General features: G+C 33.5%; 6 protein-coding genes across 9 annotated transcripts; 3 read left to right on the top strand and 3 right to left on the bottom strand.

Moving 5' to 3' along the window:
• Positions 1-5,309: 5,309 nt before the first annotated feature.
• On the top strand, positions 5,310-6,699 carry LOC120162491 (the record flags this gene model as incomplete). The annotated part of the gene is made up of 5 exons (XM_039172629.1): positions 5,310-5,657; positions 5,750-5,815; positions 5,922-6,021; positions 6,145-6,287; positions 6,474-6,699. Coding segments are annotated over 5 exons (867 nt in total), but the record flags the coding sequence as incomplete, so codon positions are not given.
• Positions 6,700-12,094: 5,395 nt separating this feature from the next.
• LOC120162121 (structural maintenance of chromosomes protein 5-like) lies at positions 12,095-39,286 on the top strand. Its single transcript, XM_039172298.1, has 30 exons — positions 12,095-12,287; positions 13,643-13,820; positions 13,897-14,050; positions 14,580-14,653; positions 16,451-16,600; positions 16,674-16,778; positions 16,849-16,994; positions 22,522-22,633; positions 22,746-22,901; positions 23,485-23,606; positions 23,692-23,836; positions 24,110-24,175; positions 25,382-25,510; positions 25,595-25,693; positions 25,817-25,988; positions 26,056-26,201; positions 26,378-26,441; positions 26,536-26,660; positions 26,823-26,900; positions 27,585-27,657; positions 28,255-28,358; positions 33,523-33,639; positions 33,707-33,784; positions 36,820-36,919; positions 37,001-37,055; positions 37,921-37,969; positions 38,049-38,136; positions 38,231-38,303; positions 38,830-38,933; positions 39,026-39,286. The coding sequence occupies exons 1-30, from the start codon at positions 12,250-12,252 to the stop codon at positions 39,091-39,093; spliced, it is 3,168 nt and encodes a 1,055-aa protein (XP_039028229.1). The 5' UTR covers positions 12,095-12,249; the 3' UTR covers positions 39,094-39,286.
• LOC120162122 lies at positions 35,614-41,667 on the bottom strand. 4 transcript variants are annotated; one of them, XM_039172300.1, is made up of 5 exons: positions 41,520-41,667; positions 41,196-41,393; positions 40,700-40,915; positions 40,395-40,635; positions 35,614-35,645 (listed from the first exon to the last, which is right to left on the bottom strand). In XM_039172300.1, exons 1-4 carry the CDS (start codon positions 41,586-41,588, stop codon positions 40,414-40,416), a joined length of 705 nt encoding a protein of 234 aa, XP_039028231.1. In that variant the 5' UTR covers positions 41,589-41,667; the 3' UTR covers positions 35,614-35,645; positions 40,395-40,413. The 4 variants fall into 4 exon arrangements, with proteins under 4 accessions (XP_039028231.1, XP_039028233.1, XP_039028230.1 ...); XM_039172302.1 differs by having other exon boundaries at positions 35,627-35,645; positions 40,395-40,618; positions 41,520-41,666; XM_039172299.1 differs by lacking the exon at positions 35,614-35,645 and having other exon boundaries at positions 40,368-40,635.
• Positions 41,668-43,634: 1,967 nt separating this feature from the next.
• On the bottom strand, positions 43,635-46,150 carry LOC120161852. The gene is made up of 5 exons (XM_039172062.1): positions 46,074-46,150; positions 45,282-45,411; positions 44,463-44,556; positions 43,981-44,061; positions 43,635-43,892 (listed from the first exon to the last, which is right to left on the bottom strand). Exons 1-5 carry the CDS (start codon positions 46,105-46,107, stop codon positions 43,755-43,757), a joined length of 477 nt encoding a protein of 158 aa, XP_039027993.1. The 5' UTR covers positions 46,108-46,150; the 3' UTR covers positions 43,635-43,754.
• A 3,074-nt stretch (positions 46,151-49,224) lies between these two features.
• On the bottom strand, positions 49,225-52,561 carry LOC120161710 (growth-regulating factor 3-like). The gene is made up of 3 exons (XM_039171921.1): positions 52,271-52,561; positions 51,281-51,635; positions 49,225-49,838 (listed from the first exon to the last, which is right to left on the bottom strand). Exons 1-3 carry the CDS (start codon positions 52,464-52,466, stop codon positions 49,442-49,444), a joined length of 948 nt encoding a protein of 315 aa, XP_039027852.1. The 5' UTR covers positions 52,467-52,561; the 3' UTR covers positions 49,225-49,441.
• Positions 52,562-64,431: 11,870 nt separating this feature from the next.
• LOC120161646 (tocopherol O-methyltransferase, chloroplastic-like) lies at positions 64,432-68,228 on the top strand. The gene is made up of 6 exons (XM_039171859.1): positions 64,432-65,015; positions 66,773-66,942; positions 67,119-67,223; positions 67,457-67,660; positions 67,770-67,872; positions 67,948-68,228. Exons 1-6 carry the CDS (start codon positions 64,646-64,648, stop codon positions 68,052-68,054), a joined length of 1,059 nt encoding a protein of 352 aa, XP_039027790.1. The 5' UTR covers positions 64,432-64,645; the 3' UTR covers positions 68,055-68,228.
• The last annotated feature ends 3,383 nt before the right edge of the window (positions 68,229-71,611 follow it).

Here is a 71,611-nt window from a genome sequence, read left to right as displayed (position 1 = left end):
TGATTTCCTTCATTCTTTATGGTTGTTTCATTAGGAGCAGGGATTTGAAGGTCTCCTTCAGAGTGATTAAGTTGATCAACAACATGTTCTGAATTCTTCTCTGTTTCTTCAGCTTTTCCTGCTTGACCAGTATCATCAGTAGAGGTATAGGCCTGGTGCTCCACTTCATTCCCTTTAGATTTTATAATCTCTTTTTCAGTATTAGTATTCAAAATAACAGAGGAGGAAACATCCTTTTCTTGTAGCAGTTCAATCCCACCTACTGTAGGTAAAACCTCAGCTTCAAGTAGAGAATACTCTTTTTTCCTCCAGACTTGATTTTTAACTTGGGTATTGATCTTAGATACCAAGCAGTTCTTCTCGTTATGACCAAAGATCTTGCAAGTTCTGCACTTTTCTGGCATCCAAGGAATTTTGACAAAAACAGTAGCCTTTATCCCTTCCTTTAGTTCCACTTCTATAATTTTTGGTGTTGCGTCATTAACCCCTATCTCAATGCAAATATTTGCATATTGTAAGTGAGTTTTTGTTGCAGTAACTGAGTCCATGGATAGGGGAGTGCCAATGGCACTTGCTATGTAACTAAGGCCTAGGCGGTTATACAACTCAAGTGGGACATTAAAAAGATGCACCCATATTGGAACAATAGAAAGGTCGAAGTTTAGTTTTTGGAGGTTTGGCTCCCATTTCCTAAGGATTAGAGTTTTGTTCGAAACATTCCATGGCCCATTTTCTAGAATCCATTTCCTAGCATTTTCAGAGGCAAATGAAAATACAAAGAGATTTGATCCAGCAATACTAACCTGGATTTTTTCGCTCTTCAGAGCTTTCCTCCATAGGTTATCAACAAGTCTTTGCGTTGAGGAGAAGCTTGGAGCAGCACCTAGAAACTATCCCACAAGCGAGAAATTTCATTCCTTAATTCCAGCATCGAGCACCTCTTGTGGGGTTGGACGGATTTGGATCCTTCGCAAACCCTAGACAGGAAGAACTCCAAATTTTGGCCCTCAGAAACTCCGAAAAGATTTCTCCAATCCATAAGTTTTTCCCGCAGTGAGGATCAAATGGAGAGTAGAGAAAGGTTACCCAGATGGTGAATCACCGAACGGAGAAGGAAAAGGAAAAGCACCGGAAACACGAGGGAGAAGTTCGGAACCGTTATCCCTGCTAACGTGCACCCAGAGGATTTCTTATCGTGCGCCCGTTCTCTAATTAGATAATTGAGATGGCATTATTATATTGCGAAAAAAAAGAATAAATTAAACGGAGTAATAAGGGCAGAATGCTAAACTTTGATTACATAATATCCTAATGATAAATGAGGCCTTAAATAGTTAAAAAAAAAAACTCGTACATTCTCTTCCATTCTCTAATGAAATAGGGAAAAATGAATTGTCATCAATTTTCTAGCCAACCAAACAAGATACAGCCATACAGGAAAACGCGAGAAAAATCACGAATAATTAGACTAAATTCCATGAAGTTCCGTTCACGGCGAAAAGTTCAAACCTTCCTTCCCCGGAAAAAAATATTCTTTTCCCCTTTGCTTCCTTTTTTCCCGCAAAATTTAAAGGAAGTGGAAGGTTTTTATTGTTCCTTAGGGAGAGAAGTTATGGCGCTGAAGATGTTACGGAGTGGACAATAGAGATCATTTGTTATTTTGGTATTAGCTTAGTGAAACTGTGTCGTTTAGATGCAACCGTTGAGGCTATTTTAGGAGAGTTCATGCAATATAAGCAAAGCCGTATACATTTGAAGAAATAATATTTTTATTTTATGATATAAATATATGGAGGAATAGTGGAATTTAAGCATGAGAAAATATCTTATAAGCGAATATTAATGCGGTACTTTGATCTTATTGACTAATGGACACAATATCATATTCACCATCGACAACCACAGGACCATCATGGCTCTACTCAAAGTCAAAGATAAAATAAAAACAAGACCAAAAGCTCCGCCAAGCTTGTGAACATAACATTAAATACACATTAATACTAATACAAAACCTGTGTGTCGTACATCTAGAAACCACTTTGCCTAATGTGGAATCAGTAATTTGGATCATAAAATGCCATTGTAAACCAATTAAAGGCGTATTCTATGTAGCTCAGTTAAAATTGAGGTCCATTCTGATGCATGATTCTTCTTAACTTGAAATTGAAGTTGGTTACAACACCCACTTACTTGAACTTCACATGTCATTATAACAATAAATACTTCATTATAATTTTAACACAAAAGTATATGAACTTATAAGTCATGCAGTTTAAAAAATCATTGAAGTAATGCATCATTCTGTTGTTACTTTTGCCGCCAGCTTTTTTCTATGCAGTTTAATTGAACTGATTGGGAAAAACTTATTTCTACTTACCTCATCTAAGCAAAAAGCATGCTACACTTTTATTCCCAACGAAATTATGATAGTAATTTTAAGTTCTTCAAAGACATAATTTGTTTCAACATCAAAACTCACTTTTTGGAATCATAGTTGTAGAAACAAGTTCAAAATCATCGTAACACTTGCTTGGTGGAGAGAACAGTCAAGGCTGACCTTCCAAGAGCGCAGGCATTTGAAAGTATCCAAGTTCCGGACCTTAATTTGCCTACTATGTCCAGCAGAGAATAACAGCTTATCATTGGGACTTAAAGCCAATGCTGTGATGGTACCTGACTCGGCCTCGATGGTAGATTTTGTTGAGGCATTCGATGAACACAATCTTTATGGATTCGCCGCACGCACAAGCAATGAAAAAGCCATCCGATGAGACCACAAACGACCCACCACTATATAACTGTTGCAGTTATTGAGAGCAGCGATAGTTCCTTTTTAATGCAACTGATGCCATTTTTTTTCTGAAAGGAGAGAAAGGATTTGTTGAGGTTTTTGCACTAGGATTTTTGGCGTTTAGGTTTGTGGTTTTAGTTTAATTTTCTTTTCTAAGATAGAAGCACTTAGTGTTATATTAAAATTATCTAAATTACAATGAAAGTTCATAATTACAACCGTAAACTTAAACACATAATATGAATATTTTATTATAACTATTAACACAAAAAATCAGTCACTTAAGATCATAAGTACCACATAAGGAAAAAGTTAAAAATGTAAACTCAAATAAAAGATAAATACAAACAAATCTGATTGTATCGACAAACAAACTACAAAAGAAGATCAAGTTATTGAAAGACTACTGACAAATCGTAAATCAGAATTAAGCGACATGAGAAAACTATCAACAAACATAAATTGCATATCTGAATTCAATACGAGGGTCCAAAATAGGAAAGATTAGCATGATAACATATTAGCGTCATATTGACCAATCGTGACAATGTCAAATCTAATCCTAAAAAAAACACTCAAACGATCGAAAAAGTGTCAAAAGGAATATGAAATATGTCATAAAGAAAGAGAAAAACATGTCATAAAAATATAAAAATTAAAAATTAAAAATAATAAACAATATAAAGATACGTCCTAATAAAATAAAAAATAATGAATACGACGATCGGTGACCAACATTAAAATTGATACTACCGTCGATTACAAAAATGAATCAATTTTAAATTGTGACAGTGATGGAACCATGTATAACATAAAGTGGGCCATGCCTCAAATTTTGTAGTTTTATTTAATTTTAGGTCTTATAAATTTGAATATTAATGAAATCAAACCTTTATTCCTTCAAATTGTGGCAATGATGGAACCATGTATAACATAGAATGGGCCATGCCCCAACTTTTTTAGTTTTATTTAATTTTAGGTCTTATAAATTTGAATATTAATGAAATCAAACCTTTATTCCTTCAAATTGTGGCAATGATGGAACCATGAATAGCATAGAATGGGCCATGCCCCAACTTTTTTAGTTTTATTTAATTTTAGGTCTTATAAATTTGAATATTAATGAAATCAAACCTTTATTCCCTCAATAGTTTTTGTTTAAAAACATTTTAAATCTTATATAATTTGACTTCCTCAAAATTCAATCTTAGTTTCATCCCCAAATAATAAGAGGCAATTAACCTACCTAACCATAAAACTTAAATATAAATAGTTACATAATATTATTTAATTAAATATTGTAATGCATTCAATCTGCATTATTGGAAATATCCATTTAATAAGGTTAGTAGTAAAAAAACACAAGGCTAACCAAAAACTAGATAATCTAGTTGGAGGAGGTACTATAATTTTTAAGCAAGATCAGAATTCGAACCTTAACATTTATGAATTGAGTAAATAATTTGGAAAGATCACTACAGTAGTCATTGTTGTTCACCAAAACCCAAAATTCGATTGCTTTGTGACGTTTTGCCCCACTCACAAGAATCGTTTGTGTGAATCATGTCTACAGATAAGTAAGCTTCCCTTTGATGGAAGTAAAGGCGAGCAGAATCAAAACTGGATCTCGAAAAACCTCCATCGCCAACTAAAAACTGAATGATGATAGCAGAATATTGAGCAATTGGTTGCGATATAACCAATCCAAATTAAAATCTCAAAAAGATAATATAATCATCTATAAAAACTTGAACTTTCAAGCTCCAATGGATTAAATCCATGAAATTCAACAACAAAGAACAAAATAAACATCAATGTGAAATAACCATGATCCAAAATAACAAACATTAAGTAAAAGATCAACTTGAAACCAAGTCCCAAGAATCATAGTTTAAAGATAGACTTTTAGGTCAAACTTTAAAGTCCAGGAAAAATATGGACTGTGAATTACTGGGATTCTTTTATTTTGAAATAAAAAGAAGATTTTGTATTTGGTTGAGTGAAACGATTCCCTCCTTGTTCAACAGAGAATCGAAAGTTAAATTGAGGGTACAAGGAGATGGAATTTTCTCACGGAACAGAAAATAAATCAACGATCGAGGGTAAAAGCAATCAATTTTTGGGCTTTGGTGAACGGCGGCGATAGCGGTAGTAATGGCCATGGGTGAATGATTGTTCCATGGTGACTGCAACGCGACAACAACAGTGATGAGTTTTTAAAATTTTGAATTTCTTTCAAGATTTAAAAAATTTTGGATTATTTTAAAAATATATATAATTTTAAATCTTTTATTTTAAATAAAAAACTTAAAATTATATAATTATAACATGTGTTATTTAACGAAATTTTTTAACAATAATTAAGATCAAAATATTTAAAATAATAATTTTATAACGTTAAATATTTAAAATTAATAAAAAAATCATTTAAACATCTAAATGGTAAAGGAGTATAATTTGAGAAATTAATTTTATATTAATCCAACAAATTAACCCCCACACAAAATCCTTCTAACAAAAATCTGTCCTCTCTCCTCCCAATGGCTCTCGCTTCTCTTCAGTCTTTACCCATCCACTCGCCATCTCCACCCTCGCGCGCTGCCCTTCACCCACCGCTTTCCACACCTGCCATAGTCGTCATCGTCGTTGTTTCCTAACTTTTGTTACTTTTAGCCCATCTTCCCCTCAACCCGCAACTCATTCAACCGGTGAAAATGTTTTGTCGTCTAAAACTCATCAGCCCCCAAATCACTTACTGGAATCCTCAAGACCCCATGATCCAGGCAGCTTAAACTATGCCTTAGCCAATCCTAATGGTAAATCGCTACTCGGTCTTGCTCGTTTCACTGAGTCAAACATCGAAAAGGTCCTATTCACTGAGTTTCGGTGTTTGCCCTTTCGCCATTGACCTATATCCTCATTTCCCCCCTAAGCTTATGCTAATTCGTGCTGGTGCAGACAATATTTGACTTCCGTTTCTTGGCTCTTTTCGCCGTTGGAGGTTCGTTGTTATGCTTTCTAAATGTACTCTCTAATTCCCACATTTTTTTATTATTTATATTTTCATGGGAATCAAAGATTTTCCTCTTATTTTAAAGCTGAAACATACTTATTACTGAGAGTTTGGCGGGGTTGTGTATGCATTGCTGAAGCTTACAAGGTCTATTGGACAAGCTGTGTTACAGGGATTCACACTGGGAATATGGTTCTTCCGTTGGCTGAAGCAATTGGTAACTTCTCCAACACTTAATTGACATAAAAATAAATAAAAAGTTTTGATATTACTGGAGATGTGGCAAATAGGAATAGCTGCAAATGAGGTGATATTTGAATCACTATGTATGATGTTGCAGATGTTTATCTTGCTGGGTCTGTGATGTTAATATTTGGTATGGGATTGTCTGGATTATTCATCAGTAACTCGAACCCGGAATTGCCATCCAATGTCGATCGTGCCCTTAGGGGCTCATCCTTGTTGGGAATGTTCGCCATGAAGGTAATAACAGTCTTCTCTATATTGATTAGAACCACAGCTAGATTAGATTTGTCCATGAGGCGGGTTAGACCACAGCTCAATTTTTATTTTCTCTGGGATTGGCCTACTCAAACTACCCATCTAGATACATTGCAGGCTACAAACAGTCTCTAACTGGTGAAATGAATTGTTGTTGATGCAATGCAGGAGAGGCCAAAATGGATGAAAATAAGTTCCCTGGATGAACTGAAGACGAAGGTGGGGCATGTAATAGTGATGATCCTTTTAGTGAAGATGTTTGAAAGAAGCAAAATGGTGGCAATAAACACTGGCATGGATCTGCTTACTTATTCTATTTGTATCTTTCTCTCTTCTGCTTCTCTCTACATCCTTCACCATCTTCACAAGCCGGAGTAGTTGGTGTAGATTCCCTATTTGTATTTCGTCTAAAAGGGTTCAATATTACATATTTATTGATGTTGTAAAATAATTTAGGGTAAATTACACGGACCATTCAACTATGATAAAAAATTATTTTAACCGTCGATGATTTAATTTGATTCACCTAGCTATTTGAATGTTTCAATCAAGTCATTTGCCGTTAACATTTAACATGGTAGTTGACATGGCCGTTAAAACATTTTAGTATAATTACACAATTTATCCATATAACTTATATATTCTTTCAATTTAGTTCTAATTTCAATAAATTAAAATAAATTCAACCCTTAAATCAGAATGTGTCATGTATCATTGGTGATAATTGTCATGACACCTCTGGAATCCATACAACAATAAGGTAGCGTTTGGTTCGTTGGAATGTTTAGGAGAGAATTGAAATGGTGAAGGAATTGAAATCTGTAGGAATTAGAATCCAATTTCATATTCTGTTTAGTTGGCAGAAAATAGAATTTGAATCCAATTCCATATTCTGTTTGGTTCGTAGACATGTCAGATGAATTTGATTTCAGTAATGTAAAATGACATAATTGCCTTTCTTATTTTTTTGTTTTATTTTAGTTTATTTTACAACTTACATGTAGTAATATATTATAAAAAATTTAAAAATAGTAAATTTTTATTTTATTGATTGATTATTCATTTCAATAAATTATAAAAATCATGCTAATAAACATTATAAGTTAAAATCATCGCAATCAAAATATGTTAATAAGTTACCAAAAGATAAAACAATATTTCGATATATTCCAATTGGAGTATGTTAATTAGTTACAAAAAAATATACCAAAAACTATTTTTATTCAATATAAGAATTAGAAACTCGACCCGATATGACTCAAAATAATAAAAAATTTATTTTTATTCAATAAAAATATTGACTTAATTGAAAAAATTATATATAGAGGGGTATTATTGTAATTATTCCTAAATATATAAGGTAAAATTATATTTTTTTTTCGGGTCGGTCCATTTTTTTTCACCCTAAACCTGAACCCGACCCGAATATCACACTTAAAAAAACCCGAACCGACTCGACCCGTCCCAAACAAAATAAAGTTTCATCCGACCCGACCTGAATATATGAATTAAAAATCCGACCCGACCCGAAATAAAAAAAAATTATTTAATAAAAACAATGACTTAATCCGCCCCGACCTAAATTATATATATTTTCGGGTCGGTCCGATTTTTTTCACCCTAAACCCGACCCGATCCGACCCGAATATCACACTTAAAAAAACCTGACCCGACTCGACCCAAATATCACACTTAAAAAATCCGCCCCGAACAAAATAAAGTTTCATCCGACCCGACCCGAATATATGAATTAGAAATCCGACCCGACCTAAATAATAAAAAATATTTTTATTTAATAAAAACAGTGACTTAATCCGACTCGACCCGAATTATATATTTTCGGGTCGGCCCGATTTTTTTCACCCTAAACCCGAACCCGACCCGAATATCACACTTAAAAAAATCTCACCCGACCCGAACAAAATAAAGTTTCATCCGACCCGACCCGAATATATGAATTATAAATTCGACCCGACCCGACCTGAAATAATAAAAAATATTTTTATTTAATAAAAACAGTGACTTAATCCGACCCGACCTGAATTATATATATTTTCGGGTCGGTCCGATTTTTTCACCCTAAACCCGAACCCGACCCGAATATCACACTTAAAAAAACCCGATCCGACCCGACCAAAATAAAGTTTCACCCGACCCGATCCGAATATATGAATCAGAAACCCGACCTGACCCGAAATAATAAAAAAATATTTTTATTCAATATATGAATAAGTTACCAAATGATTGATGATGGTAGTGTGATCAAATTTCAATTCACTCCAACAAACGAATTGAATTCCATCAAAGATTCAAATTCCTTTGAAAAACTTGAACCAAACATGGAAAAGCGATGGAATTAAATTCCAATTACCACAAATTCCATCCAACCAAGCGTCAAGTGGGTGGATGGAATCGAATCCAAGATGCTAGGCTAGAATATTAGATGCCAACCCATTGAACTAAGATAGCCATTTGATGCTTTGGACAAAAAATAGTATATATATTGAATCTTATATAAATGCTTTACCTAAAGTTAAAGAATATTTTATATATTTTAAAATTTAAAATTATATTTTATTTTTAAATTTTAACTTATTAAATATATTTTATTTTTTTCTTAACTTATTAAATATATTTATTTTTATTTTAATGTAAAAATATATATTTTATCTTTATCATCACTTAAAAACATATTTTTTTAAATAATTAAACTTAAAAAATATTTAAATATTTTATTATTAATTTAATATATAAAATATATATTTTATTCTTATCTTCACTTAAAAATATATTTTATTCTTATTTAAAAAAATATATATTTTATTATTATCTTAACTTTTTAAAATATATTAAAATATCTTAACTTCAAAATATATTTTAACTTAAGAATAAAATATAATTTAAGTTAAGATATTTAAAAAAAATAAAAGTTAATATAATAAGAAAATATATATTTTTATATTAAATTAATAATAAAATATTTAAATATATTTTAAGTTGAGGTATTTTGACAAATATATTTTAACTAATGATAAAGATAAAACGTATTTTAAGATTAAAAAAAATAAAAATATTTAATATATTAAAATAAAAACAAAATATAATTTTAAAATTTGAGATATAAAAAATATTCTTAACCATTTATATACTAAGATATAATATATATATATATATATTATTTGTTGTCCAATATAAATCAATTGGTTGTCTTGGCTCAATGATTTGGCTCATACTGTGTCAATTTAGTGTCACCCTCTAATTGGTGGAAAATAAATTTAGTCATCTAATCAAATGATGACACATGTCATGACAGGTGTCACCAATGTCACATGATACTTTTTGATTCGTTTGTTAAATTTATTTTAATTTATTAAGATTATGACCAAATTAAAATAATATATAATTTATAGGGGCAAAATGTGTAATTATACCAAAATGTTTTAGTCGCCATGTCACCTGATGTGTTAAATGTTAACGGCATGTGGCTTGACTTGATTGAAGCATTTAAATAGTTAGATGGTCTTATTGATTAAATTGAAACATCGGTTGTCAAAATGATTTTTTTACCATAGTTGAATAGTCATCCGTGTAGTTTACCCAGTAATTTAGAAAAAAAGAACATTAAAACTTTCATTGGAATGGTAGAACTTTAGTCGATAATTCATGGATGGATGTTAGAAGTTATATCGATATAAAATTTTAAGAAGATACATTAAAATTTTAAATAGTATTATAAAATTTTAAGAGTGCAAAATTAAATCATTGATAACAATATAAAGAAAATAATTAAATTATATAATATTTTAAATTTGATAGGAGAGTTAGGGTTTAGAGTTTAAGGTTTTCTTTTGATAATAATAATAATACTACTAATTTAATATAATTAGAGGATTTTCTTTTATTTCAAATTCAATATATTTTTCTTTTGATTAGTCTATGGTAAATACAACGTTGTATTTGTTTAAAGACATTAAATCATTTAATATTGAATGTTCATATTGTTGCATATGTGGTACTTGAAAGTCGGGACCTTAAGAAACAACAACAGTTTATTAACATTGATTCACTTGATTCATGCGAAGTATATATTGATCATACGTGATTGATTCAAATCTCATATAATATAGATGATATAAGTAAACACAACGTTAATTAAATCAATTGAATAAAATATTTTGATCAATTAAAAATAATCATTGTGAATAATAAATTATTTTCACTATAAAATAATAGATTTGTATATATGTTTATTCTAATTAAAATATCAGTCATACTTTTCTGGTATTTTTAAACTCTGGTTTTATTTGCTTAAAATATTTTAGTTAATTAAATTTTATAAAAATATATTTAAAAGCTAATTTAGTTGGAAATTTTAAAACAATTTTCAATATAAACATTTTAAATAATAATAACCCAAAGTTCTTTTATCAGTAATAGTGATAATCCAAAGTTAAATTTTGTTATCACTACAAACTAAAATGTAATTCTATTGAAAAGTAAATATATTAAGGGGTTGTTTGGTTCAAGGAATGTGTGATTTCCATATTTTGTTGGTCGGGAATCTCATTTTCGGTAATGTTTTATTATCAATAGTAGATTTTTTGGGGTATATTACCGGGAATGTCATTACCTCCATTTCTTTATGTATTGTTGGATTACCGGTGTTTTGTACTAAAATGCCCTTAATTTTTTTTTCAAATATATTATTCTTCTGTCATTGAATAATAAAAATTCTACGAAGGTTAAGTTACAAAATTATCCTTAAACTATTTTAGATTTACGAAAAAAGTCTAATTAAAATTTTATATAAAGTTCAGAGGTAAAATAAAATTTTACCCTTTCATTAAACTTTTTTATATTTTTAATTTTGTAAATATATATATATATATATATATATATTTTATGAATTTAATTTTTTAAAGAAAATATATAAATATTTTCCAACTTGTTAAAAAAAAAACAAATATATAATAAGGACAATTTGATCAAATATACATTCTAATAATCTTTTATTACTTTAACCAAACACTATAATCTTACATTCCTGCTAAAACAATCAAACACAAAATACAACATTCCCAGTAATCATATTCCCTAGTAATCTTACATTCACAGTGGTAATCTTACATTCTGTGAACCAAACGCACCCTAAAGAATTTATGAGACAGTCATCGAGTTTGTGTCCGTATATAACTACAAAACTCACAAAGGCAGAAACATTATACACATATTTTTAATATTTATTTTTAAGATAAATATAATTTTATGAATAAATCAAACTATTTTTGTGATTAAGATATAATTATTTTTCTTTAAAATTTAAATTTAAATTCAAATAGAACATATGTAAGAATGTTTGTATATTTATTATTAAATGATTAAGAAATTTTTGAATAAATAATATTTTATAATCATTCAAAACTAATAAAATAAAAAAAAATGAAAATTATGCAAGAGGGATTTTATGATCATAACATTCAAAGCATGAATTACTTCTAACAATTTTTATCTAGTATTAATTTTTCAATACCACATGTCACTATATTTAGCATAAATAAAATTAACTCATAATTGTGAACTTAATATATACTTTTATTTTTTTCTCTAATAATATCTTAATATATCACAGAAAAGAAATTAAAATAATTATAAAAAAACCATAAAATTACATGGGAGAGAGTTAATCATGTCGGTGGGCCTACTCATAATATAACCTTTCTTCGGGTCGGCTTTTTAGTTTCCCGCCATTACTAGCTTATACACATTCTCTTTCTCTTTCTCTTTCGAAAATTAGGGTTTTTCTAATTCCATGGATGATTGGTCTGATTCAATCATCTTCCACGGTTTCAATTGGTTTTACTTCTGTCCTAAATAAATTCTCATTGCCTAAAGTCACCGTTCTAATTGCAACTGTCTGGTCAATTCGTTGTTTCTTGTTCTTCCAATGGAGGAACCTCGCGTCAAGCGCCCCAAAATTTCAAGGTGATATTACTCTTTTATGCTTTTTTGTTTTTTTTTGCTGTTGTATTCTTCAGGGTTAAAAAATTAGGGTTATATTTTAAGAAAAGAATCTCCTTTATCTTTACTTTAGAGTGAAATTCAGTGTCACGACTGGTTACCGAAAAAGCGCGGGAAATTGTGGGGGCACATAGAGGATCAGTTTGAGAGAATGAGCGTTTGAACTTCGAATTTTTGTTTGTTGGTGATAAGAGGAGATAGAGTTATTTGGGCTCTCACATGTTTTGTCTGTTTGTTTCCCGAGAAAATGTGTCCGTGGGAGAAGGGAAATGTGAGAAAAAAAGCATAGTTTTCAGAATTGGACCGGTTAGCGAATCTATCATGCTATCGGTTTACCGGTTCAACCGGTCCGACCGGTCGAAAGAATCGGACGACGTCATAATTATTTAAAAAATTAAATAAAAATACTAAAAATATTTAATAAAAAATAATTTTTTATATAACAAATTATATTTAAAACAAGCCATAACATATATAAGTTAAAAACCATAAAATCAATTGAAACAAAATGATTCAAATTAATTATAATATAATATTTAAGATAAAACATATTAAATAATAAATATAATTATAATTAAAAAATAAATTTGAGGCTAAAAAAATCATAACAAAATAATATTGTTTGGTTTAATTTTCTTTAAAAACAATCTCACATGACTAAGAAAGATAGAATAACATCCCAAAAGTTTAAAGAGTAAAAATATGAGAACAAAACAATCCCACATGACTAAGAAACATAAAAGAGCATTACAACTAACTTCTATAAATAGTAGAGGTAATTTGACATTCAAAATCATGGAGACTTTTGGTGGGTATTGAGTAAACTATTCTTTCACTTCAATCAAGCTCGAATTTTAGGTTTTAATCGAGTTTCTAAATTTTTTTGAGTTCAAGCCTTTTTGTGTTCAAGTTTCAATATTATATTTCGAGTTCGAGTTGAACTTGATAATTTTTAGCTCGTGAGTTTGAGTCGAGTTGAGCTTATTTTTAAAGTTTTCAAGTTCGAGTCGAGCTCAGCAATACTCGAGTTCGACTTGACTCGTTTAACAAACGACGTCGTTTGGTTTAATTTTTTTTTAAAAAATAAATAAAATTGGCGGTTTTTTCCGGTTTTCAGCCGGTCTGGTTTGAACGGTTCAACGGTTCCGGCCGGTTCACTAGTAACGGTTCAACCGGTGTAGATTAAACTGGACTAGGCAGCGGTTTTCAAAACACTGGAAAAAAGGGAATTGAGATTTTTTTATTATTATACTTCTCATTATCATATTTTGAGCAATCATCTAATTGGGATAAATGGATTTTTCACTTTTTTTGTCCAGGGGCGAAGATGACTATTTGCCAGGAAATATCACCGAGATTGAGCTCCACAATTTTATGACTTTCAATCACTTGGTATGCAAACCTGGACCTCGGTTAAACCTTGTCATAGGGCCAAATGGTTCTGGTAAGAGCTCTCTTGTATGTGCTATTGCACTTTGTCTGGGCGGTGAACCTCAGGTTGGTATTCTTTGGTTGACTCTATAGCTTATATTTTGTAGCCTGTTTAAGACAAAGGGTGTTTGACTCTGTACAGCTGCTTGGGAGGGCCACAAGTATTGGTGCATATGTGAAGCGAGGGGAAGATGCAGGATATGTTAAGATTTCTTTGAGGGGCTACACTAAGGAAGAGCAGATCACTATTGTCCGTAAAATAGATATTCGTAACAAGTCAGAGTGGTTGTACAATGGTTAGATGTTAAATTCTTGATATGGCTCATTCTCTATTCGAACATTTTGGTCAATCATGGAATATATATATTTACTGGTTGGATTTGATTGGAAGGGGCTATAAAGTCAACTTAGGAGCTACTTGTACTTAAATTTTTCAGATTTCCACTGTATTGGTTGACTTTACTTCTTGTTTTTTGTACTATAATTTTACATAGCACATAAGTTTCTCTTTGCTTTTGGTGGATTGGCTGTAACTGGCCTGATTTTTTTAGTTAAATTCAGTGGTTGATATTTGTTACCTTGTATATAAGGTGTTCATTATTCTTTTTCTAGGGCTTGTTTACATATCTTCTATGTTCTGTTCTTCTTTGTGTATGGTCCCACTTTCTTATAGATTAGTTGTCGTGAAAACTCTCTCTCTCTCTCTATGGAAGGAAACTCTCCATTGGGGTTATAGACTTGATTTAGTATTTTTCTTATTGGAAAGAAGGAACATTAAGAAAAAAGTATAATATGGTTTTACTTACCAATGATTTGTTGATTCAGGCAAACCTATGGCCAAAAGAGAGATATTGGAAGTAATTCGAAAATTCAACATCCAAGTCAACAATTTGACACAAGTGAGTTTTAGAACTACGGTTTGGAAGTTACATGTCATCTTTCTTAACTAACATTCATGACTGAATTTGCATGTTTGATGTTTCTGTCTGATATATCATTTTACTGTATTTTGAGCGTATTGTCTACGGAGTTTGTTTTGTATGTACTTGCTTGTCATAATAGTTTCATATCAATTTTTTCATGTTGCAAAAATTTCATTTGGGAGACTAGATATAAATGAATATTTTTTAGAGGCGGTCACTGTAAACTATCTTTTGTTGCTTCGCTCCATCGTTATCAAGGTGTGCCTAGTTTCTAAGGTTAGATAAAGTGAACTGCCTCAAAGCCTTTTGGCAAGATGCTATTGATCAGCTGGTTGCCTTTTGAGACAAAAGGTGCATACAAGTGTGCTTTGGGTAAATATTCATGAACGATTATTTATTGAAAGATTGAAGTAAAGGAAACTATTGAGATTTTTTTGGAGGACATTATGTGATCTGATGAATCAGATTCTCAAACATTTGTTGGCAAGATTTTATGTTCTGAGCATATTCCACAAAGTTTTTTGTTGAGCTGCATTTCTTTTCATATCTTTTGTTTATCCCATGCTTTTCGCTTTAAATATTAGCAAGATGCAATACTGAACATTAACATCTGGAAATGGATGTTTACTTTTTAAAAGAATAACTTGAAATATTGTAAGGTTTCAATCGTAACAGGGCCGATTCAATGCTTCAATAGTTCAATAAAAAGCTTTACAATTGTTTTCTGTTGGAAAACTGTAGAAGAGTTCAGGGGGGAAATGTCTTTCTTAAAATCTGTCTTTTGCAATATTTTTCAATGAATTTAGGGTTTTAATAACTAAACTGGAGGAAGAGTATGTGTATGATAATGCAATATTGCTGCTTTGCTTGAGGTTGTTTTGTAAGTGAAAAAGAAGTTGCTGAACATAGATCCAAATTGAAGTCCCATATATTATTATCTCATGCAGATTCTACCTGCTTAGAGTCTAAAAGATTCATAATTCAGCATTTTTAAGTGGTTTGACTTAATATCCAAGCTAGAGGAGTTCAGCTTTGCACTTTATACATTTATTCTCATCAAGCTTTAATTAATAGCAGCTTCTATGTAAAATACGAAGCCTTGAGTCTTAAACACAAACATATAGTCATTAAGACTTTGACAGTGTGTCTTGGTTGTATTTTATGTAATGAGTCCCTGATCAATAAAATCCTAAGGCACTCTTTTCCTCCCTCCAATGATTAAGGAACTTTCCCAAGAATTCCTTTAATCAAGAAGGGGGTTTTTAATGAGGCCTGTAATTTCTATAAAAAAAAAAGACTTTGACGCCCATTCTGTAATGCTTTGGTGCATTATCTCGCATTTTAGTAGATGGTGAACGGTTGTGATTTACATTAGACTTTCTCCTGTAACTCCCTCTGCGTGTCCCTTTTTCCCCTCCCTTGTTTTGTTCAACCAAATCATATTTGTGATGGAGATTAATGGATGCCGATTTTTTTATTCAAATTCTAGCGATAGATAATATCAATTTATCTCGGTACTTCTAAGTTCTATTTGGTTACTTGGCTGGATACAAGTTCATATTTCATTCTCTAATATTGTATTCAGTAACTGATATCTGGATTTTGAAATTTTAATTTTCTCTTGGTTGAAGTTGATAATACTTATGTCATGCCTGCAAATACCCGTGTTTTCTTCTTTTCTTTCTCCTTGTATTTGACAGTTCGGTTACCGGTATTCGCTCATGTTCCTTTCCTTCTCTTTTGTGGGGGTGGGTTGGTTCTTTTCTGGGATAGTTCTTACCACAAGATCGTGTCTGTGAGTTTGCGAAATTAACTCCCATTCAGCTCCTAGAAGAGACCGAAAAAGCAGTTGGTGATCCTCAACTTCCTGTGCAACATTGTGCCCTTGTAGAAAAAAGCCGTGAACTAAAAAAATATCAAAAAGTGAGATCAAACTCTAATTCTTTGGGTGTTATTTTACAAACCATTATGTTTGAACTTCACCCATTTTTATTAGGCTGTAGACACAATGGGAGAAAGTTTGAAACAGCTGGTAGCGCTTAATGCTGAGCAAGAAAAAGACGTTGAGCGTGTTCGCCAAAGAGATGAACTTTTAGAAAAGGTTTGCCTCATTATTTTTTATTACCTTAGTTGCTTCAAAACATACTGAAGTGTTTTTGTGGTAAATTTAGGTTGATTCTATGAAAAAGAAATTGCCATGGCTGAAGTATGATATGAAGAGGACTGAATACTTGGAAGCCCAAAAGAGGGAAAAAGAGGCCAAGAAGAATTTGGATGAAGCTGCAAAGACACTGAATGCATTCAAGGCTCCCATTGAGTATGATGGCTTGGTTATTTTGATTGTATCGATAACTTTATTCATTGGTTTTTCTGTTCACTTCCATGTGTAGACATTATACATTTAACTGAAACTACATTTAGCCTTAAAATTTATAAGTTTCTGTTTCAATTATTTTCTGTCGTTTAGAAAGTTGATTATTTTCTATGAAGAGTAGTGATTGCTAGATCAACTAAATGATCACAGTTTCTATTGTTAATAGGACATTTTATATGAAATTATAGCGATGTCCTTTAATTTTGATCCTGAAGATATTCATTTGAATGCTTACATGCTTTTGTCCTTCCTTTGAGTGTATTGTCTATTGCTATATGTAGAATTATTTGGAGTTTAGTTTGAATGCATATTTGTTTGCGTGTTAGAGGGCCGAAATTAAGGAAATCCAGAGTTAAACAGATCAATATTTTGTTCCATATTTTTAGGGGATTATGGTAGCTTGTTACCATATCTGTATATATTTATTTTCTGTTTATTTCTTTATGTTTTAGATAGATTTGACCCTATTCTAGGTAAGTTGTATATATCCCTAGAAATTAGGTGTTTCAGCATCTATATATAGGGAACGTGTAGCCTGTTTTAATATATTGAAAATAATAAAGAATTCCTCTACTTTCAGCATGGTATCAGAGTATTCTCTGAACCATAAATCCCTCATATGACCAAATACGGCAGAAGTGACTCAACTGCTTCCGTGTCTCAAATAACCTCCAACCAGGTAGCCATGGCCTCCAGTAACAGTAGTGGAGATAGCAATCTAATGCCCATTACAGGACACAAACTGAATGGGAACAACTATCTCCAATGGTCCCACTCTGTTATGATGTTCATATGCGGAAGAGGAAAAGATGATTATCTCAAAGGAGTGGCTGCCAAGCCCAGCCAAGATGATGAGAAGTTCAAAATCTGGAATTCCGAGAATAATATGGTCATGTCATGGCTCATCAATTCCATGACAAATGAAATCGGAGAGAACTTCCTACTCTACAAAACATCAAGGGAAATCTGGGAGGCTGCAAAGGAGACGTATTCCAACAATGAGAATACATCTGAGCTGTTTGAAGTGGAGAGTGTTCTCCATGACTTATGTCAAGGAGATTTAACAGTAACCCAGTACTTCAATACACTCAACCGCTATTGGCAACAACTGGACTTGTTCGAGGAGCACAATTGGAGCTGTCTAGATGATGGAATCAGGTATAGACAGATCATTGAACGGAAGAGAATATATAAGTTTCTGATTGGATTAAATAAAAATCTAGATGAAGTAAGAGGAAGAATCTTGGGATCTAAACCTCTACTTAATATTCGGGAGGCTTTTTCTGAAGTCCGGAGAGAGGAGAGTCGAAAGAAAATCATGATGGGCTCTCAAGAACCAATGACAAGTCTTGAGAGCTCAGCCCTTGCTGTTAGAGGGAACTCCTACAACACCAATGACACCAAACCAAAGAAAGGACGCCTTGGTGTGATCACTGCAACCGACCTGGTCACACTAGGGACACTTGTTGGAAAATTCATGGTAAGCCTGCAGATTGGAAGTCTTCCCGGTCTGCCAACGACAAAGAGGGGCGAGGCAATTTTGTCTCAATGGATGACAAACCTTCACCTGAACCTACTCCATTCAGCAAGGAACAATTAGAGGTTCTACAGAAGCTGTTCAACCAGTCTTTGTATGCCCAAACCTCCACTGTGGTTGGTACTGGGTCCTTAGCCCAAAAAGGTAATTTTTTAAGCGCTCTCAATGTTAAAAAAGAGACGTCAAATCCATGGATTATAGATTCTGGAGCTTCAGACCATATGACTGGAAATGAGAACCTATTTTCTACTTACAGTCCATGTGATAAACACTTAACGGTTAGAATAGCCGATGGTTCACTCTCAAAAGTGGTTGGTACAGGTTCTATTAAAGTATCAGAGAATATTACACTTGAATCAGTCCTTCTTGTGCCAAATTTGAATTGCAATTTACTGTCAATTAGTAAACTTACTCGAGACCTGAATTGTGTGACTAAATTTGGTTCAACCATGTGTGAATTTCAGGTCTTGGACTCGGGGAAGACGATTGGCAGTGCTAAAATGTGCTCGGGACTCTATCTTCTCGAGGTTACAAATCCTCCTCAAGGCACAACTTATCAGTCCGATTGTTTAGTGTCTGGTAATCCTACTTCTTTTTCTGTCAGTTGTTCTAATAATGATAGTGCAATCATGTTATGGCACTATAGATTAGGACATCCGAATTTCTTGTATCTTGAGAAACTGTTTCCTTCTCTATTTCATAATAAAAATCCAAATGAGTTCAAGTGTGAAATTTTTCAATTCTCTAAACATGTCCATAATTCTTATCCCAACCAATCTTACAAAGAATCCCATCCTTTTTCAATGATTCATAGTGATGTTTGGGGGCCATCTAAAATAAAAAATGTGACTGGTTCCCGTTGGTTCATTACATTTATTGATGATCACACTCGGCTTACATGGGTCTTTCTCACGAAAGAAAAATCAGAGGCAGGTCAGATTTTCAAAAACTTTAACACCATGATACAAACTCAATTCCAAGCCAAAATCCAAATTCTGAAAACTGACAATGCCAAAGAATACTTCAAATTCATACTCAATGATTATCTCTTGAGTCATGGCATCATTCATCAAAGCTCATGTGTCAATACCCCTCAGCAAAATGGAATTGCTAAAAGGAAAAATCGGCACCTTCTAGATGTTGCAAGATCTCTTATGTTTTCTACTCATGTACCGAAACATTTCTGGGGTGAAGCTATTCTCACTGCGGCATACCTCATAAATCGGATGCCATCTAGGATTCTCAACTTTCAAAGTCCTTGTCAAACCTTACTTCAGTTTTTCCCAAATACACGTCTCATCTCCACTATTCCCTTCGAGGTTTTCGGGTGTTCAGCCTTTGTTCATGTCCATCAACATAAAAGGGATAAACTTGATCCTAGAGCACTTAAGTGTATCTTCCTTGGGTACTCTCCAACTCAAAAGGGGTATAAGTGCTACTCATCGGACACTAAACAGTACTACCACTCCATGGATGTTACCTTTTTTGAGCACCAGCCCTATTACCCTAAATCTGATATTCAGGGGGAGACCAATTTTACTCAGGAATATCAAATTTGGGATATTGATGAATCAGTTTAGCTCTCTTTAAATCCTGACCAATCTCACCCATCACCAAATTCTAAACATCTCTCCCTAGAATCTTCCTACCAAAATCTGGACACTAGTAAATCAACAACTAATAATGAGTTGATTACCTATTCACGGAGGAGGAAGAACCAAAAGGAGATGGAACCACCAGCACCTCTGCAACAAAACCAAGAATCTGATCCTAGTCCAAGATCTTGTGAAGATCCAGCATCTCTGCAGCAAAACCAAGAATCTAATCCTAGTCCAAGATCTTGTGAAGATCCTTCAGGTAATCCTAATCTTGAATCCTCACAGAGTGAACTAACTGGTGACGACAGTGACTATCCTATTGCCGTGAGGAAGGGGGTTAGAACTTGCACAAAACATCCTATATATACCTTTATATCATATGAAGGCCTGTCACCAAAATTCAAGTCGTTTGTTGCCAACCTCGACAGCACTCAGGTCCCAAATAACATACCTTGGATCTCCCGAGTGGAAAGCTGCAGTGCATGAAGAAATAAATGCACTTGAAAAGAATGGCACCTAGGAAATATCAGAATTACCATCGGGAAAAAGGCCAGCAGGATGCAAATGGATATTCTCAATCAAGTACAATGAAGATGGAAGTGTTAATCGTTTCAAGGCACGACTAGTGGCAAAGGGATTCACTCAATCGTATGGAATCGACTATGAGGAAACATTTGCCCCAGTAGCCAAGTTAAACACAGTTCGGGTTCTCCTATCACTAGCTGCAAATCTTGATTGGCCCCTTCACCAACTAGATGTCAAGAATGCCTTCCTAAATGGGGACTTAGCTGAGGAAGTTTACATGGAAATCCCTCCAGGATTTGAGACACCGAAAACTGACAACAAAGTTTGCAAACTTAAAAGATCATTATACGGGCTCAAGCAATCACCAAGAGCTTGGTTTGAGAGATTTACCAAGGTAATAAAGAATCATGGCTATTCTCAATGTCAATCAGATCACACCTTGTTTGTCAAACACTCATTTGCAGGAAAACTGGCTATCCTCATTGTATATGTGGATGACATTATCCTAACAGGAGATTATGAGGAAGAAATCAATACTACCAAAGGTCTTCTAGCTAAGGAATTTGAAATAAAGGACCTTGGACAGCTCAAATACTTCCTAGGTATGGAAATTGCAAGGTCAAGAAAGGGAATCTGTGTTTCCCAAAGAAAATACGTATTGGATCTATTAACAGAAACTGGGATGCTTGGATGTAAGCCAACGAACACACCTATGGATTCAACAACAAAATTAGGCACTAAAGAAAATTGTGCACCGGTGGATAAAGACAGATACCAAAGGCTAGTGGGTAAACTAATCTACCTTTCTCACACACGACCAGACATTGGTTTTTCTGTCGGCATGGTAAGTCAGTTTATGAACAATCCAAATGAAGAACATATGGAGGCGGTGTATAGAATCCTAAGGTATCTGAAGCTAACACCAGGGAAAGGATTATTTTTTGAGAAGAATCAAAGAAGAGACATAGAGGTGTTCAGTGATGTAGATTGGGCAGGATCAGTACAAGATCGAAGATCAACTTCAGGGTATTGTACTTATGTGTGGGGAAACCTAGTCACATGGAGAAGTAAGAAGCAATCAGTGGTGTCAAGGAGCAGTGCAGAAGCTGAATTCCGGGCAATGGCCCATGGTATTTGTTAGGGAATATGGCTAAGAAGGGTACTAGAGGAATTAAGAATTTCTAGTGAAGAACCTATGAAGATGTTCTGTGATAACCAATCAGCAATCAACATTGCCAAGAATCCAGTCCATCATGACAGAACTAAGCATGTGGAGATTGATCGGCACTTCATAAAGGAGAAGATAGAGGAAGGGATGATCAAAATGCTATCTGTACCCACATGTCTTCAAACAGCCGACATTCTTACTAAGGCTCTACCAAGAAAGACTTTTGATGATCTAAGTTCCAAGCTGGGGTTAATTAACATTTACCATCCAGCTTGTGGGGGAGTGTAGAATTATTTGGAGTTTAGTTTGAATGCATATTTGTTTGCGTGTTAGAGGGCCGAAATTAAGGAAATCCAGAGTTAAACAGATCAGTATTTTGTTCCATATTTTTAGGGGATTCTGGTAGCTTGTTATCATATCTGTATATATTTATTTCCTGTTTATTTCTTTATGTTTTAGATAGATTTGACCCTATTCTAGGTAAGTTGTATATATCCCTAGAAATTAGGTGTTTCAGCATCTATATATAGGGAACGTGTAACCTGTTTTAATATATTGAAAATAATAAAGAATTCCTCTACTTTCAGCACTATATTCTTCTAATTATAGTGAAAATATTCATTGAAAAATTAATGCTTGCAGAAAACAAAAGCAGGAGAAAACAAAGCAGGAGGATCAATGTAAACGCATAAACAATCTCATGAATGAAAATATTAAGAAACGGAATGATCTTCTGCAGAAAGAGAATGAGGCGGTGTGTTGAACTTGTCATAGCCTTTTTCTGTTTTTCTTTTTCTTTTTGTATTTAGTCATATGAGTTGTTGAATAATTTATATTGATATGATGAATCAATTCCACACTTACAGGCAGTGCATGCACGAGGTAAATATAAGGAAATCGAAGATTTGAGGAGAGAAGAAGATTTTCGCAAACAAAGTATTATAGAGGCTAAAAAGAAACTTGCTGATGCTGAAGAAGATCTTCAGAACCTGCCTGTATATGAACCTCCTAAGGAGGAAATTGTAAGTCAAATGTTTTTGCTTTTGTTATTATTTCTTTGGAATCCCTTAGGTACCGCATAAAATGGTTGTAAACCATGATTTTATACATAGCAGACTTATAGTTATCTGCTTCTGGGAGATATTAACGTGGATTTTAGTGACTTCTGTCCCTAACTATTAATATACTATTATAAGCAAAAAATGTGGGTGGTATGGTTGGTTTTTGCATGATTGTCTTTTTCCCTTAATACTTGATCATTTGTGGTGATCAAAATCATGGTGAATGTGTTCATACTTGATAATAAAATGAAGAATAAATTGTTACCTAGATACTTTTGGTAAGTGGGAAAATTTTCCAAGAAGTTGAGAAGATGAACTGATTTTCTTTTTGGGACATATGCAGTATTAGTCTACTCTTTTGTAGAGCTGATATTATAATTTTAAGACAATTATCCTTATATATTGGCTTAGAAGAATTTGGTAGGATAATCAAGCGTTATGTTTTTCCTTTGTCAGAAATATACTGCTGATTAACCATTTGCTGTATATTTTTGACAATTTTGACATTATGCCGTCTGATGTTAATCTAACTTCTTTTCACCAGGAGAGATTGAAAATTCAAATTGTGGAGTTAACTTCTTCTGCTCAGCAAATGATGCAGCAGAAGAAGGAGAAAGAAAGATCTCTAGGTCAAATGAAAACTGACCTGAGGAACTGTGTGGATTGGTAAATGGTTCAACTTCTGTTTGTCTCCTATTTTAAAATATTTGAATTGTTTGTTGATTTCGTTGATCTTTTCCAAATTTTGCAGTTTGAGAGATATGGAGAATACTAAAAGCAAATGTTTACATGCTTTAAAGAAATGTGGTGCAGATAAGATATTTGAAGCTTATCAGTGGTTGGAACAGAATCGTGATAAATTGAACAAGGAGGTTTATGGCCCTGTATTGCTTGAGGTACCTGTTTAATAATTCAGATTACTTTTGTATATAACAAATAATATATCTACCAACAACCAGTTGGTCTAGTGGGATGAGACACTAGATCCCTTAAGCAAGGTTAGGGGTTCGATTCTTGACTTTTGTGAATGGAGCAAACTGGGTTGGGAGGGTTGCCCTTGCCTCTACAGTATCTGATCCGGATTAGTTGATCAATAGATCGAACACCGGTAGTTATACTAAAAATAATAATATATCTGCATCTCCTTACTCTGTAACTGCAAAACTCAGGTAAACGTGTCTAATGAGGTCCATGCTAACTTCTTGGAAGGTCATGTTGCTCACTACATCTGGAAGGTATGCTTTAATGTTGTCTCTTTATTTTCCTAATTTCCTTTTTTTATTTTCTAAATTTTATGTTTGTTATGTTTTACAATAACAAGCAAAGATTACAAAATTGCATTGCTTACTTTTTTCGTTGTGAGTTTATTTATGTCCAAGCATATGTTAAGAATCCCTGTTGCTTTGCAGTTGAAATATGCATACTTTGTCCTGTATGAGGTTTATTCGTATTGCGTACTGCACTTGTTTTTTTTACCGTTCAGAGTTCTTAGTTATACAAATAAATTGGCTAGAAAATGTTGGTAAAAGATCTGGTAGGAAATGATGCTGATAGCCAAGATATTGTGCATTAAACTCTTGAGCAACTTGGAACAAACAAGATTAAGAAATAAGAGTTTAGTGTTTATTCAAACATACCATATTTTCATGTATGCAAGGGATTGCAAATTGATGCTTTCTTCCAAAACTTTCCCGATTTGCTGATGCAGTAGGTAGTTTAGCTAAGTTTTGCCTTGTTGAGGCCCAGCTTGTAAATTTAAGTCAGTTAAATCGAGCATAAGCTGACATAAGAAAGTTTTGAACTTGGTTTGACTTAGTTAAGTGAGCTCTACGCCAAATGTGGTCCCATATTGAGCTCTCTGTTGAAGCCAAAAAAATGGCTTGAAACTCATAATATGAAGGATTAAAAGTTTAACTGTAGCTGACTGGTAAGCCAAACATGCGATGAAATGGTACTTGACCTAAATTCTGGTGCTGCATGTGTCGGAGCCCTTCGAAGTTTGGCCTGTTTGACTTGCGGTCAAGTTTGTTTCTTTTATGAGAAGGAAAATGGACATAGGAAACAATGATCTACTGTTTTAAAATTTTGGCCATTAACTAAGCTTAATATGTGTACTGGTTTCATGTTGGCCTGTAACAGGTCTTGCAAATTTTGTTCTTAAACTGATAAAAGCTTGTTTCTCAAGAAAGAAAAATTTTCTTTGGTTTTGAAATATTGTGCTACGGATATAATCCTCTAGATCCTATTTATAGAACTCCCTCTTGTATTCTCTGTTTTCATTATTGGTTATGTGGTTAGGATATCTTTTCTTTGGTCTTCATATATATATATATATTCATTTTAATCCATAAATTATTACATTACTTGTATACACAAAATTTTGTACATCTAATGTGAAATTTGCAATTACTGTTTACATCTTCACTTTTCTTTAATTTCAGTCTTTCATTACTCAAGATTCCAGTGATAGGGATTTTCTTGTAAAGAACCTACAGCCGTTTGATGTTCCCATTCTAAATAATACAAGAGAAGAATCCGGTCGGAAAGCACCTTTTGAAATTTCTAAGCAGGTATTTCTTCTTGATGACCCAATTCAATATTTGATCCAAGTAGATCCTAGCAACTTAATATTATGTTTTCATGTTTTTGAGCAGATGCATGAACTTGGCATCTATTCCCGACTTGACCAGGTTTTTGATGCTCCCACTGCTGTAAAGGAGGTTTTGACATCACAATTTGGTCTAGAGCATTCAGTATGCCTTAAACTTCCTTGGTCAACATATATATTTCAACTGAATTTAAAGATGTAATATTTTTAAAGTATTTAAACTCCGACATCTGATCCTCGTTTTTTTGCTTTCACTTGCTTCCATTAGTATATTGGGTCGGACAAAACTGATAAGAAGGCTGATGATACTGCTAGAAGATTAGGAATTTTAGATTTCTGGACTCCACAAAACCACTATCATTGGTCTGTTTCTAGATATGGTGATAATGAAATGTCAGCCCAAGTAGAACCTGTTCATGATTCACGTCTTCTACTGTGTGGTATGCCCTTTCCCCTTCTAGCTTGACCTCAAACTGTAAACTAATTTTCTAAGGTTTTTTCTTAAAGGTTTGGATAGTGGAGAAATTGAAAAACTGAGGTCCAGAAAGAATGAGCTTGAAAAGTCTGTTGCTGATGTGGAGGAAGGCATAAAATCACTTCAGATTCAGCAAAGACTGGTTGAAGATGAAGCAGCCAAACTTCAAAAGCAGCGGGTGTGTTAAAAGAATGAGCTTTATTTTATTTTCTATAAAAGCTTTTAACCAAATGTACTATGCTGACACATGCATGCAATTTTTATATGCATGGCTTGGAATAAAAATAAATCTTAAATTAGCATTGTCTTGTGGAGCTTATCTTTCCACTTATACCTAATTCATACTTTCTGCAGGAGGAGATGGTTGATACAGCAAGAAGGGAGATGAAAAAACGGAAAGAATTGGAAAGCTGTGTTGGTAAGTTTTGTAGTTTCATTGGTTGCCATTAGTAATTTTCTTATTCCATCTCATCATTTGTTTACGATTAATGTTCATACAAATGTTAATGCAGAACAACGGAAAAGAAAATTATTATCCTTGGAGAAAGCTGGTGATATGGAAATAGCTGTAGTGAAGCTCATTGACCAAGCTACAAGATCAAACATTGAGCGTCTTAAACATGCAAATAAACTTAAGGTAAAGATGCTTTTCAGGCACATTTTTGTTCTTGTGTTTGCAGACAATAATTGGAGATTCTGTCTGAAATAAGTTATGAGCTGTTATTCTTTGTAATGTGGTATATATGTTCTCAGTTACTTTGTTCTTGTATTGTTAGTACTCACTTTTTTGTTTTAATAGGATTTGCTGGTTGAAGCTGTTTCCTGCAAATGGAGTTATGCTGAGAAACATTTGGTTTCTATTGAATATGATGCAAAGGTATTATTTGGTGAAATATGCAAGAGTAACTTGCTTTTCTATTGATCGGGTAAAAAAAACGTGATAAAAATTTCTTGCCAAATTTCATTTTCATCCGTGGCAAAACTGTCGTGTCCTTTTTAACATGTGTCAAAACCATCTATCAATCAATCATTCATCAGAACAAACTAGACAAAGCCTTGTTATCGCCATTTGTTGAGCAAATGACATCTTTCTATGTACTTGAAATTTTTACATTTCTGTTTTCATTTTGTTTTCAAATTTAACACCCTCCTCACTCACTTCCCTTTCTGTCTCCTAGCCTTCTTCCATTGCCCTGGCCTCCTGTGGCTGGCAGTTGGCTATCTTCACGGCTTTCTCAATTTTTTTATTTAGCTCTCACCCTTGTTCCGCTTTTCAACCCCTCTCTCTACCGTTTCTTTTTCCCAGTTTATCCATCTCATTACTGGATCTTGTTGATAGGACACCAGGATCAGGTGGCTCAATTGGTGCTTTTGTTCCCCATTTTTTTCCCTCTTGTTCAAAATTGTATATTTATTTCTTGTTCTCTGTTTTTATTCTAATGCTGGATGGGAATGGATCTTATTTTAAGTATCAAAATGATGGAATAAGTTATTGCCTAAACAATTTGCTATTTCTAATTCATGAATCCCTGGTTTTTGTTGGCTTTGCAATGTTATATAGATTAGAGACTCAGAAGCCAATCTCAAGGAGCATGAGAAGTTTGCTTATCAGGCATCAATGAACTTAGAGATTTGTGAGTTATTAGTTTCATTTTCCTTTGTTTAGTTTTTTTTTTCTATTTCTTTAAATGTAGCTTTTAGGTTCATCTCTCTATAGAAGCCTGTAAAAGAGGATAGCATTTTTGCTTGCGTTCTGCATTTAATATGCAGAACATTCTTATGTTCTAGGTTTCATAGTGTCTGGAAATAGTTCCTGGTTCATTTGTTCAACAAGTTCTAATATTCAGAATTGTCTTTCTTCTTATGTTTGTTGAGGGTTTTACATAAATGTATTTCTTTTCTACATTAATGCTAATGTAAATGTTTAAGGGATGGGTCCTTTGGTGATGTATATAATTTTTTTTTCAATTGATGGGATTTTTGCATGTCCCCTTGAAGTAGGAATCTTTTCTTGGGTATAAGCAATTTTCCTTTTGATAGTTTAAATCTTCTGTGCTTTGTTGCTTAAGCTAATGTGAATGTTGTGAACTGAAAATAAAAAAACCCAATGATTTACTTAATTACTAAGGTAGGATATACGGGAATGCTATATCCAAGAATTACACGGGACCTTTTTTCTCTGAATTTTCTTGATATTGATTCCAAAAACTTCCAATTTTCTTCTGGATTAGGTCAACAAGAAGTAAAGGATTATCGTCAACAACTGTCAGCTGCCAAGAGAACTGCTGAATCAATTGCCACCATTACTCCTGAACTTCAAAAGTTATTTCTCGAGGTTTGTTTTTGTTTTGAGTTGAAACAGAACCTTATAAGCTTATTATTACTTCAAAATTTTTATGAGCACCTATGGTTCCAGGTTACAAAAATTTGGATAAGTAAAACTTCATTCCTGTACAGTGCTAAGTTCTTCACAAATTCATTAGTGTGATTCCAGACATGTATGGACTGAATCAACTTAAAAGCAACTCTGCTGGAGTTTGGCTCAATCCCAAGAGAATATATATTTTTGTGAAGAAAACTGGCTAACTAATAATATATACGTGCATCGAGTTTAATTTTAATTGCCATGAATTTAGGCTGAAATTTGCAATCAATTAATATTGTTTCTAATGTTAGGTCAATCAGATTAGGTGACAATTGTCATATTTCAATTCCTTGGGTAATTTTGATTTTACAGTTTGCTGACTTTATTTTAAAATAGGAATATAAATGATCTAGATTCTTCTTTTTTTTTCAAATGTAATATTAATATGTGTGAAATGTTTGTTTCAAAAACCTCTTCTGAACACAAGTTTGTTGATAAAGAATAATCGGCATAGTGGAGAAGAGAAAAGTCTTAAACCTATATAGATAGGTGAAAGTACATCTTGCTTTTATAGGAAAAGTTAGGAGTAAGTTTTCTATTAGAAATAAACTACCCAGGAGTTATCCTTATCTATTTAACTTTCTAAGAGTTAGTATTATATTAAATTACTAAATAATAAGACTTATCGCATAACCTACACTCCCCCTCAAGTTGGGGAGTAAATGTTGAAAAGACCCAACTTGGATATAATCTCACCAAAGGTAATTCTTGGAAGTACCTTGGTGTCGCTGAAACATAATTGAGCTTCACTGTTCACCTTTTCAGAGATGAAATGTCTGTCGATCTCCACATACTTTGTTTGGTCATGATGAACTGGATTCTTTGCAATACTTATTGCAAATTTACTATCACTTTGAAGTTCAAAACATTTGTTGGCACATAACCCTAGCTCGGTTAACAGTCTTTGAAGCCAAATTCCTTAGCAAATTTCAAGTGCCATTGCTCTAAACTCTGCTTCTGCACTACTTCGAGACACCACAACCTATTTTTTGCTTCTCCAAGTAACCAGATTTCCCCAAACAAATGAACAATAACTAGTTGTAGATTTCCTATTCGTTAATTCACTTGCCCAGCTTGAAACCGAAAATATTCTTACTGTTCTATCATCACTCTTTCTGAAAATTGACCTATCTCCTGGTGTCATTTTCAAGTATCCTAGAATTCTATTCACAACCTCTAAATGTTCTTCTCTCGTATAATTCATATAATTGACTCACATAGACAATCAAAATTGTTTTTTTGTTGTTCGAAGTTGTTTTGACAAATAAAGTGTGATCTGATTGACATTGCTTGTAACCATCTTGAATAATCACCTTAGTAAATATGTCAAACCAGGCTCTTGGAGATTGCTTAAGTCCATACAAGGACTTTAGTAATCTACACGTTTTTCCTGTATTACTCTTCACTCCCAGTGGAATTCGCATATATGCTTCCTCCTTCAAGTTTCTGTTTAGAAATGCATTTTTGATGTCCAACTAATGAAGCACCCAATTCTCACTGACTGCCAATGACAGTAACACTCTCACAGTGTTTAGTTTTGCTATCAGAGCAAATGTTTCTTGATAATCAACTCCAAAAGATTGAGTAAATCCTTTCGCCACTGAACTAGCCTTGTATCTTTCAATGCTACCATCAGCTTTATATTTTATCGTGAATACCCATTTGCAACCGACTGATTTTTTATCTTTCGGAGTATCAACTACAATTCAAGTATTGGTGTTTTCCAGTGCCTTTAATTCCTCTTCTATTGCCTTTTTCCACTTGACATCTTTCAATGCTTCTTCCATCGTATCTGGAACAATAATGCTATCTATATTGGCTGTAAAGTTCTTAAAACAAGGTGTTGGCTTTTCATATTCAACAAATCTATTAATTGGATAATATCCTCATTTTCGAGCAATCGACAAGTCATTATCATCAATTAAAGCATTTAATTTAGTGGAAGGACTCTGATTACCTCCTTAATTCTCCAAAGGATTCTCGTTCAGTTTCAGTTCATAACAATGTCCATGTTGTGTGGGAGACTCAGGATTAGTTTAGAAATTGGTCTTTGTCGTCTCTTGTAAATCAACAATTCGGATGGAGGTATTTGAGGCGAAGTGATATGTTGATCATGCTGAGGTAAGTACGTTTTGGTGGGCTGGTTTGGTGAGGATAAATTTTCTGGGTTCGGTAGTGCTGTTTGGTCTGGTTGGAGTGATTTTGTAGGTTGATTCGACTAGTTTGACTGGTTCGGCGGTGCTAGTTGGTCAAAAGGAGCTGACTGCAAATCAATTGACAATTGTTGCAGGTCAACAAACTGATATTCATTATATGACTCTCCTGAATAGCAGTTTTAAGGAAAAAAGTGTTTTTTCAAAGAAAGTAACGTCCATGGTAATAAAGAATTTCTTAGTGCGAGAATAATAACACCGAAAGCCCATTTGAGTTGAAAAATAACCCAGAAACACACAGAAATGCTTGAGGATCTAATTTGGACCTGAAAGGAACATTGTTATGAACACAGAACAACAAAAAACTCTAAGGGGTAACAATGAAGTCATCAGTTTAAAATTAGGAAAAAATTAGGAAAAAATTGAAGAAAAACATCTCTCGGACACTTAAATTGTAACAGTTTACTAGGTAGACGGTTCATCAAATAAGTGGCAGTTAAAAGAGTTTCCCCCAAAAAATAGTTAGGAACATTTGTGAAAAAAAGAAGAGACCGAGTAACCCCAAGAAGATGCTTGTTTTTTCGCTCAGCAATCCCATTTTGTTGAGGAGAATTGACATATGAAGTAAGATGAATAATCTCGGTTTTTTGAAAGAAAGAACCCAGAACATTGGCAAAATACTCACTACCATTGTCAGAATGAAACATTTGGATAGAACATCGAAATTGGGTTTCAACCATCTTATGGAACCGTTTAAATATTTCACAAACTTCAGATTTAGTTTTCATGAGAAAGGTCCAGGTAGTACGAGTGTGATCAACAATAAATGAAATAAACCACCGAACCCATGTAAAGATGCGACCCAGGATGGTCTCCAAATATCACTATGGATCATGGTAAATGTTTGGACGGTTTATACGGAGAAGGTAGATAAACACTCTTAGTTTGTTTAGCAAGTGGGCAAATATCACAAGAAAAAGATTTAGGATTTTTATTGACAAACAAATGTGGAAACAACTTTGCAAGATAAAAGAAATTGGGATGTCCTAAACGAAAGTGCAATAACATAACATCGGTTGAAGGTTCAAGTAAAGGAAATTGTTGTATAACATTGAAGGAAGCAGATGGTTGGGAAAATAAAGTTGTTGGAAGCAAGTAAAGACCCCTACAAAGTCTAGTACTGCCAATCACATTCCCAGAGCTCGAATCTTGAAATTCACAAAAATCAGAGTTAAATTTCGTGGTACAACATAAATTGGTAGGCAACTTGCTAATGGAGATAAGATTGCAAATGAGATTGAGAACATAAAGAAATTGAGATGAAAAAATGTCAGGATTTATTCGAATAGACCCATGACCGGCAACACCAGAAAGAGAACAATCGGCTGTTCGAATATGGGAGATAGACTATTCAGCATGAAAAGTGTAAAAGAGCCTAAGATCACCTGTCATATGATCACTTGTCATATGATCACTTGCACCAGAATCCATAATCCAAGTAGAAGTGGCGGATTTATTAGCCAAAGTAGCAGAAGGAATTCTACCTACAGGTACGGATTAGGAATGAATGTTTAACTGATTAAACCCTTTCATGTGTTTTCAAGTAAACGAACTTCCTTGTAAACCAGTATTCATAACACAATTTCCTTGAGTATCACGTTGTTGATGCTGTTTTGAAGACTTCCCATCAGTAGGCTTGCCATGTTACTTCCAACAAGAATCCCGCAGATGGCCAACCTTCTTACAGTAATCACACCAAGGACTCCCCTTCTTTGGTCGAGTAGTAGTTTGAGGAGTGAGCAATGCAGATCCTTCAGCGGGTTGCGAATCAGGAAGCATAATTGTACGTCGACTTTCTTCGCGTCGTACTTCAGAGAACACTTCCCGAATTGAAGGAAGAGTTTTAAGTCCTAATACTCGTCCCTGGACTTCATCGAGATCCTGATGCAAACTAGACAAAAACTGGAATATTCGACGCTGTTCAACAATCTTCTTGAATAGACAAGCATCTTCTACACACCTCCATTCATGGGATTCGAACAAATCAAGTTGCTGCCATAAGCGCGACATTAGAGTAAAATATTGAGTCACGGTCATGTTGTCTTGTTTGAGATTGGAAAGTTGACATTCAATCCCAAATAGGGCAGCCGAATTTTCCAGATTCGAATACATCGCCTTTGCAGTACTCCAAATTTCAGCCGCTGTTTCATATAGTAGAAAGTTTTCCCCCACAACAGGAATCATGGAATTGATAAGCCATGACATAATCATAGTATTCTCACTTAGTTAGGTTGAATATTCAGGATCCGTCACAGTAGGAACTGGTGTGGTTTCCAAAAGTTTTTACTGTTTGCGCCGACCGGTTATATAAAGGCGAACAGATTGGGACCAAGGGATATAATTGTCACCATTCAATCGGTGACAGGTGATAGAGGCGGAAGAAACATCGGAGAGGTTTGGACTGGGTGAATTAACGAGGATTTCCGAAGTGACATTCAATGAAGAAGAGGCGGAAGTCATGGTTGGCGGCTAGGGTTAGGGTAAAAAAGTGATCGACTAGGGTTAGGGAGAAGGATCGCTCACCTAATTGATACCATGTTGATAAAGAGTAATCAACATAGTGGAGAAGAGAAAAGTCTTAAACGTGTATATATAGGTGAAAGTACATCTTGCTTTTATAGGAAAAGTTAAGAGTAAGTTTTCTATTAGAAATAAACTACCTAGTAGTTATTCTTATCTATTTAACTAGTAGTTATCCTTATCTATTTAACTTTCTAAGAGTTAGTATTATATTAAATTACTAACTAATAAGACTTATCGCATAACCTACAAAGTTTGTATCATCAGTTCAACTTGAATTGTTTGTGCTTTTTTGTTCTCCACATATTTTCATTTATTAATTTTTCTTAGTTTATCTGAAGATGCCAACTACGATCGAGGAGTTGGAGGCTGCTATACAAGACAATATTTCTCAAGCCAACTCTATTGTTTTCCTAAACCAAAACATACTGCAGGAATATCAAGATCGTGAACGTCAGGTATTTTTGTATTATCCTCATTTTTTGGTATGTTAAAAAAATCTCATCTAGAGTGCATATATTACAGATAGAAACCATTTCTGCAAAACTAGACGCAGATAGAAAGGAACTTCAAAGGTGCTTAGCTGAGATAGATGCCCTGAAGGTGAGAGAAGTCATCTTACTTGTTGTAAATATGAATTGTGGCATTACGAAAGTAGATGATATTACTGCCTGCTGGATTGTGGTAATGATTACTGTGGTCATGTGAGGCTTAAAAAAGTACATGCATTACTTGGATTATTCTCTAAATGGGACTCTACTGTTGGCTCTTGATAACATATTCCCTCCTCTTTTTAACTGTTCCCTCTCCTGCTTGTGGGTATACCGTCCCGTGTCACCTTTAGTAAGGGAAATCTTCTAGGTACTAATCTTATTGGGTACAATTACTAAAAAGATGTTTAATACATCGAACTTTCATCCTGTCTATCGACGTGTCCTAACTCCTAACATCAACACTTTTAGGAAAATCTAGTTACATGCCAACAGTCCAACTGTAATGTGCCATGTCGCCAAGTAAGTTCTACCTCATTTTGAGGTGTTGATTAGTGCAGGCATCTAGCATAAACTTGTTTATAAAATAAAATAAATTTGTTTAGTTCTTAAAAATTAAAAGAATATAAGATTGGGATAAAGGAGGTATTGGTGGTCTGTTTCGAGATAGCAGAGGTCTATTACTTCAGTGGTTTTCTGAAGCAGTAGGGGGTGGTCCTCCTATCTTGGCAGAGCTGTTGGCTATCAAAAGAGGGATTTGTCTTATGGAGGAGTTGGATTTTGTCGCAAATCAGAGAGTTATCTTGGAATCAGACTCATCTAACGCTCTGAAGTGGATCCAGAATCCGGGTTTAAGCCCTCCTTTGCATCTATCCTTGGTGAAGGATATAGTTTCGCTTTTGATTGGAAATGATATTATTTTTAGGCATATTTCAAGGGCGGCAAACTGGGAAGCTGATAAACTTGCTAAAGATGGGATAGGGTGATTTTGGTTATTGTTGTGTTGTTTAACAGGAATTGTACCTCCCTGTTTGTTGGATGTTTTGTGTTAAGTTTTATGTTCTTCTGTTGGAAGTGTAGGAGTTTGTTCAATCTTGTAATCTGGTTCTTGTGAATAAAAGTTTTCTTGGCTCTCCTTTCCTCCTTCGTTGTTCCTTCATGTTACTCTCATAACATGGAGGGATTGAAGGAGGATTTTAATGAGGCCTCTTTCTATCAAAAAAAAAAGATCTATTAAAAATAATAATTAAAAGAATTATTTTCTTCCCATTCTTTCCTTCTCTGCTTATCCATTCTCTTCTCTCTCCCAGTCTCCTTCCCTAATAGTCGAATTGTGTGAATCATGGGTGAAATCTTTCTACCTGAGGTTACATTCAGTATCAATATTGTTGCAAACGGCCTCAAAACAGATTGGTCCACTTAAAATGTGTGGCAGATCCAAATTGTTTTAAGTCTATTTTTGGCTATGCCAATATCATTCCGACCTAGATTGGCCATATTCGTTGGTAGAAAGAGGGACAAAAAGAGAGAAGGTGAAGGAGATGAAAAAAGGCCAAAAGAAAAGAAAAACAAAACTTATTTTGTTTTAAAAAAAATTAGAAGGCAAAAATGATATTACAAGAAATAGTTATTTTAGAATTTTTGTTTCTAAACAATAAATTTTAAAAGATCAAGAAAACAAAAGAAAAATGTAAAAAAAAAGTTTAATCTTTTAATTTTAGAAATAAATTTTACTTTTTAAAATATTTTTTATTTCAAAATATAGAAGTTTCTTAAACATAAAAATTTAAAATTTAGAACTTCTAACAGAAGGATAAGTTCATTGACCCAAAAAATGAAATGGCTTCTAGTGCTAAGTGGTGTGTTCTGATTCTCTTAACAATACTTCATCAAATTTTCTCATTAGTGTTGGACATCGGGGCATATGGGTGGATAGAATAAGAAAAAAATATTAGGATAGAATAATTTTTTTTTTTGGGATTAGGATAAAATGAAAGTTGAATTACCATAAATGGCATTTTTCGTAGAAAATATCATAGTTATTTTTTTTATAAGAATAGGGCCTCATTAAAACACCCCTTCATAACCATCAAGCTCCTAAAAACTCAATGGCCATAGGAAGGAGGAAAAGAATGCCCGAAGATTTATTACTAAACAAAAAGATACATCCAGTTACAGAACATAAAATATCATAGTTATTCATACTGCTTAGATATGAGGGGATGTCTAGAAACTTAAATAGAGCAGTGACACTTTTCTATCAGTGGGATAATTGGTCATCCAACTTTAATGTGTGCAAGTCTAGGAGTTAGACAATGTCCATGTCAACTAACAGATCATGTGGAAAAAAGGGCGTGTATAGTAAAAACACTTTAAGAGCATATTTAGGTGTAACGGAAGCATTAGAGTTTATCATTTTTTTAAAAATAGTAAACCTTTTTTCTTTAGTGATTTAGCCCAAAAATTCACTTATAATTGCCATTGAGCTGTTGGTCTAGTTGCAAAATGACTTGCAAGTCTTCAAGTCCATGGTTGACATTAATGTTCAGGGTTCAACCTAGTGAAACCCTCACCCATCCCCCAAATTTGAATGTACCAAAAAAGAAAAAAAGAAACATTTATAATCTTTTTTGGAAGAATAAAATTTAGTCTTCCAAAAGATAAAACTAAAAAATTCAAAATATTAGAATACATGATTTTAATAGTACCAAAAAAGAGCATGATGTTACTTGTATTTTGAAAAATTATCTTTGTACATGTGTTATATATAAGTTGGGTGTCAAACTTTAATCAAATATGATTTTTCTATCTTTTGCATTTACATTCTAGCAACTCTTGAAGCAGTGAAAGCAAATAGCAAAAAAAAAAAAAAAGTAGCCAAGGAAGCATTATTCTTTTCTCCAATTTTCTTTTTTTATCATTTGCTCGTGAATTTCAGTTTTAAAGCTGTCTTGGCAATGGTTAAGATGTGTTGGAAAGCAAGAAAAAGGGTCCTGGAAACTTAAATTTAATATTTCCCCCCATGAATACATTATCGATTTCAATATAGTCATTTAAGACTTTGGAGGTTTATTACACACTCCACCTTGTGGAAAGGCTTGGTCTCAATTTTGTTCAATACCTTGATAGATCGACTCTTGCATGCAGGGAAATTGGCTCCCGAAGTTGAGAAATCTTGTTAGTCAGATAAATGAAACTTTTAGTCGTAACTTCCAAGAGATGGCAGTTGCAGGAGAAGTTTCATTGGGTATCATATATTATTACCTTTTGGAGAGTTCACTATATGCTAAGCTGTCGTTTCCTGTTCTGATTCAATGGTTTCTTTCAGATGAGCATGACAATGATTTTGATCAATTTGGAATTCTTATAAAAGTGAAGTTCAGGTGGGTTTCCGAACTTGTTATTTCACCAATATGACTATTTTTCGGTATGGGATCAGGTTTTTGCATTATTTAAAAGTGAAATATGAGATTTGTCTATTTTCAGTTTTGGAGTGACATAAAAGACTTTTCAACTTAAATGCTTATTGCTCAATGGGAGATCTTTGCAGTGTTGACAGATTGTATGCAGTATAAATATCAATATATTAATTGATGATACAATTAGCTATTTATGTGTATAGCTTTATGATAACTGGGGTTAAAATAACTGAATCAAATATTGACTTAAAGTTAATATTTGAACATTAATGTCCTGAGATTTAGTGTTTTGAATGGTAAGTGTTGGCTTTTTCTTTTCCTGCTTAGGAATCCATTCACCAATAAACACTTCTCATGGTCACTATTGCTTTAGAAATCTTAGATGTTTTCCTGACTGGATAATTCCCTAAGTTTTCCATTGCCTATCAAATAATGCCACTCCTGTGTGATTTTATCGTATGAAGTTATTTCATACACTATTAATCACTTTTTTTGGCGGTTGGACAGGAATAAATGTAGACAGAATAACTCTAGTATTATGTTTGTCCATCCATAAACTGTGCCCATTTATGGAGTATAACTTTGTCTAAAACCTAATTATTTAGACCGGTTCCATATATATATCCATCTTAATAATTTGTTATGTGAGATAAGTATTCCCATGTTTTATTTATTTGTATAGTGTAAGTTATGTGCCCTTTGTTTCATTTCACTACATTTTGTTATATAACATACAATGATTCAGACTGTTTTTTCAACATGTCACGTTTCTGAGTGATTAATGCTGTTGAATCTTTTTTTTTCTTCTCTTTTTTGTGTTGTGCATCAGGCAAGCAGGTCAACTTCAAGTTCTCAGTGCTCACCATCAATCTGGAGGGGTATCTCAATCAAATTCTTTAATTCATTAATCAATTTGGAAAAGCATTTTTTCTCTGCAATTTTTGAATTTCTTTGTAGGAACGTTCAGTTTCAACGATTCTTTATCTTGTTTCTCTTCAAGATCTCACTAATTGTCCCTTTAGAGTGGTTGACGAGATTAACCAAGGTAAGCCTGAATCAGCTTCTACACACCATGTTACAGATACGTGCTGCATCAAAATCCTTGTGGTTGATATTTCTCGAGTCTTTCCTTCACCCAGGAATGGACCCCATCAATGAAAGGAAGATGTTTCAGCAATTAGTAAGGGCGGCCAGCCAGCCAAACACCCCACAGTAAGAACAAACTTTACCAGGAAATGCTGTTCCTTTCTCTAACTCCTAGTTTATTATTTGGCTAATCTTTAAAAAGCTGTGTTATAAATTCAGTTATCATCGAAAATTTTCCTGATACAAATGTATTCATCGGCATGTGCTTTGTCTATAAAGTGAATTTGATCTGTATACATATAACAAAAAGAAGATAATAGGATAGAATGGGAATAAAATGTACAGAACAAATGAAATGGCCAGTGTTAAGTTGGGTCTCCTATTTATAAATGGAAAAAAATGAAAAATCTAAAAGTTGGCATTAACTAAAAGGAAGATTGATGTAGTGGACCAAACCAACTAGTTTTGCTTCTATCTCTTCCCGGTCCAAAGCTTAGTAGCAGCTGTTGACATACCTATTATCTTTCTCTTTTTTATGGTGCCAGCTGCTGTTGATTCTTATATGAACTATTTGATGTTTTTGTTTTGGATTCAAGTTGTTTCTGGAATACATGATATAGTGGCTTGAAGTTTGTTTCCAACATTGTGGCAGGTGTTTCCTTCTTACCCCAAAATTGCTACCGAACCTAGAATACAGTGAGGCTTGTAGCATTCTGAATATAATGAATGGTCCTTGGATCGAGGGACCGTCTAAAGGTTGAACACTCGCCATTGTTATTGAGTGCTTTTAAATGGTTTTAATTTATAGATTTTCTTAGAGCACTCGTACACATGTCTGTTTAATTCAGTGTGGGGAAATGGAGACTGCTGGAGCTTGATTGCAGGGTTAGAAGAAACACGTCGTCAGCGCTGCTGAGGATATCAGAGTAGAAAAGTTAACCCAAATCGGGCGGGACGCGGAAGAGGAGAGATCACACTCAATTGTTCAGGAATATATCATTTAAATGGAACTGAGGTTGTCTTGTAATTGCAGCTTTTTGGGAAGTCATATCTGCTTCATTGTTTCGAGCTGTGTATTTGTTGCTCCCTGTAAAGGGTGGTTTCTGTGGTTATGTAGCATATTGAGCTAACCGAATCGGAGTTTAAACCGACTGATCATTTGATAGATTTATCATATTGTAAGTTAGTTGAACTTTAATAATATTAAATTTTCAAAAATAGTTTTAGCCATATAGAAATGAAAAATAACACAATCGATTCAGTTTAGAAAAAATAAAAATAAAAAGCAAAACTGATTAAATAAAACTTAACAGGTTTTAATTGGTTTGCTTTAGGGAAAGAAGAAGAAAATTCCCATTTTAGTCCATAAAATGAAGTACTACAAATAGAAGGAAAATATTGAGTTTTGGAGGTGATTATTACGTCTCTCCTTTGATTCAGTTTCATGTCGTCCACAAATGAAGTCCTATAAAAGTAATATGAGATGATTATAAGGTACTATCAATTTAAAAAGTAATAATTTGTTGATAAATTTTACACTTTACAAATGCAGCTGAGCGAATCTGATTTTTCTATTAGATAAATCCTACTTTAATCAAAATCCAAATGATGGGTTTTGTTAGGTTTCTTCTAGCGGCAGTAGTAGTTGTAGAGGAGGAGTCGAATTCGAGAGTTAAGAAGAGGAGAATGAAGAACATGGCTCGTTCTGTGTTTTGCCTGACAAAAGGGAATGTTCTTGACCTTGGGCAAGCCATAGTATATTTCATATACCTTTTCTTTCTTTTACATATAAATCTTTTGTTTTGAATTTATAATGCCTTTTTTAAAAGATTTAAATTTTTGTTGTGTCTCGTAGGAAAATGTAGTACAAAACACAAGAGAATTAAATGTTTAGAACACAAGCCATGTAATTTACTACAATCTGTTTAGAACACAAGCCATTGATTCTAATTTGATCATCATATATTATGTACTCTGTTTATTATGCATATTATCTACTCCAACTAATATATAAAAAAAAAATTCTGTTTATATATACATTTGAACCAACAATATACAGTAAGTTCGGTAAAGAAACAGTTTAAAAACCCTGCACATCTCTTATCTAACCCTTTTGTTCTTTTTCTTTGATAAATATACATTTTTTCTCGATGTATGCCATTTCTGTGCAATAAAAACATTGTTACATTGGTATAATTTAATTATTATATAATTCATATGTATATATATTAGTATTCTATAATGAGATCTCCCATCGGAGCTCGATGAGGAACTCCGTTCCTCCTGGCCAGAGACGGCGGCGTTGACGGCGTGAAGCTACTTTGTTGTTGTTTCTTGTAATCTGTACTCCCATTGCTAACATTGGTTGCATGCAACCACTCACCCTCTGACTCGTCTGCTTCTTTGCAGATTTTCTTCCTCCTCCTGGATGTCCTAACAACCTGAAATAAAATAAAATCTTAGTTCAGCCATTAGTACAAAATGTAATTATTATTTTGATGTATTGTAACAATATATATAACCTTGCAACCAAGAGAGCAGAAGGTGAAGGAAGGAAGGAGACTGCGGTGGCAGACTTGGCAGGTATTGGTGACACCTTTGCCTAGCCTAGGCTGTGGTCTTTCGTTCAAGAACACTATCCGAGCACTGTTTATTATGTATGTTTGAATCCCAGAAATGTCTATCAATCTCTGTATCTCCGATGCCCTTATCACATCATGGTACGATGATCTCCTTATCTGCAAACACAAACCACAACTTGCTCAAATCCTTGTTAAATGCCATCAACACAAAACCAATACAAGTTCATACAATTTCAATAAAGGTGCAAATGAACGTAGTCGTGAATTGTTGTTTAGATAACATCTTTTATTTAAATAAACATATTTATTAAATTAAATAAACAAACAAGCACGAATACGATCTTAATTGTTTAAGATCAATTCATCTATGTCCCGATATTTCGTTGTCAATATTCATCGTACATGTCTATAAAAGAAATAAAAGATTTATATATACCTGAATAACTCCATGGTCTTTGTGGTAAGACAGGCAAAGAGAACAAAGAGCACCATTCATGCAATCCAAGCAAAACATGTTGCATTCGCTCTTGTGAGCATCTGCGTGGAGCTTGCATTGACCAAAAAATCTTGTTTGGAGCAGTGGTGTCAAACATGGTGGCCACTCATCATAATCATCTTCTGGTCCTCCTCCTCCCTATATAATTACAACCCCAACTTCATTTTATCATCATCTTCTCCATAACAATATTCATATGCAAAGTAATCAACATATATATATACACACACACAACAAAGGCTGGTGGAGTGGTGGTGGCCTAACTATGATTCTTCTGCTCTTTGGTTTGATTTCTCTGACAGTAATGCTTGTTTCTTCATCAATATCCATCATCTTGCAGCTTGTTTTCAGAGAATTTTCTGGGAAAATAAGTGGTAAGTGTGTACGAGAAGGTGCTTATCTTTAGCTTAAAAATCTTATGAGTCGAATCTCTATCTTAACCTAATCCAATAAACTAAAAATTTGTTTTTATATAATCATTAATTGGCATAAAAATACTTTTGATGGTTTATTTGAAGGAACTTCATCAGATTCTTCTATTTAAGTTTAGGGTAAATTATATATTTGGGTATCCTATATTACTTAATTTTTGTTTTGGTTACTTATCTATTCTTTTTTAAAAATTATATCTAATGTTATATTTTAATTGTTTTAAATCACTCGTTGAAAAATAAACAATAATACTAATATATCACCATAAGTTACTATCATCAACATTAAAAAATAATTAAAAATACTCTATCAGCATCACTATTAATTTTTTTAATGACAAATAATTGAAACATAATTAAAATGTAATGTTACATATAATTTTGAAGAAAATAATAGTTTGGTGAATAAAACATAAATGAAGTAACAGGTAGTTGACCAATTAGTTAATTTACCCTCTAGTTTGTTATATTATTATTATTATTACTATTATCTTTTGGGGTTTGATGAAAGTTGATGCATATTTTTATGGACAGAATGGATTGAGGCTGGCAACTTGGAGGCTTAGACGTGTGGTTCTTTCTGACGGTTGACATCTGTAAGTGATTGATTTAGACATGTACATGAATGTTATGAATCACCAAACTAACTGAAATTGCCATGTGTTGTGGTTGGACGTACATTTCTTGTAAGAATAATTTATAATTTTGCATGGTGACGGAGCAAGTTCAAGGCTAGGGTTTTGGAACTTATGTTATTTTTTTTTTTGAAATATTGGAACTTATGTTATTGAATGCATGTGTATAGGGACAATTGTTTCAAATTAGAATATTCTTGTGAATTCTTGGTCTAATATACATAATAATATCTTTATTTTATTTCTTCCTATTATTTTAATAATCAAGTGTACATCACATTTTAGTTATTAATAACAGATGCGTTTATGAACTGAGTTATAAGCCAAATAGATTTTTAAATTTTTATCTAAATTCATTTGAATTAGTTTCAATAATAAATTTCATTATTAAAAAAATTAAATATAAATATTTAAATATAAAATATTATCTAAATTTTTTTAATACAAGTACTTAAAGTATTTACCTCTTTCATTTAAACATTTAAAATATTTTTTTATCAAAACATATATGTAAAATATGTTTTATTTGTATTTAGATATCTAAAATATTTTTAATCAATGTTATGCGTTAGTATCTAAATGAAAAAACAAACACTTTAAATATTTATTTTAAATAAAAAATATATTAAATAAAAATATAATACATATATATACTTTTAAAATGAATCAGAATAAAATATAGATGTTTTACTATTAAAAACAATTCTATATAATGAAAAAATTGAAACTCTGTAATAACTATAGCTCAGTGGTAGTGCATTTGACTGCACAACAAGAGGTCATCGGTTCAAACCTGGCTGGGCCCATATTTTAATTTAAAGTTATATAAAGAAAAATTTAAGCTCTATAACAGTCGGATCTATAGCTCAGTGGTGGTGTGCGGTTCAAGAGGTGAACGGTTCCAAACTCTTTGGTCCCTTTTTCCTGTTTCAATTCTACATATGAATACGACCACGTTTATGTCATTGTCTTAAACTGTAATCGTATCATGTTTGAATATCAAATCTTAGTCAAGAAACTTGAATTAAATTTGTTGTTTAATACTCTATGTAAACATATTATTCGTGTTTATTACATTATGTTTATTAAGGGTGATGTATTCATGTCATCTCCAAAATTACTAGACCCACTTCCGATACTTGGAACCCAAGCCAAGTGCCAAGCATTGAAATCGTGAGTCTCAGGATTAACAAATATTAGAGCATGCTACTGCTATACAATCTTATGTTCACCAGGCCAATTCTGGATCTAAGCTTAAATCGACAATTTCTCTATCCATCAAGAAAAAAGACTAATAGAAAAACAAAACTGCATTAATCCCATTTAAAATCTTCAAAACAATATCTGAATCCAGAATTCATAATAGAAGGGCAGGTAAAACCATCAATCACTGAAAACTCACAACTTCATGACCGAGCAAATAGAAATATGTCTTACATAGTTGCTTCTTCTTCGGGGTCTGTATCAACTGGCACGGTTGGTGAATTTTTTGCACCTCTCAAACGTGAAGATACATTGTCAATGGCAGAGTTGAGTTGGTGGATTTTTGCATTCAGGGTCTGCCTGGTTTTCTGTTTTCAATAAGTGGAGCTCAATTAACTTAAGAATAACAGCAGGTATCCAAGGACCAAGTCATGAAACGAGGCAGAACTTATTTACCTCTAAACCTCCATCGCAGTAAATTGGTCGCTTTGCCTTCCGGAATCCATATTCATCTTCATTTAACAGGGATCTTCTAATCTAAATCAAAAGAACAAATTAAGAATTAATATCCAACCTGAATAACCAAAAAAATGTAAAATAGCAAAAAGGGTGCCATTCATTGCACTAAAAAAAAGCAAATAATATCTCTTCACTTTCTGAAATAGGATAGGGATGTATGGGTAGTAATACCACTTACACCTACAATGACAAGACAAGATTCATTGTTTAGCTTTGTTATTGGTACAACTTTTGAGCTTGAAAGTTGCATTTCACCATAAACTCAGTGTTAAACGGGTCAAGAATTTTAGGCCAAAAAATGAATCTTTTGTGGTGTAAAAGAAAAATAAGTTCGTTGATTGGATATGTTAGAATATGTGCAGGAAATTAAGTGAAGAAGAAAGCAAATACTAGTTACCTGTGGCGCAAAAACTAGTTACCTGTGGCGCAAAAACATATGCCAAAGTTCCAAATATAGCCCCTCCCAAAAGAAAACCAGCAGCAAAATCATTTCCTCCACCCCTAGTGCCATCACTGCATACATCATCAGAGTGAACAACAAAAGGATGAGAATAGAGTAGAAATAAGTAGCATCACTGTTGAGACAAAATCAATAGAAGTGACAGGCAAAATGCAACTTGGAGCAAATCTAAACATAGCACATCATCCAAAGAAGTAAAAATCAGCTTTCTTTTAAAGAATCGGCTTAAGAACATTAAGACATAAAGAATGGAATATGCAATGGAGTAGTTCAGACAGCTCTATGCTTTAAATCTTTTGAGTCTGTGAGTTGAGAAATCATCCAATAAACAACTTAAATAACCATTGGATAATCCTATCAGAGACCATTTATGTAGTAGAAGATCAATGAAGCTTTTTGATTCCACAAGCCCCTAAAATATACAAAGCAATAGTAAATAAATAGAGCAAAATAAAGGAAATGGGATATACTGTAGTTTTTTAACCCCACATGTTGAGTTAGGCAGAAAGGAATCAACAATGGGATTTACTGCAAGTGTATCAACGGTGAACCCAAGTAATGTTAGGCAGAAATGTTACTATTGACGTCATTCTTCTAAATAAGGTCAACAATGAGACAAAAGTAACTCTATAGACAGGTTGTAGTGACCTCAAGACTTTTCGACATTAATATCAAGACTTCCGTTTTGAAGTTTAGCAATTAATTTTAGATACCCTATTGAGTTTCAAAATTAATTTTAGATACCCTATTTAACATGGATTATTCCAGATTTACGTACCGATACTCTGCACAAACAGAAAACCGGTGGTTGGATGCCATTGGTTTCCTCCAAACTGCCAAACTTGGTGTTTTCCCAAAGGTGCTGGACTTAGTGAAACTAACTTCACTGGCCTTGAGATGAGAACCACCTATAAACCAGAAAGAAATGACAACAAATCGAGTTTAAGGCAAGAACTTAATAATAAATCTTTTCATTGTTATACCCAACATTAACAACAATCTATCACAAGTCCGAAAAAGAATTTACATAGTGAAAACCAATGCAATGTGAAATAGGACAAAAACTACTTCAAGGCTCTATCTCATTTTACATGTTTTAACTTCATAATGCAGAGCATTTGAATACTCAAATCTTCCCTCTTCTGTTCTTGAGTTTTCACACCAAACCTATGATACTTGAACGCAGGTGTAACTTTCATATACAGATATGCATCCAACACAATTTGTTCATTTCATTACTTTAAGTTCTTCCATGTATTTTGAAAGTCCTTTGAGACCCAAATCACATATCCATGTTCAGATATACATACATCAAATACAAGTGACGGACATGATAATGCAATAAAAACGAAAAGTCAGAGCAGATAGCACCAGAAACCAAGCAAATTTGATAATATCGATAGAAATATTCATCAATACATTTTTTAACAAAAATGAATATATAAAGCAAAGAATAAATTTATATTCCTAAAATTCACTTTAACAGTCAGCAGAGCATAATAAGAGATCAAAAAGTGATCTTGAAGCACAATAAGCAAAAAGTTAATTAAGATGAGAAAGAATGAAAAACCTGAAATGGAAACGGGAGCGATGCAGGAAGCCATGAGAGATCTAGAGAGAGAAATCAAAGTGAAATTAGTTGGACTTTTTTTTTTCAATGAATAAACAGAGCAGGGAAAAATGAAATATATATTATCACAATTCGGCTTTTGTTTGTTTACGAATTTGTCCCTTCATCGTTAAAAAACTTCTGTTTTAACTAAAGATTGTTTTTCTTTTATCAAGTGGAGAGGTTTAAACTTCTGTTTTAACTAAAGATTGTTTTTCTTTTATTAAGTGGAGAGGTTTAAGATATCATAGTCAGATAAATTCTCAAACATTCATTACTTATTAATTTTTTTTTTAATATTTGATAGTAAGGATTTGTATGATCGATTTCAAAGAATAATTTTAGGTACAATTAGAGGTTGTAAATTTACAGAAATTTGAAGAGTTTGAATTTTGATAATAACCAATTCCAAGTATCAAAGTTTTGATAGATTGGACGGTACAAACAATACACCTAAACTCTCTTTTTTTTACGATTTTTTTTTTCATTTTGTGTGTGTCGGTTTAAACAAATTCAATATCGCCGAAAGCATTGTCATAATTTTGATCAACAACGCTACTTTTGAGATGGTATCATTCGATGTTAAAAGATTGTCAGATAATTCCCACATGTAGATAAAAAAAATCAAAACAAATATTATTGAAATAAATTTTATCAAAGAGTCTCAAACAAAACAAGTAAATACAGATGTCAAATGTTGGGTTGGATGATTCTTTTTCTATTCAAATTATTTAGATTAAATAAGTAGAAAAGTTCCTTGATGGTCATATAAATTAATCGACGATTTAGAACAACAAGAGGGAGAAAACGAGGAAAATGTAACAAGAGAGTATGAAATTCGTTCAAGAAAATTCAAGCTCGTACTGATTTTTACTAATAACGAGGCAAACGCCGATACTTATACTAATACCAAGGATGCTAATGATCCTGCTCAAAAAGATGAAGTAGCTTTGATACGCTATTCGCAACAATCGAATTTTCGCCTCGACATAATAAAAGGTTCTATGCGTGCCCAAAGGCGTAAAACGATTACTTGGGAACTATTTCAAGCAAATGTGAATTCCCCACTTTTTTTGGACAGAGTAGAAAAATCACTCTTTTTACTTCTGATATTTCTGGGCGGCTGAAACTAATATCTCAAAATTATATATGTAAAAAAAAGAATCAGTAATTTCTGATTATATAAAAAAAAGATAAAAAAAAGACGAGGTCAAAAGAGAAAAATACAAAAGAGAAGAGAAAATATGAAAATGATAAATTCTAGTATTTCGTTCTAAATGAGATTAATATCTTTGTATCGGAAAAGTTTTCCTTTTATTTTCTACTTTAAAATTGACAATAGCATAAGGGAGAAATCGATTTTTTTTAAATATTTTTTAGTATATATATCTAATTTTAAAATTAAGAAATAATAGATCTTGAAGAACTAATATTATTATTATGTTTCAAATAGAATATATAATATTTTAAAGGTATAATATCAAAGAAAATACTTTAATTTTTAATTACATGGTTCCTTTTATATATATACATATTTGGAGTATTTTGGCTTTCAACGCTTTATTTTAGGCTACAAAGAATTCAACGTTTCAGACTAAATATGAAGTTTAGTCTTTATTCTTTATTTTTTGAGTATTTTGACCTCAAACTTTTTATTTTAGAACAAAAAAGAATCATATTTTGATGCGTTAATCATTTGTTGACTAACGATTTTCATCTACAATGAGACTTTTTGTCCCAAAATGAAACGTTTGGCTAAAATTATTTAAGATTAAAATAACTATTTAATCAAATGTTAAAGACATTTTTTAAAGTTATTATACATATTTTAAAATGTATTATATATATAATTATATATACATATTTTGAATGATTCATCAGATATATTACATTGAGAAATAGGATATTATAAATATACCAACTAGATATTTAACTCTATTAACAACGTTGTGGAGGGGTATTAAAGGAAAAGTGTTATGAAAACCTTGGCCACAAAACGACGAGTTTTACTGTCAAGTCCAAAGCAAGCTCTTCGATAGATCCGCTCTCGTTTGCATAAAGCCAATTCCAATAATTAATATATACAAATTCATATCAATTTAATTTTAAAAATAATATATAACTAATATTTATATATAAAAAAACAATCATGTTTTTATCGTTTTATACTAAAAATTAAAACTATACATTTTAAAATTTGTTCATAATTATTTGTACACAAATAACAATTATTTTTTATAATATTTTAAATATTTTCCTACTCAAATAGCCATATGGATGGAAGAAGAAAAGTTCGTAGTTTTCATTCTTTTTAGTTGTTTGTAGATCTACTAATTAAGGAATTTCCTTAAAACACTAATCAGTAAAAATTAATTGGAAAAACATATATAGGTAAGACAAACTTTTAAACATATATTTACAAAATGAACATATAAGTGAGTTATTTTCTAATAAAAACATATATATTTATGATTCTTTCATATAAATGATAAATCTTAAAACTCATCAAGTGACATCAGTAATAAAAAATAATAATCTTTTTAGAAGTTATGAGTTTGAACAGTAGTGTCTACAGGATATGAATTATCACCATATTAAAAAAATTAGACATACATTACTTTATAATCATCTCAGACTATTAGAAAAATAATCAATTCAATCATAGAATATAAAATACGAACGACACATTATACACCACCAAAAATATTGTCATCTATTATTAAATATAAACGATAAATGGATACTTAGCTCGTAGCATTGGATGTTTTAGTGAATTTCTTGTGTACAAATGAAATGTCCTCAACAACTTTGCTTGCCATCAAGTGTAGCATTGATGTCTTTGGCCACAGCATAGCTTACCATAAAGTACAAAATAAATTTAAAACATGTCTCAATCTGATTTTGTACCGAATAATTTGGAGTGAAATTTGATTATTTAATGCTAAAAACAATTATTATTATTATTATAATTTTTAAAATATATATAATTTTTAAAATCAAACCGTTAAAATTTCTATTTAAGGATTAAATATGAGATTAATGAACTTTTAAGTAAAATAGCAATGTAATTATAGTATGACGACATACATAAACATATACGAAATACTTTGTTTTATCTTGCACCTTAAACCAGAACCTCGCGGTGTACTGATACTACACAAAGTCATGCTGAAGGGAAATCGTCAAAGGGTACCAACATTAGTCAAGTAGCTAGAACTTTTTCCGGGCCTTCTACTGTATCGAGTTCAGGGAAGTTTCGAGTTTTTGTTCATTAAGCTATTCGAATGCGGGTTTCAGAGTTTCATATGAATGGGACATCCGAGGGGGAACTATGGAGTTTGAAACTCATCGTGCAGAGAATGAGAACTAGTTGTGGAGAAGTCGGATGACCCAATCAGAGTGGATATCGATAGCTGTGTTGTAGCAAATGAGGTCTGGTTGGATCTGTCATCTTCGAGAGCTGACCAGGTGTCTCTGGTTTTAGGCCACTCGTCAAAGAATGGTAGAAGAGACTGACCCTCGTGCTTCTCGGCTCCTCCTGGGTTGGAATTGCTGAAAAATGAACGCTGGGGGTAATCAGTCCGGAAGATCGGGTTGCTACCGGTTTTTGGCTGAACGAACGACGAGACTCTAGGGTACATTTGAGGCCATGCGTCATTGTTGCTCCCAGAAGCTTCAAAGGAAATATTATGCCCACTGACCTCGGGTTTACTTCCTTGAAGATACCTACGTGTTCAAAATAATCGAGTAAAACACATTAGAACAAATGACTAAATCCGGACAATATAAACCGAATAGCAAAATTGAAGATATCATGGAACTTGGTACAAATGATAATGCAATATAAATTTGCACCATACAAGTCTGAACTTTAGTAAGATCGAGAGGCTATATAAAATAACCGGAATTTACGGAATATCTAATACAAAAAACACGACTACGACATGGTAAAAAAACACAAACACGACAAGAATAAACGAATTGTCTGGTCTAGAATAACCTACCAACAATGAAGACCGCGTATAAATTTGCAGGCAAAAGTAATTTTGAGCTACAGCTGAATTACCAAGTCTTGCTATCAAGGTTCTAACAACTGTGAAAGCAAAATCTACTTTTTCGTATGATTCTTTCCTGTTTCACAGAAAACGGATATGCCAGTAATTCAGAATGCCTTTCATGAATTTCGCTGAATTAAACGAAGGAAACGGACTCAAAAGAGACGGTAAAAAACACTCTGCTGTGACAATGGAATTCGACGGTGAAATAATGGGCACAAGGGTCCCGAACCCTGAAAATCACAATAACTTTAAAAACAAAGTTACATGGAACCAATCCATTATCCGCACCATAGGAATATACCAACTCGGTAATTCATTCCAGATAAGAATTATGTTTCTGAAAGTCAAGACTAACAAAGAAGTACAATGGTACTAAGACTTATATATCACCATGTACCTTGTGACGGACCTAGGACCTAGTAGGCGGACTGTTTGACACATTCAGAATCTAAAAGGTTAACCCAGTTTTCGGCTTTGTACAACAATTTTCCCAAAATACGGAACTCGGAAGTGAAATAGTAGTTTCCTTTTTGTTTGTTCTAGATTTTATAAGCAATCCTGGAATCAAACTCTGCAAAAAAGTACTCATCCCATTAGGCAAAAACAGAAAGAGTGAATAATTCCACATGTCGTAGCATGCTATCGACAATTTCTCATGGTCATCAGACAACAAAAACGAACAAAAGCCAACTGTCAGTGAAGAACAGATTCAGAAGCAACATCTACTGAACTCATCATCCATCTTTGAGGACACCAGGGCCCGGAACTCTGAGCTTAACAGAAACCTTTTGAAGTTTCTACAAGATCTACATTACCCTAATGAGAAGCAATCTACAATTTCACTCCTAACGCACAATCTAAGAAATAGGGGACCAACAAATGTTTTATTCCGTACCCATACCACATCTATAAAACATCCGAAACTTATACTGCAATCCATATTTCCATCGATTTACAGTCAAAAAGGTTAACATATTGAAACAAAACTATGATCCATTTCTCGATCTGTGTAGGAATTACCATAAATGAAAGACGATGAAATGATTTGATATTTCCTATGATGTGCTAAGAATGAAACTATGTTAAACGAACCACAAAAGATGAATTTACCTATAATCTTTCCTCGGGATTCCATATGGGATCGACTTCAGATTATCATCGGACAGACCCGCTGCGGAAGCAGTAACTTGTGTACTACCAAAAGCATGTAATGGAAGGCTCGGGAAGCTTCCCGTCTCACCGGTGCAACCGGAAACAGTCACCGATGTAACAGTGGCTGATGACTGTGTCATAGTTTGTGATTCCACGGGCTTTCTTGAACGATTACGGCCACGATGCATATGGCGCTCGCAATATTTCGAGTCCGGGTATGCATCTTTCGAGCAACGCCATTTCTTACCATCAGTCCGCCTACAACGTCCCGGCTCGGGATCCACCTTCTTTCCATAAAAGGAACAATACCCCACTGCAAAAGTACACTCGAACCGGATTCATAACAAGGTTTTTCATGAACAAACATGAAGAAATTTATGTTCCTTGATGAATAAAATACAAAACCAACAACAATGGAATCGACAAAATAATAACAATAACATTATCAAAATTTAATATATACCATAATAAGAATAAAACATGTGAAAAGTGATATAAGATTTTATGATTAAGACACCAACAACATATATAAAATAAAAAACATGTTTGGAATTTATCTGTAAGAATTTCGAGAAAACAAGGAAAAGGGGCCAATATTTTTCCTTGAAATGTGATTTCAGCGGTCTTCAAACTTCAAAGTCATTAATTCATCCATTGGAACTAAAAAACATCCATGAATTTTTATCAAATATTTAGTCATGTATATCAAAAAGTTTATCTTAAAACTCATTAAAATGATGAAATCATTGATTGAAAATCTGATTATTCTTGAATCTTGCCTGTGTTTTCCAAAAGGGGAAAAAAAGAACAAAAACTTTCCCTCAAATCAAAACAAAACAAACCCAGAAAAGAGGGCAAAAGAACACTAATAAATAAACCACATGTAATCTTCAAAAGAGAACGAGAGGGTTTTAAAAAATGAAGAAAATAAATTAATTCTGTGCTTACTGGTAGGAGGGTGAAAGAACCTATGAGAAATGGACTCAAAGCTCTTCTGAATAGGAAGTAGAAGATCAGATGGCACTGGCAAACCTGCCATCATATACTTAAAGATCAAAGCTTGATGTTTCAGTTCTTGCCACTGTGACACTGTAAATGGTGATGGTGGCCTCATCGCCACCATCCCTCCACCGCCACTATGCATCCTTCAACCACCACCCAAGAAAATCGTATTTATAAATATATCAAACAAACACCGGTAGAAGAAGAGACAAAAAAAAAACAATTAAAAATGAGACAAGGACAAGAGTGGAGCTGTATCTCTGAACGAGAGTTGTTTGCTTCTCCTCGTTGGGAAGAGGTAAGTGTTTGTCTCAAGATGAAGTGACGTCACTTACGGAAACTAGTCAAATGTTCTTTTTCTAGATTGCAGCTGCGATTATAATTACAATAATAATCTAATATTTGAATAATTATAAAGGTAAACTACAATTTTAATACCTAAACTATTACTTTTGTTCTGTTTTGGTATTTCAAATTTATTTTTTTTTAAATCATACTTAACGTTTAGTCAAAATTTCATTTTTGGTACTCCGTCGTTAAAATTAAATGGAACTGTTGTACGTGAAACTTTTTTATAGGTAAATTCATTTCTCAATTATCTACTCACTTTTGTTTTAGTTACTGAAATTTAGTTTTTTTTATTTAATCACTTAACTTTCAAACTACTCCTATTCTAATGACTCTAACTTATTTTACTAATATATGAGGGATTCGTGATTAAAGGTTTGTAGTGTAATTTTTATTTTATATCCAAAATTAATATTATTGGTTATACTAATATTTTATTTTTATGTTTTTATATAAATTTTAAATAAATAATAAAATTACAATTTATATAAAGTTGTTTATCATTACATCAATAATCATTGTTAATAAAATTCTATATAATATTATTTTTATATATTTTTTATTTTCATTTGTATATACACCGATGAACTCATCTCACCACCTTCTATCATGATATAGATTTTCTTATAATTTCCATAACACTTATAAAATTAGACATATTTCATGCTAGTGTAACACATTTTATCTTCTTTAAGATTAGAATTGATGTTATCTCCTTACTTATTGTTTATTTGGATATCTTATTAGTATATCATTATCTTATACGCTCAAATTGATTCTTTTATATTAATAGAGATACTCGTTGTCATAATCATTTTTTTAAAAATAATTATGACTCTCGTAATCACCAAAAACAAATCATGATTGATATAATAAATTTATTTGTCAATATAAAATTATTTTTATATACATTTTATGTTAATATTAATGGTGAGTTAATATGATTAGTGTTTCTTATAATTTTATTATAATTTATCTTTATTCAATAAAATTGACTATTATTATTAGTTAAAATCATAATAAATCTAGACTTAAATCATAACAAATACGAAGACCATCTGTATAAAAATAAGACGAAAAGTCACATACAATTTATATAATATGAGTCTCGAATTTAGAGGCTTAATAACTTAACTTAATAAACAATTTGTAAAAATATTTTTTAGTTCTCTCCGAATATGATTTTTGTTTACTCTAAATTGAGGTAATCAGACCCTCACTTAAACTTTTTGTTGATAACAAAATATATTTTTTTGTCAGGATGGGGTTATTAATAGCTTGTGACCATATACAGCTCTAAATCAGCTGGTAAAGTTGAAATAAATAACATATTATTCGTTAATAATAGTAATTAGTTTATTAAACAGAAAATAAAATAAAAGTGTAAGGAAAGCCTATAAAAATTATAGATTAATTATATTAATATAATTTTTTAATATCATCAAAATATATAAATTAGTCATTAAGAATAAAATAAAATTATATCAAAAAGTTAAAAACTCGATCATCAATTTAATTTTTTTATGTTTTTAATTTCTTGTTGAGGACAATTGGGATTAAAAAAAGGTTTGTGAAAGGGATAGTACATGGTCCGGAAATATGTAATTTAAAAATCAAGATCATAAAATTAAAACAAAGTCAGTCCTCAAAATAAAAATATATATTAAATATAAAAACAAATAAGCTTAGTTGATATTAGTAATATTGTTCAAGTGATTAGTTTCACAATAAAACAAAGTAGGAAATTAGATATGGCAATTTATGCAAACATGTTGGTTACATTAATAGTGTAACAATAATTACAACATAAATTATTAAATAGGATTTATATTTTATGGGCTTAAAATACAAAATGACTCTTGAACTTAGCAAGTGTGATGAAATTAGTCATTAAACATGATAAATTTAATTAACTTAATCTTTAAATTTGACAAATTTGATTACATTGACTCCTAAATTTGATAATTTATTATAAAGATTCTAGGTATAATGTCAAAATTAGCCTCCTAATGTTTATACGAGTGGTCACTTTAGTCTTTATTCTTTTTTGGAGCATTTTAGTCTCTAACGTTTCAATTGTTCAAAATGATCTCCATTGCACAAAATATGTTAGTTGACTAACAATCAACGCATATTATTAACGTGAATTCACATATGTGTTTAATAGCTGACGTGATTCGTGTGATGTCATCGCATTTCACATTAAATGACATAACACATCATATTATTACATTGGGTGATGTGTTATATGTCATGTCATCTTCTTAGTTAACGTGAAACATGTCACATTATAATATTTGATGATGAGACACTTGTCACATTATCACCTTAAATGACTTATCATATGTTATGTCATCGCCTTAAGTGATGTGATATATCTCATATCATCGCCTTAAGTGATATGATATATATCATATCATCGCCTTAAGTGATATGAACATGTCACGCCATCATCACATGTAATGTGATACATTAACAATTTAACATGTATATAAAAATGTCATGTCAATTACATGCATTGATCATTTGTCAACTAATAGTTTCCATCTAACATAAATGAATTGGACAAGAAATTAAAATATTGAAGATTAAAATACTCTTGAAAAAGAATTAATTAATACTAAAATAATCATTCAAACAAATATTAGAAGGTTGTTTTTGATATTATACCAAATATTAGAAGGCTATTTTTGATATTATATCAAATATTTATGTAACCCCCTAGACCGGTCTGTAAGTTAGACTCAAACCTAAGTGGTCATATGTCCCATTCAGTTTTTTTTAAAACAACTTATAAAACATTACAGGTAATACTAAACAAAATATCGATAATACAAATATATCCAAAACGATAGAGTAATACATGTCACCAAACACAACTGAAAAACATATAGAGATATACGTTAGTACAAAATAAGTAGTTGATTTCCCATGATGCCAAATCTGCTAGCTTACGGTCTGTTGTTATCTGAAAAAGGTAAAAACTATAAAATGAGATAAAAAGCCCAGTGTGCCTCTTACAGTGTATAACACATACATAACAAAATAATTCAGATAAGATAAAACAATTTATCAAATATATTTTAATAATATGCACACTACCCCCATCCAATCACCAAAATGTGTAGGTTCACCTGAACCGTACACCACCTATACACCAATAAGGCTTAACCTGTGCACAAAGCAGAGAAGCCTAGAAAAACTGTAAGGTTTATCATTGCACATAGCAAAGGGACCTGGGGAACTGTAAGGCTTACCCTTGCACACAGCAAAGGGACCTGGTAAACTGTAATGCTTACCTTTGCACACAACAAAGGGACCTGGTAATACTTCCTTCAATTGTACCCCCAATGAAAAAAATAAACATGTATGCATTGGACTAAAAACGATAAATCAGTTATTAAATAAACCTTATTCAAAATACCGAATATTTCCTCATAAAATATATTATATTCTCATAATATAAATCAGTTCAGATATATAGTTTAAAACTGTAAGATAACACTTTCAGGAAACACACCTGTAACAGTCTGAGAAATCAGATAGGGAAGCCTACTAATGGGTCTGTCGATCACGCTCTGCTGCAGCGCTAGATCATACGAATTGGAAAATTCCATATTGGAATCCTAATATATAAATAATCTTAATCTTTATTTAAATAATATACGGAAACCTACGGGTAATTCTTGTAGTACGCGGTTCGGGCTGATCTGACGAACGGACAATTCCGGACCTAAGTGATCCTCGCTCAAGTGAAACACCAGTACATTCATAAAATATTTTACTGAATCAATTCCTTAACCAAATCTCAAATAAATAATCAAAATACTAAAATACTAAGCCTTTTAAAGGTTCACATGCTCGATTCGGAGATTTCGGGGTCAGAATTTGGCAAAACAGACTTCAGAATCAGATTCAGGACGTCGAAACACATAAAATATGACTTTCCAAAAATTTGAATTCTTGATCAAAATCAAAGTCATTGGGTTTGACTGACGATTTGAAGACTTTCGGGTTCGAGTTTGGTAAAACGAACCCCAAAAACGGATTCGAAACATCAAAAAATGTTGGGATAGATATTCTCGAAAAAGATTAACGGCTGGTCAAAGCCGGTAAAAGTTATGGTCAAAGTGGTCAACCATTTTAAGAAATTAACATTTTTTTAACATTACGAAAATAGCACCATTGTGAAATTAATTACCAAAATAACATCATTTTCAAAATAATTACTAAAATATCACTATTTTAAAAAATTTTACAAAATTATCTCTTTTTTAAAAAAAATTACAAAATAGAACTCTTTTCAAAATAATTACCAGAATAGCACCATTTCTCAAATAATTACCAAAATGTCACTCGGTCAACGGGTCGAGTCGGGTCAAAATCGATCAAACCGATCATTTTGAGCTTCCCCACGCGCAGTGGGATTGTTTCTGGCAGCGAAAAATTCACGAGAAAAATTTCTAAAATTATTTTGAGCGATTTCGAGATACTTACAAAGCTTGGTTCAAATTTTTGAACGGCGAAGAGCTCGATTTCAACAAATCATAAACTTTGACCGCTTCACCTCCACACGCGCCGCCGTCGCCAAAGAAAAAGAGGACACCGGTGGACTCGGAACGGCACAAGGAACACGATGGTACGAGAGGTGTCGAAAACGAAGCAACGATCGGCGATAAATTTAGGATTTTCTAGGCGGTTGTGCTAAAAAAAAGGTCGAGGCTTTGACTTGAAATTCACAACGTTTGGTAGAGTTTCACCTCAATTAATTTAAGGGAATTGTTCCTGACTCGATAACGAACACGATGGTGGTTTCAAAACGAAGATCGAAATTCGGACGGCGTCGGGATCGTTGTCGGAAGTTGACGTTGGGGGAAGGAAATTTAGGAGCAATTGGTTTCTGATTTTTCAGAAACCAATTGCCGTATATAATACCAAACCTTACAAACTTTTCTTGGGTAAATTCAGGGCTTGGTCCCTGAATTTTTTTAACTCTAAAATAAGCTACATGTTTTAAAATCTTTCAATTTAGTCCCCAAAATTTATCAATTTTCATAATTAAAAACTCAAATTTCAATTAAATATTTTTTTCAAATTTTTAGGTTGTTACGATTCTCCCTCTCTACAAGAAATTTCGTCCTCGAAATTTACCTTATGAAAATAGATACGGAAATTGAACCTCCATTGACTCCAATGTCTCCCAAGTAGCTTCTGAGGGGCTACGATTACTCCATTGAACTTTGACCATTGGAATACGCCTATTCCGAAGAACTCGCCCATCCCACTCTAAAACATGAACATGCTCCTCCTCATATGACAGATCAGGTCTTAGCTCTACCTCATCAACTTGAATGATGTGATTTGGATCTGGACGGTATCGCCTCAACATAGACACATGAAAAACATCATGAATACGACTAAGCTGGGGAGGCAACTCAAGCTGATAAGCAACAAGTCCAACTTTCTTCAAAATACGATACGACCCAATAAATCGCGGACTCAGTTTACCCTTACGTCCAAATCTCAATACTTTCTTCCATAAAGATACTTTGAGAAAAACTTGATCTCTAACCTCAAACTCGATATCCTTACGTCGCTTATCTGCATATGATTTCTGCCTATCAAATGTCTCTTTCATGCGATCACGGATCAATCTGACCGTATCTTCAGTCTCTCGAACCAAATCTGGACCCAAAATTTTTCTATCATGTAACTGTCCAACATATAGGAGTACAACATCTACGTCCATACAGAACCTCGTAAGGAGCCATGCGAATACTCGCCTGACAACTATTATTGTAAGAAAACTCAGCTAATGGCAAGAAATCTTCCCAACTACCACGGAAATCAATCACACAACCCCATAACATATCTTCCAACACCTGAATAACTCGCTCAGACTGTCCATCAGTCTGAGGATGAAAAGTTGTATTGAAATTCAAACGAGTACCCAGAGCCTCGTGCAAAGCTTTCCAGATCTTGGAAGTGAATCTCAGATCTCGATCAGATATGATAGACAACGGAACACCATGAAGTCTAACGATCTCAGAAATATACAGCTTAGCTAGTTTGTCCAGAGAATAATTAACCCGAATAGGGATAAAGTGCGTTGACTTGGTGAGTCGATCAACAATCACCCAGATAGAATCCTTTTTGGAATGAGTCAGAGGAAGACCAGTAATGAAGTCCATCATAATGCGCTCCCATTTCCACTCAGAAATATTAATTGACTGTAACAATCCAGATGGATGTTGGTGCTCTGCCTTAACCTGCTGACAAGTCAAACACCTCGCCACAAAATCTGAAATATTTTTTTCATACCAGTCCAAAAGTAGCGTTCTTTCAGATTATTGTACATTTTTCCCCGTCATGATGCATAGCATAAGGACTACTATGAGCCCCCTGAAGAATAACCCGTCTTAACTCATCATTTTTAGGGACGTAATAACGACCGTGAAAACACAAAATACCATCCTGATCTACAGTATACTCCGAACTCGATCCCTACTTAACTTGTTCAATAATGGGAAGAAATGAGCTATCAAGGAGCTGTTTGGCCTTAATCTCCTCGACCAAAGTAGGTTTAACTTGTAACTCTGCTAACAGACTGCTATCATCAAATAAACTCAATTTGGCGAATAAGGCTCTGAGATCTGATATCGCCTTACAGCTCAAGGTGTCTGCCACTACATTAGCCTTCCCTGGATGATATTCTATCTCGAAATCATAGTCCTTTAGAAGTTCCAACAAGCGACGCTGTCTCAAATTCAATTCTTTCTGGGTAAGCAGATACTTCAGACTCTTATAATCAGTATAGATATAACACTTTTCTCCGTAGAGATATTGTCTCCAGATCTTTAAAGCAAAAACCACGACAGCTAACTCCAGATCGTGAGTATGATAGTTACGCTCGTGCGACTTTAATTGACGCGACACATAAGCGACAACCTTCCCATCTTGCATCAAAACACATCCTAATCCAGAGTGAGAAGCATCACTGTAGACAGAAAAAACTTTCCCTGATTCAGGCTGAATCAACACTGGGGCTTGAGTTAGAACAGTTTTCAGTTTCTCAAAGCTAGCTTGTTGGTCTTCAGACCAGACAAATGGAACATCTTTCCTCAATAGTTTTGTCAGAGGAGCTGCAATAAGGGAGAACCCCTCTACGAAACGACGGTAGTAACCAGCTAAGCCCAAGAAACTACGGATCTCAGAAATGTTCCTAGGTTGCTTCCAGTTCAAAATAGCCTCCACTTTGCTTGGATTTACCCGAATACCATCAGCAGAAACGATATATCCAAGAAAAGTCACTTCGCTGAGCCATAATTCACACTTGCTCAACTTAGCGTATTGCTTATTCTCTCTTAGAGTCTGTAGAACAATCCTTAGATTCTCCTCATGTTCTGCCTCACTTCTAGAATACACCAGTATATCATCAATGAATACAACTACAAACTAGTCCAAATAAGGTCAAAACACCCTATGCATCAGATCTATAAAAGCAGCAGGGGCATTTTTTAACCCGAATGACATCACTAAAAACTAATAATGCCCATACCGAGTACGGAAAACAGTCTTTAGAATATCCGAGTCTTTCACTTTGAGTTGATAATAAACCAGACCTCAAGTCTATTTTTGAAAAGATAGAAGCCCCTCAAAATTGGTCAAATAGATAATCGATCCTGGGCAGAGGATATTTGTTTTTAACCGTGAGCTTGTTCAGTTTCCTATAATCAATACAGAGTCTCAATGTCCTATCTTTCTTCTTTACAAAGAGAACTGGGGCTCCCTACGGTGATACACTGGGTCGGATAAATCCCCTGTCCAACAACTCCTGGAGTTGGACTTTCAGTTCTTTAAGCTCTTTTAGTGTCATACGATAAGGAGCCATTGAAACCGGAGTAGAATCAGAATATACTTCAATCTCAAACTCGACTTCTCTATCTGGAGGTAATCCAGGTAACTCCCCGGGAAAAACATCGGGAAATTCTTTGACAATCTGGATGCCTTCAATATCAGATTGAGAACTCCTAGTATCCAATATATAAGCAAGAAACGCCTCGGAACCTTTCCTGATCATCTTCTCAGCTACCAAAGCAGACACAACATTCGTCAGAAATCCACGGCGTTCTCCGATCATTACAATCTTTCGATTATCTGGGGTTTTCAGAACAGCTCTCTTGGTCTCAAAATCAATATTTACTCGATGTTTGCCCAACCAATCTACGCCGAGAATCAAATCAAACTCTTCCAAAGGTAACTCCATTAGGTCAGCCAGAAAAATCTCCTCATTGATCTCTATAAGGCATTCTCTAAAAATATGATCTAACATGATGGACTTGCCTAAGGGACTTTGAACTATCACCGAATGCTTAGTATTCTCAACAGGAATATTTAGACCCTCGAAAACGGAATGCGATACATAGGAATTGGTATAGCCACTATCAAACAATGCAAAGTAGGGAACTGAATGAATAGTAACAATACCTGCAGTCACATTGGGCCTATCACGATCTTGTCGAAGTCTGCAGTATAAACCAATGCAGGTTGTTTGGTCTCATATCTGATTGGACCCCTACTCTGAGATGATCGGCCTATATTAGCCGATCCAGGCGCTCTCTCCTAAGTACGACCCCCTGTTGGAGTCTGAACTGCACTATGAGAACTAGCGGGAGCCCGAGCTGGCGTCTGAACTGAACGATCTCACTCTGGACAGTCTTTCATGAAATGGTCACCGGAACCACATCTAAAGCATGTCCCCAATTTCAGCCTGCACTTACCATAATGACATCTTCCACAGTGCACACATGTCGGTATAGGTTGCAACCCAGAAGATCCACCATGTCTAGAAGGATGTACGACTGAAGAACCGGATGCCACAGGCCTGACACTTGCACCACCTCTCTGAAAGGATTCACCCCTGCCTTTCTTGTTGGGGTGTGCAAAAGAAACTACAAAACCATAAGGCCTCCTGAATCGGGTTTGAGTTCGATCACTATCTCTCTTGTGCTCCATACCCAAACGCTCTATTTTCTCAGCATTCTTGGCTATCTCAACCAATGCATCAAATTCCTCTCTCAGTGGGTAGTGACTCGACTCCTGATCTCATACCTGAGTCCATTCTCAAACCTCAAGCATCGATCTGTCTCAGTGTCCACAAGTCCAGGAGCATAACGACTCAATCGGATGAACTCAACCTCGTAGTCCATAACAGACATGCTACCCTGCTCCATATTCTGAAATTCCTGACGTCGTTCCTGCAGGTATCTCTCCCCGATGTAGCGACTCCGGAAGCGCGTCTTGAAAAGATCCCATGTTAACTGGTTTCTCGAAATACTACCAGAAATTGATTGCCACCATCTGAAGCTCTCTTTATTCAACATAGTTAGGGCCCCCTTCAACTTCTGTTCAATTCTGAGGTCCATCTCATCCATAATCCTCTATGTACCCTCTAGCCAATACTCAGCGTCTGTCGGGGGTCTACCAGTAATACCCTCGAATGGGACTACACCAGCAGCGACCAAAGAGTTTGAAATCTCAACTGTAGTCATATTATTAGGGGCTCTGGCAGCTCTCTGAAACATGCAGAATATAGCTCTATTAAGGGCATCTTCATTTATGTCAGTATCATCATCTCCAGTGACGGGAGGATCTCTCACAGGAGAAAACTGATCATCATGAGAAAGGGTAGGATCTACTTCCGAAACAGGAGGATCACGTGGAGACATCGGATCATCTATCGTAACAGAAGGTCGAGTGACTCGTCCTCGACCACGACCACGTTCTGTTCTACGAGCTCTAGCAGCAGCACTCATTGTTGGATCTATAAGGCTCTACAGAAAGAATTCAAAACATATGTCAGATTAGCATCAGGGATCTCGAGAAAACTTTAAATCATATAATATGGTGACATTTTTTTCTTCTTCAAAATTTCTTAAAAATCCAAAGCGTAGGACCCATATACAGTCCGAGTGTTTAAAACAGAAAGCTCTGATACCACCAAATGTAACCCCCTAGACCCGGTCTGTAAGTTAGACTCAAACCTAAGTGGTCACATATCCCATTCAGAGATTTTTTTAAACAACTTATAAAACATTAAGGTAATACTAAACAAAATATCGATAATACAAATATATCCAAAACGATAGAGTAATACATGTCACCAAACACAACTGAAAAACATATAGAGATATACGTTCGTACAAAATAAGTAGTTGATTTCCCCTAATGCCAAATCTGCTAGCTTACAGTCTATTGTTATCTTAAAAAGGTAAAAAACTATAAAATGAGCTAAAAAGCCCAGTGTGCCCCTTACAGTGTATAACACATACATAATAAAATAATTCATATAAGATAAAACAATTTATCTAATATATTTTAATAATATGCACAATACCCCCATCCAATCATCAAAATGTGTAGGTTCACCTGAACCGTACACCACCTATACACCAGTAAGGCTTAACTTGTGCACAAAGCAGAGGAGCCTAAGAAAACTGTAAGGTTTATCCTTGCACACAGCAAAGGGACCTGAGAAACTGTAAGGTTTACCCTTGCACACAGCAAAGGGACCTGGTAAACTGTAATGCTGGACCTGGTAATACTTCCTTCAATTGTACCCCCAATAAAAATAAATAAACATATATGCATTGGAGTAAAAACGGTAATTAATCCATTAAATATGAAAATGTTCCATATTTAGAAATCATGTACAAAAATACTATAACTATAAACCATATAAAAATTATACGGTAAATCAGACATTAAATAAACCTTATTCAAAATACCGGATATTTCCTCATAAAATATATTATATTCTCATAATATAAACCAGTTCAGATATATAGTTTTCTAAGTAAAGCGTCTTTGCCACGTATGCATAAGATGAATCCTGTAAAATATATTTTATATAAATGGACGAGATTTTGGTAAATATTGATAAATGAGTGTTATTATAGTAAATAACAATTTTTAAGTGATTTTTGGATTTTATTACCGAACACAACTCCAACTGCCACCCTCCTTAGTAATGGCAGAGGTGCAACACCAACCCAGCCAACAACGGCACAGCCGTCATATTCGTATACATTGACACCATAAGCGCTTCCATTAAAGACTCCAAGTCGAGACAAGTTTCAAAACATGTGCAAAACACCACCACAACCTCGAAAGAAGCTTTTAGACCACCGCTCGTGAAAACCGACCAATACCATCAAACCAAAGGGACTGACTAGTCACTCGAATGGCTTGCGGTGTATAATCGTATATAATTTTATAATCATTAATGAATCAAATGATATATTATTAAAAGTTAATTTAAATTAATTAATATGTACATATTTCAGTAGTCAAAAGAATTATTGATATTTTTAAAAGTTCGAAAATCAAAGATTATAAGAGTGATTGAATGTTCATTATCAAATAATTGAGAGTATTTATAACAAATGTTACTTTATAATCACCTTAACTTAATAAAAAAATAACTAATATATAGTAATTTATAAAAAAAATACACGTTATAGTGTATCACATATTAATTTTTATCTAAAATAATATTTTTTAACATAACTTATTTTAAAAGTTTTGTGGACACAAACACATATAAAAGCTAAATAATCGGTATGTAATTAGTAAAGGATTGAGTTATTAACGATCACATATCGTCTACGGTAAGTATTGTAACCCATACGGTAATTTCGGACTTCTAATAAAGTGAGGTAATCTATACAGAGTATAAGCATTCCCACTAGGCACAACCGTCACTGCAATTTCACCACACGCTTCTACTTTCCTTTCCATTTTCCTTCCTGCAGTGAATTCTCTGTTTTTATCGACTACGACGCCGGGCGGCCCTTTCCTTCCCCACCGCTCTTCATTTTTTATTTTTACTCTTTCACTACTCCGGCCACAACTATAACCGAGCCAAACCAAAACGAGGACTGAATCACTGAAAAAAAGACAAACTCTAAATTAATGGCTTCTGCTCTGCAAACACTCTCTTGCTTGCTCTGCACGCGCCAGCTGTCATCTCCGCCACGTCCTTCAATTTCATTCCCTTCTTCTTCCTCGTGCTACTCCCGCACCTCTCAATCTAACGGAAGCTTCATGTCCGCTGGTATCAAGGCGTCGTCTTCTGCGTCGTCGGCCACCACGGACGACGCCCGTGAGTTGAAGGATGGGATAGCGGAGTTTTACGACGAGTCGAGTGGGCTTTGGGAAGACATATGGGGTGAGCATATGCACCACGGGTTTTACGACCCGGATTTCGATGTTTCGGGTTCGGATCATCGCGCCGCTCAGATTCGAATGATCGAGGAATCGCTCCGTTTCGCTGGAATATCGGGTTCGTTTTCTCTTTGCGTATTCCTTTTTAATCCACGTGTCCATTTTCTGTTCAAAGATTGCTTTTGTTGTTGAAGTTTGACGTTATTTGGTGAAAAACGACAGTGTCAACGTCCGGAGTTACTTATTCAAAAGGATTTCAATAACAACGAATTTAGCACTTGCCTAACAAAATTAGGTCTTACAAATAGACTCGAAATTTGTTTGTTCATAAAAGTAATTAATTATAAGTTCCCGGTAATATTTTCTAAAAGTAGTTTTAGTTTAAAAAATTTGTTTTAATTATAAAATCAATATTAAACAGGTAACAAATTACGTAGTAATGGTAGTTTCAAATCAATTGTAAAAAATTAGAATTTTTAACCTTTTTATTTTTAACTTTATGTTTGGAAATAATTTATATTTACATTTTATTTTAATAATTTAATATTAACATCTTTAAAAAATAATTTATTACTTAATAATTTATTTTAAGTACTTAAAAGTAAATAAAATTCATGATTTATATATTAAATATTAATAGTGAGTTATTATAATATATTTTTATTACAATTATATTTTTGTTTGTTTGTATTTTTTATTTTTTAATTTACAACATAATATCTATAATAGATCTTTTATTTTTTTAAACTCATTTTTTAACAATAATTTCAAACATTTAAATTTTAAATTGTACTATTAAATAACATTTTTACAAGTCATTTCTCAAAAACTATACCAAATTGGCCCTAAATGAAACACAAAATAATTGGAATATTTATATTTTTTAATGAGTAAAATTATATAAATTTAATTAGTATTTAAATTATTTTAATAATTAATATATATATATATATGTTTCTTGAATTATTTTTATAAATACTTTCATTCTAATAATTACAAAAAGTTGTTCATTTGTACCTATAAAAACAACTTTGTAATAACTATTTACCCCCCAAGAAAACTGATTATGCAAACTTGAGGTAAGTGTCATTAACTTTATAAAAAATTATTAAAAAACTAATTTGAAATAATTAGAGGTGTAAATGAATTGAATTCAATCAAATAAAGTTGTATTTGTGTTCATTTGTTTATTTTTGGAAGTGTTTATGTTCGATATTGTTCATTTAAATTTTTAATATTATATTCATATTTATTTATTTATTTTTGGAAGTGTTCGTGTTCTTTTATTTATTGTTAATTCGTTTAACATTCATGAACATGTTCTTTTATATGTTTCGTTTAACGTTCGTGAACATATTCAATTATATGTCTCATAAATGGTGAAATTAAACAACTAGTCTTTTAGTTCCTCAGACTTCACAGTTTGAACTCTAAAGTTCACTCGTTGTTAGTCCTTATCTTCGCCAATATTTAAAAGGTGAAAAGTAAAAGGAAAGAGAGAATCAGATAAACGAGCTTGTTCATGAACATAAACGAACCGAGCACACATTTTCTCGTGTTAGTTCGTTTATTAAATGAATATAAAAATTTTGTTCATACTCATTTATTTAGCTTAATAAAGGAACAATTCATTGAATGCTCTTTTTATATGCACCCCTAGATATAATAAAAAAAATGTGGAATTTTTAAAATGATATTGTATCATGTTTTATTATGGAAACTACACAAATAAGTTATCTTCATTAAAATGAAACCAAATTCGATTAAATGATCCAATTAATTCGAATATAAAAAAGGTAACTAATTTGATTTTCGTTCCAGTTTTTATAACCTTACTTCTATCAACTGACTTTCTGCTTGAGATTTGATTTTCAGAGGACCAGGGAAAGAAGCCAAAAAGAATAGTTGATGTTGGGTGTGGGATAGGAGGCAGTTCTAGATATCTAGCCAAGAAGTATGGAGCACAATGCCAAGGCATTACTTTGAGCCCTGTTCAAGCTGATAGAGCTAATGCCCTTGCTAGAGCTCAAGGACTAGCAGACAAGGTATATTTCAATCCTTTATCTATCATCATCATAAATTGAAGACTGTAGTAAAACTTTTATTTTTTTAAAATGATCATATTGAACACGACGTCATTACTCAATCACTTATCGAAATGATCTTGGATTCAACCGATCAGATGTCTTACTGGATTTTCTAAACATTGTATAATTAGCAGGTTTCCTTTGGAGTTGCAGATGCCTTGAACCAACCATTCTCCGATGGGCAGTTTGATCTAGTTTGGTCTATGGAAAGCGGAGAACACATGCCTGATAAAGCTAAGGTTTGTTGTTTCACATTTTGTTCTAATCCTTCTGAGTTTTGACTCGTTGAGCCAAACAAATATTTGGATTCGATTGAGTATCGGATATAGATATATTCCCGTTCAAATACGTGGTGAACATATGGAATCAAAATAACAAAATATAAAACTAATATATCTATGATTGAATTTTCTTACAATGTCGTCTTATAATTGATTATGCTTTCGTTTACAAATTCCCAATGAACTGCCAGTTTGTTAATGAGTTGGTGCGAGTGGCAGCTCCCGGAGGCACAATTATAATAGTGACATGGTGCCATAGGGATCTTGGTCCATCTGAAGAGTCTTTGCAGCCATGGGAGAAAAATCTTCTAAAAAGAATATGTGATGCTTACTATTTACCGGAGTGGTGCTCTGCTTCTGATTATGTGAAATTATTTCACTCCCATTCTTTCCAGGTATTTTACTTTCTCGAATTTGCTATGAAGTTCATATCATTTGCATAACTTTATCTCCTTCGCCAACTTTTATCGTAACCGTGTTTAAGAATATGTATGATTTTTGCAGGATATAAAGACTGACGATTGGTCTGAACATGTTGCCCCATTCTGGCCGGCGGTGATACGCTCCGCATTGACATGGAAGGGCTTCACATCGCTACTACGCAGCGGTAACTATAAAATTTCGAGATGGAAAAACCTTTGTGGTTGCTGATTTTCCTTCTTGTTGATTTTGTGTTGAATAGGATTAAAAACCATAAAAGGCGCGTTGGTGATGCCGTTGATGATCGAAGGTTACCAGAAGGGGGTGATCAAGTTCGCCATCATTACTTGCCGGAAACCACCTCAGTAATTCCTGGATTCTGATGGACTCTAAATCTTGATAGATGCTGGAGACTGAATAAATATGCTATCGATGGGTTGCATAGTCACTCATTATTATACTGTTGCGTTAATTGTTTTTAACTCATAATTTCTTGAATGACTCTGGATTCGTATTTATTTTCAATCTTTTAACTTTTGTCAATTTAATTTAATGAAAACATGTTTTTTAATGACGAAAGGGAGGGCCTACTCGAGATTAAATTTAATATTTAATGTCAATTAGGATTAAAATGATGTTTTTTTTATTAGTATATCTGATTTTAATAAATTCAGACATCTTAATATGTTATTCACTATAAATTGTGTTCTTTTTATAAGGGGAGGGAAAAAGAATTACCCCGGATTGAATTCAAGATCTAATGTAGATATTCATAACTAAAACAGTGCCCCTTATCAACATATGAACTTGATTAATCACAACGATAAATAACTAAAATCAAAGTATAAATAAAAATATGATATTCATAAATATTAGAAATTTTGCATTACTCAATTGTCAAATAAGTATTAGATGTAGTAGTAAAATATATTTTTAAAAAATTAAATTTGAACCTTAAAACGATATTATTAGATAACAACAGATCTCGAATATGAGCATATAAAAAATTAACAGTTTTTTTTTTTGTTGTATCACCGACTACTTGTCATATAACATTATCATATTGTATGACTTTAGCACTTGTAAGGTGGATATATATATTTTAAGGTGTAAATTATTATGTATAGAGTATTTAAAATAGTAATTATTTTTAAACATATTTTAATTCATAATTAATTTATAGCCTTTTATATGTTACAACAGTAATAGTGTCTACTGTCTATGGACCAAGCTATTTTTCGTCTCAAGGGTTCTCACTTTCTCATAATTTTTTTATAATAAATAATATCAGATTTTTCTATTCCTAGTATTAATTACACTTTATTTTCGTTAAACTGATATCTTAACTCCGTCTCTTATAGTATCTACCGAATTAATGCTTAAACGATATAGGAGGAACATACTTCAACATTGTAAAACTTGACACTGATATTAAGTTTTTGATTTATATATTAAATATGTCCTTGTGATTAGATCAAAAAATTAAATGAATATATGGTTTAAATCATGGACTAAATAATTTTTTATATAAAAAATTATGATTATACGAGATCAATTATTGAGATTATTATAATGTAGTATTTGTTTAAGACATTTCTTAATTATTGTCAATGCACACACCTTACATGTATAACTACTTGAACTCGAGATCTTAAACGATAACAACACTCTTTCTAATTATTGAGGCCACTAAATAAGTTCATTCATATTATGAATCACAAATTATTAAAATACTATAATTTAGTTAAAAAAATTATTTCTTTGTTCAATCATGTTTACGTGGATAGAAAAATAATTTGTAAAGAAATATAATAAATTAACATTTCGTTTTTACATTAATGGATAAAACTAAAAAACTTTGTACTAAAGGGGGTGTGTGTGTATATATATATATATATGTTTCCGATCACAACATCAGATTTATAATGGTTGAGTTTCCACCTCATATAAAAGTTTAAGAGGACAAGAATTGCACTTTCATCTTTGTTCTTTTCTGTTCTGTGTTGGTTATACTTGAAATAAAGCGTGACCGATTGAGACAAGACAAGAAGGAAAGAAAAAGGGACCACCTCCAACAAGAAGAAATAATACCAACTTAGAAAATAAGTTAATTTGTAGCTTTTGCCTAAACCTGAATCGGAATAGGCCTGGCCCACGCTGGTAGCCCATGTTCACTGTTTATTAAAAATGATAATATATGTCATTTCAAAAATAATATTAAAAAACCCTAACAGCTCTTTCTTTTATTTTCCCTCTCTCTCTCAGCTACGGTTTATTTCTTTCTTTTTCATATATATATATATATATATATATATATAGGAATTGAAGGTCTCGTTAAAAACCTCCTTCTTGATTAAAGGATCTTGTAAAAAAACTCCTTAATCAACGGAAGGAGGAAAAGAGTGCCCTAAGATTTCATTAACCATAAGATTCAAAAGATACAACCAAGTCGCCACCCCCAACATAAATAAACAACCAAAAACAACCGAAAAACCCTACACAACCACAACGGAAACCACCTATGCTACAACAACAGTCAGAAGAATGACTGACCAGACTTAACACCTAAACTTAGCCCGACGACCAGCACAAAAACAACAGCTAAAACAGAGACCAAATAACACAGCTGGCTCAATCCATAAAAGGCAAAATCAAAAAACAAAACCCTGAACATCTGCACTAAAAGAGTACAAGAATCAGCTTCCGCCTTACTGCCTCTTCTTGCTCGACTTGTCGACAGAGGCCAACTGAACTACCAACTCCATACAGAAAAATAGAAAGGAGTCATCTGACAGTTCCACAACTTCCACTGCCTTAACCTACCTCTGAGAACTCTTGCTTCGACTTTAACGAAGCTTCCTTTGATTAGCCGAAAATCTTTCCTGAAAGTTTCGGAGAGAACTAAAAATTGCATTTCTCTTCTCCAAAGTTCTTTGTTTCTGGCGTCCAGTATTACCCACAAAAGCACGTGCAGGTTCACACCTTTTCCTGCTGTCTTCTTCTGCCCCTCTCTTATCGTGAACCAGCACTTCCTCGTGTACCCCCACTTTCTCGAATTTCGAAAGCCCCATCCCCTGACCAGCAAGCACTTCCTCGTGTGCCACCAATACCTTAATTCCATCAATAGGCATGATCGGCACAACTGGCAACTGTACATTACCTTTGATTATATCCTTAGACCCAACGTGCGCCTTACTAGCACTCTCCAAGGCCTGAAAATTCCCACCACTTTGATAGACATGCTCCCACACAGCTGCCCCACTAACCGAACCACAATATGAGACTCTAAGGACCTTTCAGAATTGAATAATAAATTGGTCTGCCGTAGGCCACCAATTCTTTTTGAATAAAAACGCTTACCACTAACATCAAGAAACATGTGTTGCGCATTATCAACTTTAGAAACACACACATCCAATCCTGAGGCCACGTGTATCCCACCATCTCCCTCCAAAATGTTATGATCTCCACTCCTCTGGCCAAGCGAATATGTCCCATTACAAACTGTCGGGAAAGTGCTACTCTTCTATCAATCAGTCCCATGCGTAGCAACACCATTTTAGACTGTCGGGGACACAGCTTTAACAACCCATACCTCTTCGGAACAAGGGCCATCTCCTGTTACCTCGACACCTGAACCACACGTTCCACCCTCAGTATGCGTGCCATCAATAGACACTCGTGTTTCAAGCTGTACTTCCTTAATATTAGTGGAATCAAAATTAACTCGTGAAAACGTTCCAACACAAACCGCAACCTCATAAGACTTTTCTGACGAGACACCATCGAGCTCCCCCTCCGAGTGAAGCGGGGAAGTAACTGCCATATCCAATGCAGATGAATCCTCCCAGACGGAATCTGGGCTAAAGCAATGATCTATCTCGGACACATATACTGAAAAAGACTGATCCCCGACTTTCAAAACA

This window comes from Hibiscus syriacus, unplaced genomic scaffold, assembly GCF_006381635.1.
Source record: "Hibiscus syriacus cultivar Baekdansim isolate YM2019G1 unplaced genomic scaffold, ASM638163v2 tig00111402_pilon, whole genome shotgun sequence".
Taxonomy (NCBI): domain Eukaryota; kingdom Viridiplantae; phylum Streptophyta; class Magnoliopsida; order Malvales; family Malvaceae; genus Hibiscus; species Hibiscus syriacus.
The sequence above is the reverse complement of the archived record's forward strand: the minus strand, read 5'-3'. Positions and strand labels throughout refer to the sequence as shown.

What these genes read in the sequence shown, in the direction of transcription:
- LOC120162121 (XM_039172298.1), top strand. Translation starts at nt 12,250, where the DNA reads ATGGAGGAACCTCGCGTCAAGCGCCCCAAAATTTCAAG. An exon ending in GCATTCAAGGCTCCCATTGA is followed by an intron (nt 16,995 to 22,521) that starts GTATGATGGCTT and finishes TAATGCTTGCAG; the next exon opens with AAAACAAAAGCAGGAGAAAA. An exon ending in TGCAGAAAGAGAATGAGGCG is followed by an intron (nt 22,634 to 22,745) that starts GTGTGTTGAACT and finishes CCACACTTACAG; the next exon opens with GCAGTGCATGCACGAGGTAA.
- LOC120162122 (XM_039172300.1), bottom strand. Translation starts at nt 41,588, where the DNA reads ATGATGGATATTGATGAAGAAACAAGCATTACTGTCAGAGAAATCAAA. An exon ending in CAAAGAGCAGAAGAATCATA is followed by an intron (nt 41,394 to 41,519) that starts GTTAGGCCACCA and finishes GTAATTATATAG; the next exon opens with GGAGGAGGAGGACCAGAAGA. An exon ending in AAGACCATGGAGTTATTCAG is followed by an intron (nt 40,916 to 41,195) that starts GTATATATAAAT and finishes TTGTGTTTGCAG; the next exon opens with ATAAGGAGATCATCGTACCA.
- LOC120161852 (XM_039172062.1), bottom strand. Translation starts at nt 46,107, where the DNA reads ATGGCTTCCTGCATCGCTCCCGTTTCCATTTCAG. An exon ending in TCTGTTTGTGCAGAGTATCG is followed by an intron (nt 44,557 to 45,281) that starts GTACGTAAATCT and finishes TGATGTATGCAG; the next exon opens with TGATGGCACTAGGGGTGGAG. An exon ending in CATATGTTTTTGCGCCACAG is followed by an intron (nt 44,062 to 44,462) that starts GTAACTAGTTTT and finishes CTTTTGATTTAG; the next exon opens with ATTAGAAGATCCCTGTTAAA.
- LOC120161710 (XM_039171921.1), bottom strand. Translation starts at nt 52,466, where the DNA reads ATGCATAGTGGCGGTGGAGGGATGGTGGCGATGAGGCCACCATCACCA. An exon ending in GTTCTTTCACCCTCCTACCA is followed by an intron (nt 51,636 to 52,270) that starts GTAAGCACAGAA and finishes GTACTTTTGCAG; the next exon opens with TGGGGTATTGTTCCTTTTAT. An exon ending in ATCCCGAGGAAAGATTATAG is followed by an intron (nt 49,839 to 51,280) that starts GTAAATTCATCT and finishes TTGAACACGTAG; the next exon opens with GTATCTTCAAGGAAGTAAAC.
- LOC120161646 (XM_039171859.1), top strand. Translation starts at nt 64,646, where the DNA reads ATGGCTTCTGCTCTGCAAACACTCTCTTGCTTGCTCTGCACGCGCCAG. An exon ending in CTCAAGGACTAGCAGACAAG is followed by an intron (nt 66,943 to 67,118) that starts GTATATTTCAAT and finishes TATAATTAGCAG; the next exon opens with GTTTCCTTTGGAGTTGCAGA. An exon ending in ACATGCCTGATAAAGCTAAG is followed by an intron (nt 67,224 to 67,456) that starts GTTTGTTGTTTC and finishes ATGAACTGCCAG; the next exon opens with TTTGTTAATGAGTTGGTGCG.